At 41.9% G+C, this 72,089-nt stretch overlaps 1 protein-coding gene and 2 long non-coding RNA genes across 7 annotated transcripts; all 3 read right to left on the reverse strand.

Annotated features, from left to right (window-relative positions):
- Nucleotides 1-6,048: 6,048 nt before the first annotated feature.
- LOC110519952 lies at nt 6,049-26,317 on the reverse strand. 3 transcript variants are annotated; one of them, XR_005044907.1, is made up of 6 exons: nt 24,930-26,317; nt 24,309-24,393; nt 23,970-24,100; nt 20,515-20,696; nt 11,294-11,392; nt 6,049-7,889 (listed from the first exon to the last, which is right to left on the reverse strand). It is a non-coding gene; the product is annotated as an uncharacterized LOC110519952 (long non-coding RNA). The 3 variants fall into 3 exon arrangements; XR_005044896.1 differs by lacking the exon at nt 23,970-24,100; XR_005044901.1 differs by lacking the exons at nt 11,294-11,392; nt 23,970-24,100.
- Nucleotides 26,318-32,957: 6,640 nt separating this feature from the next.
- LOC110519953 (interferon regulatory factor 2) lies at nt 32,958-43,633 on the reverse strand. 3 transcript variants are annotated; one of them, XM_036974067.1, is made up of 9 exons: nt 43,357-43,633; nt 42,312-42,403; nt 39,664-39,763; nt 39,336-39,512; nt 38,693-38,727; nt 37,904-38,024; nt 36,498-36,662; nt 35,578-35,621; nt 32,958-33,929 (listed from the first exon to the last, which is right to left on the reverse strand). In XM_036974067.1, the coding sequence occupies exons 2-9, from the start codon at nt 42,396-42,398 to the stop codon at nt 33,624-33,626; spliced, it is 1,035 nt and encodes a 344-aa protein (XP_036829962.1). In that variant the 5' UTR covers nt 42,399-42,403; nt 43,357-43,633; the 3' UTR covers nt 32,958-33,623. The 3 variants fall into 3 exon arrangements, with proteins under 3 accessions (XP_036829962.1, XP_036829960.1, XP_036829961.1); XM_036974065.1 differs by having other exon boundaries at nt 36,498-36,671; nt 42,312-42,404; nt 43,357-43,586; XM_036974066.1 differs by lacking the exon at nt 43,357-43,633 and adding an exon at nt 43,052-43,337 and having other exon boundaries at nt 36,498-36,671; nt 42,312-42,404.
- A 13,042-nt stretch (nt 43,634-56,675) lies between these two features.
- Nucleotides 56,676-62,382, reverse strand: LOC118954848. The gene is made up of 3 exons (XR_005044924.1): nt 62,273-62,382; nt 58,007-58,039; nt 56,676-57,915 (listed from the first exon to the last, which is right to left on the reverse strand). It is a non-coding gene; the product is annotated as an uncharacterized LOC118954848 (long non-coding RNA).
- Between the last annotated feature and the right edge of the window lie 9,707 nt (nt 62,383-72,089).

The raw sequence follows: 72,089 nt of genomic DNA on the forward strand, positions 1-72,089 counted from the left end.
TATGGGAGGCAGCCAAATGCCTTTCACTGAGCTGTGTAAAGACAGAGTGACATGGGTGAGAGAATTAATTTTAATTGATCTTAATGCTCTTTGTTGTTTGCAGGTGTACTATCCTTCTGACCCTATGCAGCCAGGTCCCATGTACTTTTGAACTCCTCACAAGTGTGGCTTTTTTTGTGTCAGCTGTGAAGGAATACTACAACAAGTCAGTACTTGTACTTGACTGATGTAGGCATGTCATCCAACAAAGGCAGCAGCGCAGTCAATGACATTCACCATTTCTTTACCAACAACAGAGTTGGGGAAACACGTGTGGACCTGAATTGTGATACTGTAACTGCAGTGGCCAAAACAAGAACAGGTTTGTGCTCTGGAATTGTGCCTGGCGGACCATGCACAAGCTCCTACACAGTCTGGACCTTCACTTCCTCATCACAGGCCGCGCCAAGTTTGCCCCAGACTGGTGCTTCGGCTTCATCAAGCAGCACTTCATAAAGACCACAGTGAACATTTTGTCTGAGATTGCTGGTGTTGTGAAGGACAGCACAGTGACAGGTGTCAACATCCCACAGCTGGTTGGACTGGAGGATGGTACGGTGCTGGTGGAAAGTTATGGCTGGCAACAACCCCTGATTTCGTACTTCAGGCCTCTGCCACAGATCAAACAGTACCAGCACTTCAGGTGAATAGAATTTTCATTGCATTGTATGAGGTTATTCTTCTTATCTAAACTTCAGAGGTGAATTGATGTTGGACAAGGTTGTAATATCTTCTCTATTTTTTTTCCCTGTTTTAACGCTTCGATGCTCTGGAGCCTGGTGTTGTTGTCACCAAGGAGCGTTTGGACTCAGTCGGGACCATGTTTCAGCTGCTGCGCAACGCTGACATCCTTCCTCCCAAAGATGGTCTGCTTGTACACGCACCACCTAGACTGGACACAGCTTGACAAACTTACCTTTTTGAGAAGATCAGGGAGTTTTGTGGCGAAGAGGCTATAGCATCACATGCCCTGCACAAAAGTCAAGGGCAGGATAGAAACATGCTCTCCGAATATATAGATTCCCTTGTTCATGCGTGGTTCAGCACTATCTGCAGTGCCTCTATTCATATGACTCTCTCCTAACACACGTTGCTGCTACAATTTTTTTTTTATTATCCCGCTTCTCAGCCACCTTACCCCTGATTGTATGCATATAACTACCTCATCTATCACTGGTATCATTATATATACTCTCCACCTCCACCCTGATCCACCTCTACGCAGATGACACCATTCTGTATACTTCTGGCCCTTCCTTGGACACTGTGCTATCTAACCTCCAAACGAGCTTCAATGCCATACAAAACTCCTTCCGTGGCCTCCAACTGCTCTTAAACGCTAGTAAAACCAAATGCATGCTTTTCAACCGTTTACTGCCTGCACCCGCACGCCCGACTAGCATCACCACCCTGGATGGTTCCGACCTAGAATATGTGGACATCTATAAGTTTCTAGGTGTCTGGCTAGACTGTAAACTCTCCTTCCAGACTCATATCAAACATCTCCAATCTAAAATCAAATCTAGAGTCGGCTTTCTATTTCGCAACAAAGCCTCCTTCACTCACGCCGCCAAACTTACCCTAGTAAAACTGACTATCCTACCGATCCTCGACTTTGGCGATGTCATCTACAAAATAGCTTCCAATACTCTACTCAGCAAACTGGATGCAGTTTATCACAGCGCCATCCGTTTTGTTACTAAAGCACCTCATACCACCCACCACTGCGACCTGTACGCTCTAGTCGGCTGGCCCTCGCTACATATTCGTCGCCAGACCCACTGGCTCCAGGTCATCTACAAGTCCATGCTAGGTAAAGCTCTGCCTTATCTCAGTTCACTGTTCACGATGGCAACACCCACCCGTAGCACGCACTCCAGCAGGTATGAGGCCAACACCTCATTTGGCCACCTTTCCTTCCAGTTCTCTTCTGCCTGTGACTGGAACGAATTTCAAAAATCGCTGAAGTTGGAGACTTTTATCTCCCTCACCAACTTCAAACATCTGCTATCTGAGCAGCTAACCGATCGTTGCAGCTGTACATAGTCCATCGGTAAATAGCCCACCTAATTTACCTATCTCATCGCCATACTGTTTATATTTATTTACTTTTCTGCTCTTTTGCACACCAGTATCTCTACCTGCACATGACCCTCTGATCATTTATCACTAGTGTTAATCTGCAAAATTGTAATTATTCGCCTACCTCCTCATGCCTTTTGCACACAATGTACAGTGCCTTGCGAAAGTATTCGGCCCCCTTGAACTTTGAGACCTTTTGCCACATTTCAGGCTTCAAACATAAAGATATAAAACTGTATTTTTTTGTGAAGAATCAACAACAAGTGGGACACAATCATGAAGTGGAACGACATTTATTGGATATTTCAAACATTGTTAACAAATCAAAAACTGAAAAATTGGGCGTGCAAAATTATTCAGCCCCCTTAAGTTAATACTTTGTAGCGCCACCTTTTGCTGCGATTACAGCTGTAAGTCGCTTGGGATATGTCTCTATCAGTTTTGCACATCGAGAGACAGAAATGTTTTCCAATTCCTCCTTGCAAAACAGCTCGAGCTCAGTGAGGTTGGATGGAGAGCATTTGTGAACAGCAGTTTTCAGTTCTTTCCACAGATTCTCGATTGGATTCAGGTCTGAACTTTGACTTGGCCATTCTAACACCTGGATATCTTTAATTTTGAACCATTCCATTGTAGATTTTGCTTTATGTTTTGGATCATTGTCTTGTTGGAAGACAAATCTCCGTCCCAGTCTCAGGTCTTTTGCAGACTACATCAGGTTTTCTTCCAGAATGGTCCTGTATTTGGCTCCATCCATCTTCCCATCAATTTTAACCATCTTCCCTGTCCCTGCTGAAGAAAAGCAGGCCCAAACCATGATGCTGCCACCACCATGTTTGACAGTGGAGATGGTGTGTTCAGGGTGATGAGCTGTGTTGCTTTTACGCCAAACATAACGTTTTGCATTGTTGCCAAAAAGTTCAATTTTGGTTTAATCTGACCAGAGCACCTTCTTCCACATGTTTGGTGTGTCTCCCAGGTGGCTTGTGGCAAACTTTAAACAACACTTTTTATGGATATCTTTAAGAAATGGCTTTCTTCTTGCCACTCTTCCATAAAGGCCAGATTTGTGCAATATACGACTGATTGTTGTCCTATGGACAGAGTCTCCCACCTCAGCTGTAGATCTCTGCAGTTCATCCAGAGTGATCATGGGCCTCTTGGCTGCATCTCTGATCAGTCTTCTCCTTGTATGAGCTGAAAGTTTAGAGGGACGGCCAGGTCTTGGTAGATTTGCAGTGGTCTGATACTCCTTCCATTTCAATATTATCGCTTGCACAGTGCTCCTTGGGATGTTTAAAGCTTGGGAAATCTTTTTGTATACAAATCCGGCTTTAAACTTCTTCACAACAGTATCTCGGACCTGCCTGGTGGGTTTCTTGTTCTTCATGATGCTCTCTGCGCTTTTAACGGGCCTCTGAGACTATCACAGTGCAGGTGCATTTATACGGAGACTTGATTACACACAGGTGGATTGTATTTATCATCGTTAGTCATTTAGGTCAACATTGGATCATTCAGAGATCCTCACTGAACTTCTGGAGAGAGTTTGCTGCACTGAAAGTAAAGGGGCTGAATAATTTTGCACACCCAATTTTTCAGTTTTTGATTTGTTAAAAAAGTTTGAAATATCCAATAAATGTCGTTCCACCTCATGATTGTGTCCCACTTGTTGTTGATTCTTCACAAAAAAATACAGTTTTATATCTTTATGTTTGAGGCCTGAAATGTGGCAGAAGGTCGCAAAGTTCAAGGGGGCCGAATACTTTCGCAAGGCACTGTAGACTCTTTTTTTTTTCTACTGTGTTATTGACTTGTTTATTGTTTACTCCATGTGTAACTCTGTGTTGTTGTCTGTTCACATTGCTATGCTTTATCTTGGCCAGGTCACAGTTGTAAATGATAACTTGTTCTCAACTAGCCTACCTGGTTAAATAAAGGTGAAATAAAAATAAAAATGGATATTGTTCTTGTACATAATGTATATTTTATTTATATTGACACTATCTATTTCTGAGAGCATACAGGTCGCAGTGGTGGGTAGTATATGGGGCTTTGGTGACAAAAGCACTATCATTGTAACGGCTGTTTGAAGAAGAGGACCAAGGTGCAGCGTGGTACGTGTTCATGATCTTTCATAAAACTGAACACTAGAACAAAAAATAACAAAGCGGCACAAACGAAACAGTTCTGTCTGGTGCAGACACACAAAACAGAAAAGTATGGTTCTCAATCAGAGACAATGATAGACAGTTGCCTCTGAGAACCACACCTGGCCAAACACACAGAAATAGAAAACATAGAACACAAAACATAGAATGCCCACCCCAACTCACGCCCTGACCAAACCAAAATAGAGTCATAAAAAGGATCTCTAAGGTCAGGGCGTGACAGTGATAGACTTCATTCAATTTGTTGAGTAGAGTGTTGGAGGCTATTAGGTCAATGACATTCCCAAAGTCGAGGATCGGTAGGATGTTCAGTTTTACGAGGGTATGTTTGGCAGCATGAGTGAAGGATGCTTTGTTGCAAAATAGTAAGCTGATTCTAGATTTAATTTTGGATTGTAGATGCTTATTGTGAATCTGGAAGGAGAGTTTACAGTCTAAACAGACACCTAGGTTTTTGTAGTTGTCCACATATTCTAAGTCAGAACCGTCCAGAGTAGTAATGCTGGACGGGCGGGCAGGCATGGGCAGCGATCAGTTGAATGGCATGCATTTAGTTTTACTTGCATTTAAGAGCAGCTGGAGGCCATGGAAGGAGAGTTGTATGGCATTGAAGCTCGTCTGGAGGTTTGTTAACACAGTGTTCAAAGAAGGGCCAGAGGTATACAGAATGGTGTCGTCTGCGTTGAGGTGGATCAGAAAATCACCAGCAGCAAGAGCGAAATCATTGATGTATACAGAGAAGAGAGTCGGCCCGAGAATTGAACCCTGTGGCACCCAAATAGAGACTGCCAGAGGTCCGGACAACAGATTTATCGGTGGTGCCAGTATTTCCTAGCCTCAGTGCAGTGGGCAGCTGGGAGGAGGTGCTCTTATTCTCCATGGACTTTACAGTGTCCCAGAACTTTTTGGAGTTTGTGCTACAGGATTCAAATTTCTGTTTGAAAAAGCTAGCCTTTGCTTTCCTAACTGCCTGTGTATATTGGTTCCTAACTTTCCTGAAAAGTTGCATATCGTGGGGGCTATTCGATGCTAATGCAGAACGCCACAGGATGTTTTTGTGCTGGTCAAGGGCAGTCAGCTCTGGAGTGAACCAACTATATCTGTTCTTGGTTCTAACTTTTTTTAATGGGCATGCTTATTTATGCTGCAATAGTTTGTGTCGGGGGGCTAGGGTCAGTCTATTACATCTGGAGTATTTATCCGGTCTTATCCGGTGTCCTGTGTGAATTTAAGTATGTTCTCTTTAATTCTCTCTCTCTTTCTCTCGGAGTACCTGAGCCCTAGGACCATACCTCAGGACTACCTGGCCTGATGACTCCTTGCTGTCCCCAGTCCAACTGGCCGTGCTGCTGTTCCAGTTTCAACTGTTCTGCCTGCGGCAATGGAACCCTGACTTGTTCACCGGACGTGCTACCTGTCCCAGACCTTCTGTTTTCAACTTTCTAGAGACAGCAGGAGACGTAGAGATACTCTGAATGATCGGCTATGAAAAGCCAACTGACATTTACTCCAGAGGTGCTGACCTGTTGCACCCTCTACAACCACTGTGATTATTATTATTTGACCCTGCTGGTCATCTATGAACATTTGAACATCTTGGCCATGCTCTGTTATAATCTCCACCCGGCACAGCCAGAATAGGACTGGCCACCCCATCATAGCCTGGTTCCTCTCTAGGTTTCTTCCTAGGTTCTGGCCTTTCTAGGGAGTTTTTCCTAGCCACCGTGCTTCTACACCTGCAATGCTTGCTGTTTGGGATTTTAGGCTCTATTTCTGTACAGAACTTTGTGACAGCTGATGTAAGAAGGGCTTTATAATACATTTGATTGATTGATAGATGCTGCCTTGGCAGCTAACCAAGGAAATTACCTCTAACAGTATTTTTGGAAGTTAAATGCAACAAAACACTTATGAAAAACAATTTCTTAATATGGCTTATGAACACTATAATTTGTTTGCAAGCATGATAGCTGTACTTTTAGTTTATGGTTGACACACCTTGTTTGCCATTAGCCAATCGGCGTTCTCAACGAGTTCAAAGCAAATGAACACACGTTGCTCCCAGATTACAAATAGTATTTTTCTGAGTTTCCCACTTGCTATGAACGCAGCATTCGTGAAGGCCAATTAAAGATAGTATTTTAGTAAGATTTAGCTACATTCTTAATCTAAGGCTAACTTCTGGATTATCTTTGGCTAGGCTGCTCAGGCAAACCCAGAAGTGTGCAAGGACCGCCAGATGGACACCACCTTTGGCAAAATGTAAAGTTCCACCATCATGACCCTGGCTAAGGAGTCTACATACAAGGAGCCTCCTCTGTCCCATTGAGATGAATTACCTGAGTAAATAACATCAGACCTGAATGCCTTATGTTCAGTGTGAGTCTGTGGTATGAATAAGATTATGGTGATGCTCAGTGTAAATGCTTAACAGTAAGAATTGTTGTTTAAGCTATCGACTCTACAAGTTAGAACTGTTACCTGTACTACTCTGCACAAAACTGGGTTCCTTTAAATTCAGATGCCATTTTCTCATTTGTAGAATGCAAATTCAGTTGGTTCCAGTCATTCATAAAATTGAGCAGTTTACATTGACAAGGAATTTGCCTAAAGCGTATAAATGAAAAAGGATTTAACAAGTCAAACATTTTTCTTTAGCAATTTATTGCTTATAAACGCTCTTAGATTTGATTTTTTATCAAAAAATAATTATCAATAAATCACAAATAAAATTGTCACAATTACTTTACATGACATATTACACAATGAAGCCATTGTACAAAGAACATATACATGTAACATATTGGTCAGGAATGTATCCGAGGTTGGTATGCAGCTTTTTTTTTCTTCATATGGGCACAACACTCATCATTTCACAACTATTCACATTTTGGAAATCCTACCTGGATCCAAAACAAACAAAGACATCAATCAAACAGCCTGGCTTTCTGCAATGGATCTTTGGCAGTGGAACTGATCTCATTTTTGTCAAAATTCAGCTACTGAACAAAAATATGTAACGCAGTAACACGAACCAAAGCTTGTCTCCCTAGTTTGAGCTCTAAATAATCAACTGCATTCAGATAAAAAAAGTACCTCAGAACAACAACAGAAAATACATAATCCATTTGGATTCAGTTTAATCACATTTTTAACTGTACCCTGCTGGAACATCATAGTACATTTGTGTTGATGTCATGTTTCATGATCTATCTGTTGAATACAAATGAAAATTTACAAAAGAAAATACATAATCCTTCAAAATACATAATCCTTTGAGTGTCTCTCTTTTGAAAACCAATATAACTTAAGCCCACATAGATCTCCAGGAGCACCACCATGTCCTTCACTGTGTCGGAGTTAGTCCCAAATGACACTCTTTTCCTTATAGTGCACTACTTTATGGCCTATGGGAGAAGAGGGGCTCTGGTCAAAAGTGCAATTTGGGATGAGCAGCCTTAAAATTAGGGTTCTGCTCCACATTAACCATACACTATCCTGTGTTGTGTACATACAGTATAAGCCTCGCACTATCAGCTTTGGTCCGTCTCCACGTTGAGTTCTGGACAGAGCTCTTTGAGGATTATCCATCAGAACCTGAAACAGGGGCAGAGGAAGCATGTCAGGAGGACATTAAGCAATACATCACTTCAGCCTGGATTCAAGTGGAGGAGTCTGTTCTGTGCATTTTGTTTTAAGCTTGCATGTACATACATGAGTATGTAGACACCTGCTCGTTGAACATCTCATTCCAAAATCATGGGCATTAATATGGAGTTGGTCCCCCCTTTGCTGTTATAACAACCTCTACTCTTCTGGGAAGGCTTTGCACTATATGTTGGAACATTGCTGCGGGGACTTGCTTCTATTCAGCCACGAGCCTTAATGAGGTCAGGCACTGATATTGGGCGATTAGGCTTGGCTCACAGTCGGCGTTCCTATTCATCACAAAGGTGTTCGATGGGGTTGAAGTCAGGGCTCTATGCAGGCCAGTCAAGATCTTCCACACCAATCTCGACAAACCATTTCTGTATGGACCTCGCTTTGTGCACAGGGGATTGTCATGCTGAAACAGGAAAGGGCCGTCCCCAAACTATTGCCACAAATTTGGAAGCACAGTACTGTCTAGAATGTCATTGTATGCTGTAGCGTTAAGATTTCCCTTCACTGGAACTAAGGGGCCTAGCCCGAACCATGAAAAACAGCCCCAGACCATTATTCCTCCTCCATCAAACTTTACAGTTGGCACTATGCATTGGGGCAGGTAGCGTTCTCTTGACATCCGCCAAACCCAGCTTCGTCCATCGGACTGCCAGATGGTGAAGCTTGATTCATCACGTGCTCAATGGCGGCGAACTTTACACCACTCCAACCAACATTTGCGCACGGTGATCTTAGGCTTGTGTGCGGCTGCTTGGCCATGAAAACCCATTTCATGAATCTCCCGACTAACAGTTATTGTGCTGACGTTGCTTCTAGAGGTAGTTTGGAGCTCGGTAGCGAGTGTTGCAACCGAGGACGGATATTTTTTTTTACACGCTACGCACTTCAGCACTCGGCAGTCCCATTCTGTGAGCTTGTGTGGCCTACCAATTCACAGCTGCGCCATTGTTTCTCCTAGACGTTTCTACTTCACGATAACAGCACTTAAAGTTGATTGGGGCAGCTCTAGCAGGGCAAAAATGTACATCCTTTGACAGTGCCATGTTGAAAGTCCCGGAGCTCTTCAGTAAGGCAATTCTACTGGTAATGTTTGTCTATGGAGATTGCATGGCGGTGTGCTCAATTGTACACACCTGTCAATAGGTGAGGCTGAAATAGCCAAATCCACTAATTTGAAGGGGCGTCCACATACTTTTATATACAGTGCCTTGCGAAAGTATTCGGCCCCCTTGAACTTTGCGACCTTTTGCCACATTTCAGGCTTCAAACATAAAGATATAAAACTGTATTTTTTTGTGAAGAATCAACAACAAGTGGGACACAATCATGAAGTGGAACGACATTTATTGGATATTTCAAACTTTTTTAACAAATCAAAAACTGAAAAATTGGGCGTGCAAAATTATTCAGCCCCTTTACTTTCAGTGCAGCAAACTCTCTCCAGAAGTTCAGTGAGGATCTCTGAATGATCCAATGTTGACCTAAATGACTAATGATGATAAATACAATCCACCTGTGTGTAATGAAGTCTCCGTATAAATGCACCTGCACTGTGATAGTCTCAGAGGTTCGTTAAAAGCGCAGAGAGCATCATGAAGAACAAGGAACACACCAGGCAGGTCCGAGATACTGTTGTGAAGAAGTTTAAAGCCGGATTTGGATACAAAAAGATTTCCCAAGCTTTAAAAATCCCAAGGAGCACTGTGCAAGTGATAATATTGAAATGGAAGGAGTATCAGACCACTGCAAATCTACCAAGACCTGGCCGTCCCTCTAAACTTTCAGCTCATACAAGGAGAAGACTGATCAGAGATGCAGCCAAGAGGCCCATGATCACTCTGGATGAACTGCAGAGATCTACAGCTGAGGTGGGAGACTCTGTCCATAGGACAACAATCAGTCGTATATTGCACAAATCTGGCCTTTATGGAAGAGTGGCAAGAAGAAAGCCATTTCTTAAAGATATCCATAAAAAGTGTTGTTTAAAGTTTGCCACAAGCCACCTGGGAGACACACCAAACATGTGGAAGAAGGTGCTCTGGTCAGATTAAACCAAAAATGGAACTTTTTGGCAACAATGCAAAACGTTATGTTTGGTGTAAAAGCAACACAGCTGAACACACCATCCCCACTGTCAAACATGGTGGTGGCAGCATCATGGTTTGGGCCTGCTTTTCTTCAGCAGGGACAGGGAAGATGGTTAAAATTGATGGGAAGATGGATGGAGCCAAATACAGGACCATTCTGGAAGAAAACCTGATGGAGTCTGCAAAAGACCTGAGACTGGGACGGAGATTTGTCTTCCAACAAGACAATGATCCAAAACATAAAGCAAAATCTACAATGGTCTGTGAAGCTGGTCTGTGACTCACTGACACCTTCCCAACCATAGAATTAAATAGTCTCGCTCTCTCTCTCTTTTACAAACAGAGTTTCCCACATATAAACTTTATTGGCATAGCACAAATGGAAATGGTTCTGGAATGTACAATACACATACCCTTATTTTATTTAACCTTTATTTAACCAGGAAAATCCCATTGAGACCAATAGTCTCTTTTTCAAGGGAGACCTGGCCAAGAAGGCAGCAACAATCAATACAATACATAATTAAAACATACAACAATACCACATGATCCATCCTAAAACAAGCATTTACACTCCTCCGTAACAGAGTCTCCCATCAATATTTTAAATTAATTCAGTGGCACTAACATATCTAGATGAAGCATGGATTTGAAACTATCCCATGCCTCTGGTGTACAAGAAGAGAAGGCAGTCTTGCCTAATACTGTGAATGTCCTGGGGACTTTAAGTAGCAACCCCCTAGCAGACCGGATATGGTAACTGCTGGTGGTGAAGGAGACCAGACTACAGAGGTAGAGGGAGTTCACCCAAAAGGTCTTTGTAGATGAACACATACAAATGTAGCTTTCTGCGCATATAAAGTGAGTTCCAACCTACCTTTTGGTACAAGGTGCAATGGTAGGTGATTGACTTGGCTTTTGTAATAAAGCGCAAGGATGCATGATCAACAGAGCCCAGTCTCTGTAAGACGGACGAGGTTGTATGCATATACAACAACGTCATCATAATCAATTACAGAGAGAAAAGTGGCCTCTAGCCAAAAGTTTATTTCAAACCGATTCTCCCTCCCTTTGAGTGGTCTGACCTACCAGCAGTAATGTAATGCTGTTCTGAATTGAGCCACTATGTGGCAAACCTGGCTGCATTTGTGCAATTCCCAACAGAATAGTGGGTGTCTCTTTCAACCAGCACCACAACAACAGCATGTTTCAGCATACTTGGCCTTTTCAGAAATGGTGAGGTGAACTTACATAAAGTAGATGCCTGTTGGCATGTCTCCTGAAGGGAGATGAAGATCTTGATGATCCCATACCTGGCGCTCTGCTGTCCCACCAAATTCTGTAGTGCATCTGGTAGACACAGTTAACATGTGTTATGTGGTTGTCTTACCTACCTTAGTTGAATGCATTGACTGTAAATCGCTATGGATAAGAGCATCTGCTAAATGACCAAAATGTAAACATAAAAAAGTCCACATTGGGAGATCTATCCACAGATACCAGTCATGCCTATGATAAACACATCTGCACTAGGACTAGGGATCCTATTACACATGACAGTTACCTCATATATATACACATTAACACTGTACTACTAGGCTATATGATGAACAACTGATGCTAATCAAGCATGCAATTACTACAGCCACATCTGCTGTGTCTGCTATGGATCAGTCGACTTGATTATTTTTTTTAATGTTCTTTATTGAATCCAAAACATTCAATATACTTGCAGTGAAGCCGCTCAACAACTACACCACACCAGTCATCCAACAGACTCCATTCAGAGCGACACACAGAAGCATCCAGGGTCAATGCCCTGCTCAAGGGCACGTTGACAGATCTCCCACCAGGCCAAAAAACATGAACCCGATCCCCCCACAGTTCCCCAATAGCTGCCCCTCAACCATCCGAGACCTCTTCCACAGGCCCCTCCCAAGAATAAAAAATGCCATTATTTTACCAGATAAGTTGACTGAGAACACATTCTCATTTACAGCAATGACCTGGGGAATAGTTACAGGGGAGAGGAGGGGGATGAATGAGCCAATTGTAAACTGGGGATTATTAGGTGACCGTGAATGGTTTAAGGGCCAGATTGGGAATTTAGCCAGGACACCGGGGTTAACAAGTGCCGAAAGACGACACCCTACACAGGGCAGTGTCCCCAATCACTGCCCTGGGGCATTGGGATATTTTTTAGGTCAGAGGAAAGAGTGCTTCCTACTGGCCCTCCAACACCACTTCCAGCAGCATCTGGTCACCCATCCAGGGACTGACCAGGACCAACCCTGCTTAGCTTCAGAAGCAAGCCAGCAGTGGTATGCTGCTGGCCACTAATTAATTAATTCTAATTAATTCCACCCACCCCCAAGAACCAACAACCAAGAAAATGAACTAAAGAGAAAGAAGACAGAAGAAAACAGCAAACAACAATGCAACCCACCCCCCCCCCAGAAAAACAAAGGACAACAAGGACAACTAAAATCATAACAGCAATGCCAACTGTATATGTGTGTGTGCATGTCTGGCACTATTACATGTGTGTGTGTATTTGAATGAGAGTGTATGTATATGCAAGTGCACAAACACCTGCACGGCATCAGCCTCAGGCAAACTGGCATTAGTTGTAAAAACACTGCCCCTCAGTGTCTTCAAACATAATAAAAAGTATGTTTTATTTTTTTACTTTTATCTTTGACCATCATTCTATCTCCCACACAGCAACTCCACTCCCACTTGTCTCCATTCCACATCCCAACCCTCAGCTTCCCTTAGCCCACCCCACCTATCTCTGCTGGCCACCCTCTTCGGATTTCTACGCAACATACAAAACCATTCAAAAGTTTGGGGTCACTTAGAAAAGTCCTTGTTTTTGAAAGAAAAGCACATCTTTTGTCCATTAAAATAACATCAAATTGATCCGTGTAGACATTGTTAATGTTGTAAAAGACTGTTGTAGCTGGAAACAGGAGATTTTTTAGGGAATATCTACATAGGCAAACAGAGGCCCATTATCAGTAACCATCACTCTTGTGTTCCAATTGTGTTAGTTAATCCAAGTTCAACATTTTAAAATGCTAATTGATCATTAGAAAACCCTAAGAAATTATGTTAGCACAGCTGAAAACTGTTGTTCTGATTAAAGAAGCAATAACACTGGCCTTCTTTAGACTAGTTGAGTATCTGGAGCATCAGCAGTTGTGGGTTCGATTATAGGCTCAAAATGGCCAGAAAAAAAAACCTTTCTTCTGAAACTCATCAGTCTATTCATGTTCTGAGAAATGAATGCTATTCCATGTGAGAAAGAAACTGAAGATCTCGTACAATGCTGTGTACTACTCCCTTCACAGAATAGCGCAAACTGGCTCTAACCAAAATAGAAAGAGTGGGAGGCCCAGGTGCACAACTGAGCAAGAAGACAAGTACATTAGAGTGTCTAGTTTGAGAAACAGATGCCTCACAAGTCCTCAACTGGCAGCTTCATTAAATAGTACCCGCAAAATACCAATCTCAACGTCAACAGTGAAGAGGCGACTCCGGGATGCTGGCCTTCTAGAGTTCCTCTGTCCAGTGTCTGTGTTGTTTTGCCCATCTTAATCTTTTATTTTTATTGACCAGTCTGAGATATGGATTTTTCTTTGCAAATCTGCCTAGAAGGCCAGCATCCCAGAGTCGCAGAGTAGCTTTGGTAGCAGCTAATGGGGATCCATAATACTAATACAAAAACAAGGATATTTCTAAGTGACCCCAAACTTTTGAATGGTAATGTATATCTTTCAACTATGGTGTGCTGTTTACTGTACAATTTCAATCTATCTAATCAAATAGAATCCACAGATTGCAAGTTGAAGATAAATACTTTGACTAAGAGTATTAGTATATTAGTAATTGACTGTAATTGTCTCTCCAGATCTCCTAACAGTACTATTTCTAGGGTCTATTTTAGATCAATGCTATGCATTTTCAGCCATTCCTGAACCTGGGACCAGAAACAGGCTACCTGAGGGCAATACTAAAATAAACGATCTATTGATTCTGTCGACTTGATTAGGAGGTTAGGTTTATTACTGATTCTGTCATGTTGTCTTGTCTCTGTCCTTTCCCTTCACCCTGTCTCCCTCTGCTGGTCGTTGTTATGTTACCTTTTCTCCCCCTCTTTTCCCCAGCTGTGCCTTGTCTCCTCCTAATTACCCATTCACCCCGTTCCCCACCTGTTCCCTTTTTCCCTCTGATTAGGTCCCTATATCTGTCTCTGTTTCTGCTCCTGTCCTTGTCGGATTCTTGTTTGTTTGTTTATGTGTCTCATGCCTGAACCAGACTATCATCGTGTGTGCTGCAACCTTGTCCTGTCCTGTCGGAATCTACCTGTCCATCTGAGCCCACGTATGTTCGTCATTAAAGTACTCTGTTTGTTAATTCGCTTTTGGGTCCTCATTCACGCACCATAACAGAAGAATCCGACCAAGAATGGACCCAGCGACTTCGGATCCTCTCCACTCAGCCGTCGAGATCCAGGGAGCGATGCTAGGCAGACACAAGCAGGAATTGTCTGCTGCTCGACATGCCGTTGAGACCCTGGCCACCCAAGTCTCCAACCTCACAGAACAGGTTCACCATCTCCGCCTCGATCCTCCGGCCACTTCCAGGGCTTTCGAATCTCCGGAGCCCAGAATCAATAACCCGCCGTGTTACTCTGGGGAGCCCACTGAATGCCGCTCGTTCCTCACCCAGTGTGATATTGTGTTTTCTCTCCAGCCCAACACTTACTCCAGGAGCACTGCTCGTGTCGCCTACGTCATATCTCTCCTTATTGGACGGGCTCGTGAGTGGGGCACGGCAATCTGGGAGGCAAGGGCTGAGTGTATTAACCAGTATCAAGACTTTAAGGAGGAGATGATACGGGTTTTTGATCGATCTGTTTTTGGGGAGGAGGCTTCCAGGGCCCTGTCTTCCCTATGTCAAGGCAATCGATCCATAACAGACTACTCTATTGAGTTTCGCACTCTTGCTGTCTCCAGTGGCTGGAACGAGCCGGCCTTGCTCGCTCGTCTTCTGGAGGGTTTCCGCGCAGAGGTAAAGGATGAGATTCTCTCCCGGGAGGTTCCTTCCAGCGTGGATTCCTTGATTGAACTCGCTATTCGCATTGAGCGACGGGTTGATCTTCGTCACCGAGCTCGTGGAAAGGAGCTCGCGCTCTCCGTCGCCTCCCTCTCCGCATCACTACCATCTTCCTCTGCCGGCTCGGGTGCTGAGCCCATGCAGCTGGGAGGTATCCGCATCTCGACTAAGGAGAGGGAACGGAGAATCACCAACCGCCTCTGTCTCTATTGCGGTTCCGCTGGTCATTTTGCCACTTCATGTCCAGTAAAAGGCCAGAGCTCGTCAGTAAGCGGAGGGCTACTGGTGAGCGCTACTACTCCTGTCTCTCCTTCAAGATCCTGCACTACCTTGTCGGTCCATCTACGCTGGACCGGTTCGTCAGCTTCCTGCAGTGCCTTAATAGACTCTGGGGCGGAGGGCTGTTTTATGGACGAGACCTGGGCTCGGGAACATGACATTCCTCTCAGACAGTTAAAGGAGCCCACGGCCTTGTTCGCCCTGGATGGTAGTCCTCTCCCCAGGATTCAGCGTGAGACGCTACCTTTAACCCTCACTGTTTCTGGTAATCATAGTGAAACCATTTCTTTTTTAATTTTTCGTTCACCTTTTACACCTGTTGTTTTGGGCCATCCCTGGCTAGTTTGTCATAATCCTTCCATTAATTGGTCTAGTAATTCTATCCTCTCCTGGAACGTCTCTTGTCATGTGAAATGTTTAATGTCTGCTATCCCTCCTGTTTCCTCTGTCTCTTCTTCACAGGAGGAGCCTGGTGATTTGACAGGGGTGCCGGAGGAATATCACGATCTGCGCACGGTGTTCAGTCGGTCCAGGGCCACCTCTCTTCCTCCACACCGGTCGTATGATTGTAGTATTGATCTCCTTCCGGGAACCACCCCCCCCCGGGGTAGACTATACTCTCTGTCGGCTCCCGAACGTAAGGCTCTCGAAGATTATTTGTCTGTAGCTCTTGACGCCGGTACCATAGTTCCCTCCTCCTCTCCCGCCGGAGCGGGGTTTTTTTTTGTCAAGAAGAAGGACGGGTCTCTGCGCCCCTGCATAGATTATCGAGGGCTGAATGACATAACAGTGAAGAATCGTTATCCGCTTCCTCTTATGTCTTCAGCCTTCGAGATCCTGCAGGGAGCCAGGTTTTTCACTAAGTTGGACCTTCGTAACGCTTACCATCTCGTGCGCATCAGGGAGGGGGACGAGTGGAAGACGGCGTTTAACACTCCGTTAGGGCACTTTGAATACCGGGTTCTTCCTTTCGGCCTCGCTAACGCTCCAGCTGTCTTTCAGGCATTAGTCAATGATGTCCTGAGAGACATGCTGAACATCTTTGTTTTCGTTTACCTTGACGATATCCTGATTTTTTCACCGTCACTCCAGATTCATGTTCAGCACGTTCGACGTGTCCTCCAGCGCCTTTTAGAGAATTGTCTTTTCGTGAAGGCTGAGAAGTGCACTTTTCATGCCTCCTCCGTCACATTTCTCGGTTCTGTTATTTCCGCTGAAGGCATTAAGATGGATCCCGCTAAGGTCCAAGCTGTCATTGATTGGCCCGTCCCTAAGTCACGCGTCGAGCTGCAGCGCTTTCTCGGCTTCGCGAACTTCTATCGTCGTTTCATCCGTAATTTCGGTCAGGTGGCAGCTCCTCTCACAGCCCTTACTTCTGTCAAGACGTGCTTTAAGTGGTCCGTTTCCGCCCAGGGAGCTTTTGATCTCCTCAAGAATCGTTTTACATCCGCTCCTATCCTTGTTACACCTGACGTCTCTAGACAGTTCGTTGTCGAGGTTGACGCGTCAGAGGTGGGAGTGGGAGCCATCCTTTCTCAGCGCTCCCTCTCTGACGACAAGGTCCACCCATGCGCGTATTTTTCTCATCGCCTGTCGCCGTCGGAACGTAACTATGATGTGGGTAACCGCGAACTGCTCGCCATCCGGTTAGCCCTAGGCGAATGGCGACAGTGGTTGGAGGGGGCGACCGTTCCTTTTGTCGTTTGGACTGACCATAGGAACCTTGAGTACATCCGTTCTGCCAAACGACTTAATGCGCGTCAGGCGCGTTGGGCGCTGTTTTTTCGCTCGTTTCGAGTTCGTGATTTCTTATCGTCCGGGCTCTAAGAACACCAAGCCTGATGCTTTGTCTCGTCTCTTCAGTTCTTCAGTAGCCTCCACTGACCCCGAGGGGATTCTCCCTGAGGGGCGTGTTGTCGGGTTGACTGTCTGGGGAATTGAGAGGCAGGTAAAGCAAGCACTCACTCAAACTCCGTCGCCGCGCGCTTGTCCTAGGAACCTTCTTTTCGTTCCCGTTCCTACTCGTCTGGCCGTTCTTCAGTGGGCTCACTCTGCCAAGTTAGCCGGTCACCCTGGCGTTCGGGGTACGCTTGCTTCCATTCGCCAGCGTTTCTGGTGGCCCACCCGGGAGCATGACACGCGTCGTTTCGTGGCTGCTTGTTCGGTCTGCGCGCAGACTAAGTCCGGTAACTCTCCTCCTGCCGGCCGTCTCAGGCCGCTTCCTATTCCCTCTCGACCGTGGTCTCACATCGCCTTAGATTTTGTCACCGGACTGCCTTCGTCAGCGGGGAAGACTGTTATTCTTACGGTTGTCGATAGGTTCTCTAAGGCGGCTCATTTCATTCCCCTTGCTAAGCTTCCTTCTGCTAAAGAGACGGCACAAATCATCATCGAGAATGTTTTCAGAATTCATGGCCTTCCGTCAGACGTCGTTTCGGACAGAGGTCCGCAATTCACGTCTCAATTTTGGAGGGAGTTTTGCCGTTTGATTGGGGCTTCCGTCAGTCTCTCTTCCGGCTTTCACCCCCAGTCTAACGGTCAAGCAGAACGGGCCAATCAGACTATTGGTCGCATCTTACGCAGTCTTTCTTTTCGCAACCCTGCGTCTTGGTCAGAACAGCTCCCCTGGGCAGAATACGCCCACAACTCGCTTCCTTCGTCTGCGACCGGGCTATCTCCTTTTCAGAGTAGCCTCGGGTACCAGCCTCCGTTGTTCTCATCTCAGTTCGCCGAGTCCAGCGTCCCCTCCGCTCAGGCTTTTGTCCAACGTTGCGAGCGCACCTGGAAGAGGGTCAGGTCTGCACTTTGCCGTTATAGGGCGCAGACTGTGAGAGCTGCTAATAAGCGTAGAACGAAGAGCCCTAGATATTGTCGCGGTCAGAGAGTTTGGCTCTCCACTCAGAACCTTCCCCTTAAGACGGCTTCTCGCAAGTTGACCCCGCGGTTCATTGGTCCATTCCGTATCTCTCAAATCATTAACCCTGTCGCAGTGCGACTTCTTCTGCCGCGATATCTTCGTCGCGTCCACCCGGTCTTCCATGTCTCCTGTGTCAAGCCCGTTCTTCGCGCCCCCGCTCGTCTTCCCCCCCCCCCCCCCCATCCTTGTCGAGGGCGCACCCATCTACAGGGTCCGTAGGATTTTGGACATGCGTCCTCGGGGCCGTGGTCATCAGTACCTAGTAGATTGGGAGGGGTACGGTCCTGAGGAGAGGAGTTGGGTTCCCTCTCGGGACGTGCTGGACCGTGCGCTGATCGATGATTTCCTCCGTTGCCGCCAGGCTTCCTCCTCGAGTGCGCCAGGAGGCGCTCGGTGAGTGGGGGGGTACTGTCATGTTGTCTTGTCTCTGTCCTTTCCCTTCACCCTGTCTCCCTCTGCTGGTCGTTGTTATGTTACCTTTTCTCCCCCTCTTTTCCCCAGCTGTGCCTTGTCTCCTCCTAATTACCCATTCACCCCGTTCCCCACCTGTTCCCTTTTTCCCTCTGATTAGGTCCCTATATCTGTCTCTGTTTCTGCTCCTGTCCTTGTCGGATTCTTGTTTGTTTGTTTATGTGTCTCATGCCTGAACCAGACTATCATCGTGTGTGCTGCAACCTTGTCCTGTCCTGTCGGAATCTACCTGTCCATCTGAGCCCACGTATGTTCGTCATTAAAGTACTCTGTTTGTTAATTCGCTTTTGGGTCCTCATTCACGCACCATAACAGATTCTCCTTATGCTAGAACATACAGTAAGTAGAATGTCTACATCCCAAATGGCACCGTATTCCCTACATAATTCACTGCTTTAGACTAGGGCCCCAAATAGGGAAGAGAGACTGGCATTTGAGACTCTGACGCATCATTCCATGTCAGTTTTGGGTGAACCGAGCCAGTATGGAAAGTGATAGCTCAAGGAAACAATTAACTGAGGCTGTGCGGAGGTCAGATGTGTGTAATTGTCCTCTCCAGCTCATAAGACCCATTGATGGACTGCTTAAAGTTAGTGAAGGAGATATAAGACTCCAGCTTCAGTGATTTTTGCAATTTGTTACAGTCATTGGCAGCAGATAACTGGAAGGAAAGGCGGCCAAAGCAAGTGTTGGCTTTGGGGATGACCAGTGAACTATACCTGCTGGAGCGCGTGCTGGGCGGGTGGGTGCGGGCAACGATTGAAGAGCATGCATTTAGTTTTACTAGGATTTAAAAGCAGTTGGAGGCCACAGAAGGAGTGTTGTATGGCATTGAAGCTTGTTTGGAGGTTTGTTAACACAGTGTCCAAAGAAGGGCCAGAAGTATACAGAATGGTGATGGATCGGTGAGGCTCCGTGTTGGCAGTAAAGAGGTATTGTAGCCCAAGAATTGGCTGGTGGACCTCTTAGGCTAGAAGGGAGATGGGCCAAGCTTGAGGCTAGCTCCAGGCTAGTTGGTGCTTGCTTCGGGACAGAGACGTTAGCCAGGAGTAGCCACACCGATAGCAACTAGCTAGCTGTGATGATCTGGTGTAAAGGTCCAGAGCTTGCGGTAGAATTCCGGAGATGCGATAGAGAAAAAGCAGACCGATATGCTCTGGGTTGATATTGCGCTGTGCTGACTGGCAGGTATTTTCTGAGCGGAGGCTGGCTGATGTCCGAGTTAAAGGTGAGGACCACTAGCAGTGGCTAACTGACTACTAGCTAGTTAGCTGGCTAGCTTCTGATGGGGGTTCCAGTTCTAAAGTATAAAAATAGCAGATCCGTACCACATTGGGTTAGGCGGGTTGCAGGAGAGTATATTCCGTCCGTCGATGGAAAGTGAGATTAAAATATATATGAAAAAAACGATATAAACACGGGACAAGACAAAAACATACGTCTGACTGCTACACCATCTTGGAAAACATCATGATTTTGAAGGGTCATGATATTCTCACTTGTGGGGCAGGGAGTTACAGCCCCAAAATCCACATTGTATTTATTTATTTTTTTAAATAACTTCCGTACACATGATTTTACCTCTGTTAATGTATTAGCACATTTATTTCAAGAAAGGGTCAGACCGAAACATTGATAATACGTGTACAGAGACAGCAAGATTGTGACAGGAGGGAGGACCTACCTGGGATATTGTCTAGTAGCTTCTGTTGTGCTCTCTCTTTGGTCTCCTGACGTTCTGAGTTGGACCGAGCCTTGATTTGGGGGGCCAGTTTTCCGTTGGGCCAGAAAGTGTTCCGGAGAATGTTGATGTAGCAAACAAGCATCTGCTCACTGAAGAGCCAGTTGACAGTGTCTTGAATTTGCCTGAGAGGGTAGGAGAGGGTGGGAGGGTTATTATGACGGCCTAGTCTGCACTACATTAAAGAGATTCTCCTCTACTTTTGTATACTTTTTTTGCCAGTAGTTCTGAAAGTAGCACTCACGAGCCAAAAGTGGTCCCTGAAAATACGTTATGTTCTATGTCACATATGTACAGACGTGAACCACGGCAATGTTTTCTTTCTCTCTCTGCTGTGTCCACTGAGCCGTTGGACCCGCCCTGCAACCTCAATGGATAATGCTGGACTGAAATCTTGCTAGCTGTCACTCAAATGCTGAAGCTCATTGGCTAGAACTTGAATTGCTAGGGGGCTGGCCCACGTGGGGGGTGAAATGAGGGGAAATGGCTTCAATTAAACAGTCACTTTCAAATTAAGTTTTCGTAAATCTAATCAAACTTTGTCACGTGTAGACCGTGAAATGCTTACTCACCTTAACCAACAGTGCAGTTGAAGAAAGAGTTAAGATATTTACCAAATAAACTAAAGTAAAAAATAATAAAAAGTAACACAATAAAATAGCGAGGCTATATACAGGGGGTACAGGTCAATGTTAGTCGAGGTAATTTGCACATGTAGGTAGGGGTGAAGTGACTATGATAATAAACAGCGAGTAGCAGCAGTGTAAAAAAACAAATGGAGGGGGGCTGTCAATGTAAATAATCTGGTGGCCATTTGATTAATTGTTAAGCAGTCTTATGGCTTGGGGGTAGAAGCTGTTAAGGAGCATTTTGGTCCTTGACTTACAGTTGAAGTCGGAAGTTTACATACACCTTAGCCAAATACAATTAAACTCAGTTTTCCTGACATTTAACCCTAGTAAAAATTCCCTGTTTTAGGTCAGTTAGGATCACCACTTTATTTTAAGAATGTGAAATGTCAGAGTAATAGTAGAAAAAATGATTTATTTCAGCTTTTATTTCTTTCATCACATTCCCAGTATGTCAGAAGTTTACATACACTCAATTAATATTTGGTAACATTAACTTTAAATTGTTTAACTTGGGTCAAACATTCCGGGTAGCCTTCCACAAGCTTCCCACAATAAGTTGGGTGAATTTTGGCCCATTCCTCCTGACAGAGCAGATGTAACTGAGTCAGGTTTATAGACCTCCTTGCTCGCACACGCTTTTTCAGTTCTGCCCACAAATGTTCTATAGGATCGAGGTCAGGGCTTTGTGATGGCCACTCCAATACCTTGACTTTGTTGTCCTTAAGCCATTTTGCCACAACTTTGGAAGTATGCTTTGGGTCATTGTCCATTTGGAAGATCCATTTGCAACCAAGCTTTAACTTCCTGACTGATGTCTTGAGATGTTGCTTCAATACATCCACATACTTTTCCTACCTCATGATGCCATCTATTTTGTGAAGTGCACCAGTCCCTCCTGCAGCAATGCACCCCCACATGATGCTGCCACCCCCGTGCTTCACGGTCGGGATGGTGTTCTTCGGCTTGCAAGCATCCCCCCTTTTCCTCCAAACATAACAATGGTCATTATGGCCAAACAGTTCTATTTTTGTTTCATCAGACCAGAGGAAATTTCTCCAAAAAGTACGATCTTTGTCCCCATGTGCAGTTGCAAACCGTAGTCTGGCTTTTTTGGGGGGTTTGAGCAGTGGCTTCTTCCTTGCTGAGCGGCCTTCCAGGTTATGTCGATATAGGACTCGTTTTACAGTAGATATAGATACTTTTGTACCCGTTTCCTCCAGTATCTTCACAAGGTCCTTTGCTGTTGTTCTGGGATTGATTTGCACTTTTTGCACCAAAGTACGTTCTTTTCTAGGAGAGGTATTCCTGAGAGGTATGACGGATGCGTGATCCCATGGTGTTTATACTTGCGTACTATTGATTGTGCAGATGAACGTGGTACCTTCACGCTTTGGAAATTGCTCCCAAGGATGAACCAGACTTGTGTAGGTCTATCATTTTATTCTGAGGTCTTAGCTGATTTCTTTTGATTTTCCCATGATGTCAAGGAAAGAGGCACTGAATTTGAAGGTAGGCCTTGAAATACATCCACAGGTACACCTCCAATGGACTCAAATGATGTCAATTAGCCTATCAGAAGCTTCTAAAGCCATGACATAATTTTCTGGAATTTTCCAAGCTGTTTAAAGGCACAGTCAACTTAGTGTATGTAAACTTCTGAGCCACTGGAATTGTGATACAGTGAATTATAAGTGAAATAATCTATCTGTAAACAATTGTTGGAAAAATTACTTGTGTCATGCACAAAGTAGATGTCCTAAACGACTTGTCAAAACTATAGTTTGTTAACCAGAAACAGAAATCCACACACTCTATCCTGGATTTCCTTTATTACAACAGTTTGTCTGGCCTGCCTGCAGATGTCACTGCCTGTCCTAGTAGGCTTTTTCACAGTTCATTTTAATGGAGGAGCAAAAAATGTTATTAAGGGAAGGGGTGACTCACACAAGCTTACACAAGGAGCCCCAAACAGCAAAACTTGTACAGGCGGAGGCTGGGGGTGGCAGGCAGAAGACCAGTGTTACATCCCAAATGGCACTCTTTGCACTATACGGTGCACTACTTTTGACCAGAAGTAGTGCGCTATGTAGAGAATAGGGTGCCATTTGGGACGTAGAACAAGGGATTTCATCAGTCTGACAGATAGTTGGATGACTACAGCACCACAGCTTTGCTGGGGGATTTGGGGCTGACCTATGGGCTGGTACAAGAACCACTCCATTGACTCTCTTCATGTCTCTGATCAGTGTTCAGTACAAACACGTCCATAGAGAGGAAGTGTAAGAGGCGTGATCTGCCTGAGCGAGTATCATATTTTGTCCTCTCTCCCTGCTCCTCTCTCCTCCTGCAACTGTCCCCCAGCTGCATATTTTCCTCCAAGTCACTTGTATCTTTTGTTAGTTTGTTAAGTTTCAACCAAAACTATGGACTATATTGGAAAATAGCGAGTCACGCACATCTCTCTCTCCAACTAATCAGCTTCCATTGACAAAGCCCAGTAGGAATACAATGTCCCATTGCTCAAGCTTTCAAATCTATCCTCAAATTGAACTACTATGCAAGATCAAATAAAAAGGAATTATAAAATATGACCAAATACCCCACAAAAAAATGATAACATACAAAACAACAAAATTGAAATCTATAAACATATCTGAATAATGTAATAGCTACTGTTAATTGGACAGTGCAATTAGATTAACAAGAATTTAAGCTTTCTGCCCCTATAAGACATGTCAATGTCCTGGAATGTTTGCTGTTACTTACAACTGTCATGCTAATCACATTAGCGCACGTTAGTTCAACCGTCCCGGTATAGGGACACCGATCCGTAGAGGTTAGTCAGTCTTTCAGCCATTTCAAGGTCTCTCCCTTCAGGGTGTCTTCTCCAATCCTTTCTGAGAAAGAGGTGAGGAGGGAAGATGCAAGGAATCGAGGAAAGAAGCCCATATTTCTCCCACCAGCGAGTGAAAGTCAGCTACTGCCTTCACAAGCTGTTCCTGAGTTTTTCTGGGACTGCATCTGCCGACTCCACACAGTTCATGCTGATGGTTCAGCAGCATTATATTTGTTGTCTTTTTTTTTTTTATACCACAAATCACTCACCTTCTTTAAGGGCCTTGTCAACATTGTGTGATACCACCAATCTTCTCGTCTGTGCAGACTCCAAAAGGGGCACTGTGAATCGTCCCTGCAAACATAAGATCAATTTAAAAATGGTTGTGTTAAGTACATAGAATGTTCCAGTCGAAGGTCAATGATGCTCCATCTCAGCCATTGCATGCATACTAACATGATCATTGACAAAGGAACCAAGGATACATTCGAACAACTTCAAATAGATATTCATAAATAACTAAATAGTTAACTGAATGGGCAGTGATGAGATGTCCAAACCAGACTCGGACAGGGAAAAGACAGAGGCTGTATTGAGCAACAAGGTTTCAAAACGTATAGCCTATCTATTATGCAGGAGACCAAACCAAGCCAAAACACTGCCTATGCTTCAAAAGTCTGGCTGACTGTTGAAGCTATAGGCTACAACACAACATTATCATGTGTCATCATGCAGGACTGAAGAGCACAATGAATGCCTAGCTGTCTACTGTCTTCATTATAAATGTATCTGACAAACAACTCAGTTACTCAGTGATCATAACAAGGATGATATGGAGACAAATTGGCTTATGACATGACACATGAATAAAAACTATTCAGGATACGTACCATTAATTTGTTAAACAAGTCCAACAGGTAAGTAGACCGTCTCTTTGAAGTTTCAAATCTGCAGATTTTAGGAGGACCCTTCTTCACGAGGAGACCAAAGCTTCCAAACAAGAAACACAGCAAGGCGAAGGATATATAAATAAAAATCTTCCGAAAAAATCACGTTACGGTGAGGCCCCCATATCCAAACTGAAAAAGTCATGCTGCGGCGATTCCCATGCAGATTGCGGTCAAGAAACGAAAAGATGAACCGACAGAGAGAGCGCTAGATATGGGGTCATCGGTGCTGCTGCTGCCGGCAAAAAGCATGTTGCTGTCAATGACATCTCCTCAACACCGACAAGAGGTCAGGCTTTGTGTTCCTCGCAGTTGGATCTTCATTCATAAGCATAGACCCTTAGGGACAGAAGGCACGCCGATATTGACGTGGGATATTGGACCAGGCTTAGAGAAAATACGTTAGAAGGCTAACGTTAGGTCCATTTGAAAGTCTACGCTTTGACGTCATTCTACGGAGCTAACTAGTCTGTTCTGTTGCTCATGCCATCAGATTTGCATTGTAAATCAAGCAAGGTATTGGTGCCTCATGTAAAAAAAAAAATCTCTAAACTAGCTAGTCTGTTGCTGCTAGACTACTAATTAGTTAGGTTATGAAACTCGCTACCAAATGCAATGTATTAACGTTAGAAAGATTCTTGCTAACACACTCAACAGAAATTAGTTAGCTATTACGATTGATACATTTATCGCTATATTTAAGCATTAATATATTGTAATAAAACAGGCAGGGAGGGAGCAAGTCTCGAACCCTCGCCCTTCGAGCCCGAGGTCCGGCGCGCTATCGACTATGCCGCAGAAGCATGCCCGAGCGACAGAGTCGATTTCCGCGCTTATAAACCCAGGGTCGTTACAATATATAAACAACATGCTTCTGGTTGTCAAATTCGTATTTCTGTGTTCTCTGCGGCAGGCGGATTTTTATAGATCGCCCGCTATCTTTGGTCCGTGCTGTCTGGGGTCCATTGGACGTTGTCTTTGTCACGTCCACCCAAGTTTGAATGTGAAGTGGTGGGGGGTATGGACGTCCCATGGATTCCAGATATTCATTACGCTGAAACGGTTGCAAACGGAAAGAAACGAGGAGGATCCTATCTGAATTTGTCCAATAGCAACTCCCGTTTTATTTTTGGTGTGCAACTGCATTAAAAAGATCGCGTTTTGACCACGTGCTTTAAGACCCAAACGGCGTTCCATACTTGTACTAACGATTACACCCCAGGCTAAATTGTCAGAGAGGGGGGTCACTGTCGAACAATCAGCCAGAAGTGTCCTTTCAACGTTCTACAAGGTTAGAAAGGGAACGAAGCCTCGAACGAACCATCCTGATGTTGTGTAGCGAAACAGAATGTAAACTCGCGATATCAGGGTGAGGCCAAAGGGAAAAGGGATAATCGTTCAACTATTATAAGGGGATTCTACACTTTTGTCTTTTAATTATTATACAGGCTGATTAAGTAAAGTACATTGCATTGAAAGGATGTGGCACTCTTTTTTTTATATCTGCGTCATGAAAAAAATACACATATTTCTATAATAATACTGTAATGACCTGGCTAGATCATAAATTAACAAATGTCCAGACAGGGTGAGTTTAGGAATTCCTGGTTTATTAACCCAACTCAACACAGACTACTGTTTAGCCGTAGCACACGCCAAATAACTCCAAAACCAATTATAACCAAAAAAGGTTGCTGGATCAAATCCCTGAGCAGACAAGGTTAAGAAATCTGTTGTTCTTCCCTTGAGCAAGGCAATTAACCCACTGTTCCCCAGGCGCCGTGAATGTTGATAATGGCAACCCACGCACCTCTGATTTAGAAGACACATTTCAGTTGTACAACTGACTATACAACCCCTTTCCTCTTGTTAAGACAAAACATAAGAGAGAACAACTGCTAAGTAGTCTTAAATGTGCGGTGCTCCACCCCCCTGCCAAACCCCCGCCGCCCCACCAACCACAAGGATGCTCCGGAACAGATAGCAGGTTGACTGGCATATCGAACCCGCGAACACGGTACAGTTAAGTACAGCACAGCATAACTGATCATTTACAGCTATCTATGCTAGTCGCTACAATACTTTCAACAATTTATTTATGAATTAAGACATTTTGTTTTTACAGTTTTGAAAAGTGCTCTACTGCCACCATGTGTTCATCTTCTAGACAACAATTTCTACAGAAAAAGGCTGATCATACAGTATCATAATAATCATTAGGGGGGCAGGTAGCCTAGCAGTTAAGAGCGTTGGTCCAGTAACGAAATGTTGCTGGTTCGAATTGCTGAGCAGGCAAGGTGGAAAAATCTGCTGTTCTGCCATTGAGCAAGACAGTTAATCCCCAACAACAACTGCGCCCTGGGTCCAGATGACATGGATCTTGATTAAGGCACCTCTTTGATCTGACGGTTTGGGTTAAAAGCGGAAGACACATTTGGGTTGAATTTATTCAGTTGTGCAATTGGCTAGGTATTTCCCAATATCCAGGCTCACGTCGTCCAATTGAATAAAGAGAGCTTTCATGATGCATGGCAAAATTTAACTTGAACTTGGCACTGACCTAAAAGAGAAGAAAATCTGAGCTTTTATGTTGTTTTTACCTTCTTCCCATAACTTCTACATTCCTGCCCAGTACCCTGCTCTAAACCTCAGACACTGTCACTAGCCGTCTACCACCCGGTATAGTCATTGAACACTGGTCACTTAATATTTACATACTGTTTAAACCACTTTATATGTACACTGAGTGTACAAAACAATAGGAACACCTGCTCTTTCCATGACATAGACTGACCATGTGAATCCAAGTGAAATCTATGATCCGTTATTGATGTCACCTGTTAAATCCAATTCAACCGGTGTAGATGAAGGGGAGGATACAGGTTAAAGATGGATTTTTAAGCCTTCAGACAATTGAGACATGTATGTGTAACAGTTTTGCTTCCGTCCCTCTCCTGTGCCATTCAGAAAGTGAATTGGCAAGACAAAATATTTAAGTGACTTTTAATGGGGTATGGTAGTAGGTGCCCGGTGCATCGGTTTGAGTGTGTCTGCAACGCTGCTGGTGTTTTCTTGCTCAACAGTTTCCTGTGTGTAGAGTGGTCAAGAATGGTCCACCATCCAAAGAACATCCAGCCAACATGGGCCAGCATCCCTGTGGAATGCTTTTGAAACCTTCTAGAGTCCATGCCCAATGAATTGAGGCTTTTCTGAGGGCAAAATGGGGTGCAGCTCAATATTAGGAAGGTGTTCCTAATGGTTTGTACACTCAGTGTATATATATTTATATTTCGGACTCTGACATTGCTCATTCTGATATTTCTTAATTTCCTTCTTTTAACTTTTGGGAATATATGTTTATTGTTTTGGATTGCTAAGTATTACTGCACTGTTGGAGCGACAAACACAAGCATTTCACTGCACATGCGATAACATCTTTAAATCTGTGTATGCGATCAATAAACTTTGATTTTACCTTAATTGCTTTATTGTGAGTTCAAACATCAAACTACTGAATTACAGTACTTTCAATTAAATTCTAGTTATTACTACAGCCACTAGCTGGTGCAATGTATTCAGACCTGCATGAGAACTACAGTAATGTCACGAACTTGATCATTTACATTTGCACAATGACTATTCAACCAAACCAGGACTTGAATGAGTCTAAACTAAATTAAAATATGTGGTAAATGAAAATATAATGTATTGCAGCATGTAAGATATGGAGATGTCTGACAGGCTAGTCCTCTAACTCATGTGCAATAACTTCAATGACTTTTCATATTGCTTGGCATTTACAAGCTGTTATAATGTGCTCTGGACTATTCTGAGGGAGAGGTTGATACTTTGTTTACTCTGGGATTGACTAATGGCCTATCTGGTGTATAGGTGTCACAGCAACCCAGGCACCAATTGGCTGTGTTCAGGCGCAAACAGGAAGTTGAGCTGCTAAGAACAGCAACCAAAACCAAACGGCAGCTAGAGCATGAGCCAAACCAGGCCCATGTGGGATTACTGTGTGCTGGAGCTCAACAACTACCCTCCTTTGTTTTTCAATAGAATCTGAAAGGAGGATTGTTATGAGGAAACTGGGGAAAAAATACTAAGAATGTTTTATTTCACAATCACTAGTATTTGTGCAAGGATAATAATGCTTCGCAGAGCCATTATGCAATAACTTGAATATCACTGCATTCATTCCTGTTGAAACAAGTAATACTATGAGTGTCAAAACAATCACCGTTGGGACTATTTTCTGAGTAAAGATCTGACTTCAAGAGTTGAGTGAGGACAGTAGGAGCAGAACAACAATGAAACAAATCTCTTCTGAATCCCAACAGCTGAATCAAACAACAGCGTAAATGTTTCACACATTTGGTCTTAAATTATAGGACACTGCTGACCTCTGTTAATCTGTGTCATTATATTGAAACTTGAAAAACAGTCTGTGGTGTAATATTGGAAATATTACAACATTGTAGTACAACAGGATTACAAAACAATATTTTTATTAAGATTTGCATGTTTATCCACAGGATTAAGAGTTGCCCCTGAATGTGCAGTGACACACTCAAACGTGTGTAAATGTATAGCAACTAATTTAAAACACACAATTACATACAGTACCAGTCAAAAGATTGGGCACACCTACTCATTCCAGGGTTTTTCTTTATTTTTTACTATATTCTACATTGTAGAATAATAGTGAAGACATCAAAACTATGAAATAACACATATATCATGTAGTAACCAAAAAAGTGTTAAACAAATCAAAATATATTTAAGTATTTGAGATTCTTCAAAGTACCCACTAGTTGCCTTGAAGACAGCTTTGCATACTCTTGGCATTCACTCAACCAGCTTCATGAGGTAGTCACCTGGAATGCAGTTCAATTAACAGGTGTGCATTGCGTTTGAGCCAATCAGTTGTGTTGTGACAAGGTAGGGATGGTATACAGAAGATAGCCCTATTTGGTAAAAGACCAAGTCCAAATTATGGAAAAACAGCTCAAATAAGCAAAGAGAAATGACAATCCATCTTTACTTTAAGACATGAAGGTCAGTCAATCTGGAAAATTTCAAGAATTTTGAAAGTTTCTTCAAGTGCAGTCACAAAAATCATCAAGTGCTATGTAAAAACTGGCTCTCATGAGGAACGCCACAAGAAAGGAAAACCCAGAGAGTTACCTCTGCTGCAGAGGATAAGTTCATTAGAGTTACCAGACTAAAGAATTGCAGCCGAAATAAATGCTTCACAGAGTTCAAGTCACAGACACATCTCAACATCAACTGTTCAGAGGAGACTGCGTGAATCAGGCCTTCATGGTCAAATTGCTGCAAAGAAACCACTACTAAAGGACACCAATAATAAGAAGAGACTTGCTTTGGCCAAGAAACATTAGCAATGGACATTAGACCAAGGATATCTGTCCTTTGGTCTGATGAGTCCAAATTTGAGATTTTTGGTTCCAACCGCCATGTCTTTGTGAGACACATAGTAGGTGATGTGGAGAGTAGATGGTCTCTGCATGTGTAGTTCCCACCGTGAAGCATGGAGGAGGAGGTGTGATAGTGCTTTGCTATGATTTATTTAGAATTCAAGGCACACTTATCCAGCATGGCTCCCACAGCATTCTGCAGTGATACTCAATCCCATCTTATTTGCACTTAGTGGGACTATCATTTGTTTTTCAACAGGACAATAACCTAACACACCTCCAGGCTGTGTAAGGGCTATTTGACCAAGAAGGAGAGTGATGGAGTGCTGCATCAGATGACCTGGCCTCCACAATCACCCGACCTCAACCCAATTGAGATGGTTTGGGATGAGTTGGACCACTGAGTGAAGGAAAAGCAGCCAAAAAGTGCTCAGCATATGCTGGGAAAACATTCCAGATTAAGCTGGTTGAGAGAATGCCAAGAGTGTGCAAAGCTGTCATCAAGGCAAAGGGTGGCTACTTTGTAGAATCTCAAATATAAAATATATTTTGATTTGTTTCACACCTTTTTTGGTTACTACATGATTCCATACGTGTTATTTCATAGTTTTGATGTCTTCACTATTATTCTACAATGTAGAAAATAGTAAAAATAAAGAAAAACCCTTGAATGAGTAGGTGTGTCCAAACTTTTGACTGGTAATGTACACACACATACATATGTACACACACACACATACAGTAAGCTACAAGCATATACAATTTCACATACAGTAGATGTCACAAATGCAGACAGAAAATGTTGATGGAAAATCTATATATTTTTCCTGTCATGTAAATAACAATAAAAAAAGTAATCTAACAAATATTCTGAAATCTTTAATTTTTGGGGAAAAATATACAAATTGTATAATTGTCCACCCTAGATTAAAATGTACCTTTATAATATATATATATATATATATATATATATATATATATATATATATATATATATATACACACACACAGTGGGGCAAAAAAGTATTTAGTCAGCCACCAATTGTGCAAGTTCTCCCACTTAAAAAGATGAGAGAGGCTTGTAATTTTCACCATAGGTACACTTCAACTATGACAGAGAAAATTCGATTTTTTTTCTCCAGAAAATCACATTGTAGGATTTTTAATGAATTTATTTGCAAATTATGGTGGAAAATAAGTATTTGGTCAATAACAAAAGTTTATCTCAATACTTTGTTATATACCCTTTGTTGGCAATGACAGAGGTCAAATGTTTTCTGTAAGTCTTCACAAGGTTTTCACACACTGTTGCTGGTATTTTGGTCCATTCCTCCATGCAGATCTCCTCTAGAGCAGTGATGTTTTGGGGCTGTTGCTGGGCAACACGGACTTTCAACTCCCTTCAAAGATTTTCTATGGGGTTGAGATCTGGAGACTGGCTAGGCCACTCCAGGACCTTGAAATGCTTCTTACGAAGCCACTCCTTCGTTGCCCGGGCGGTGTGTTTGGGATCATTATCATGCTGAAAGACCCAGCAACGTTTCATCTTCAATGCCCTTGCTGATGGAAGGAGGTTTTCACTCAAAATCTCACGATACATGGCCCCATTCATTCTTTCCTTTACACGGATCAGTCGTCCTGGTCCCTTTGCAAAAAAAACAGTCCCAAAGCATGATGTTTCCACCCCCATACTTCACAGTAGGTATGGTGTTCTTTGGATGCAACTCAGCATTCTTTGTCCTCCAAACACGACGAGTTGAGTTTTTACCAAAAAGTCGTATTTTGGTTTCATCTGACCATATGGCATTCTCCCAATCTTCTTCTGGATCATCCAAATGCTCTCTAGCAAACTTCAGACGGGCCTGGACATGTACTGGCTTAAGCAGGGGGACACGTCTGGCACTGCAGGATTTGAGTCCCTGGCGGCGTAGTGTGTTACTGATGGTAGGCTTTGATACTTTGGTCCCAGCTCTCTGCAGGTCATTCACTAGGTCTCCCCGTGTGGTTCTGGGATTTTTGCTCACCGTTCTTGTGATCATTTTGACCCCACGGGGTGAGATCTTGCGTGGAGCCCCAGATTGAGGGAGATTATCAGTGGTCTTGTATGTCTTCCATTTCCTAATAATTGCTCCCACAGTTGATTTCTTCAAACCAAGCTGCTTACCTATTGCAGATTCAGTCTTCCCAGCCTGGTGCAGGTCTACAATTTCGTTTCTGGTGTCCTTTGACAGATCTTTGGTCTTGGCCATAGTGGAGTTTGGAGTGTGACTGTTTGAGGTTGTGGACAGGTGTCTTTTATACTGATAACAAGTTCAAACGAGTGCCATTAATACAGGTAACGAGGTAACGAGAGGACAGAGAAGCCTCTTAAAAAAGAAGTTACAGGTCTGTGAGCGCCAGAAATCTGATTTTCCACCATAATTTGCAAATAAATTCATTAAAAATCCTACAATGTGATTTTCTGGATTTTTTTTCAAATTTTGTCTGTCATAGTTTAAGTGTACCTATGATGAATTACAGGCCTCTCTCATCTTTTTAAGTGGGAGAACTTGCACAATTGGTGGCTGACTAAATACTTTTTTGCCCCACTGTATATATATGCTTAAAAGAGAGTGCCTTATAAGGCATCTAGATAAATTACCAAGTGCATTTATTCACTTCTTCCTTTTATCCTATGGATGGCATCTCCTTGAAGGCCAAAGACAAGGTTGCAAAGTGAGCCATAGATAAGGCCTCTACAAGGCCTCTACTATAGCTTCAGCTTTGCTGTTAGTGTACACACATACACAGCCCAGAGTGGCCAGACACATCCCCGTCAGTGCTTTCCATAAGGTGCAGAAGCGGTTTGCCATTACGCAGACAAATTAGTATGTACATTATTAACAGTGGGCAAAGTGGGATGAGATGCCCTACAAATATTTTCACAGTTCGTAGATTAATTCTCTCCCATCGCATCTAAAAGGCCCTGAGATCTTGGGAGGTTCAGTTTGGGCATCGATCCATATTCTACAGCTCACAGAGCCCCATACCCCTATACTGTACTGTATGTCCCAGTCATTCCTATGAGTAGGCACTCTGGTCGAACAAGGCCAGCAGGCACTCTGGTCTAACAAGAAGGCCAGCTGTGATCAAGGCTTTTCAACGCCAAGCCTGCCACTGACTGGCCCATATCTTGAGTCACTGCACTGCCAGGTCTTCAGCAGGTCTTCACAGAGGACTTAGAGATGTCTGAGGTCTTCATGATAACGCTGGCTCGGGTCTCTGCAGCAGAGGCCTGGCTGGAGGAAGCCTGCTCTGAAGGAGGGTGTAGGGCTGCTGGCATGTCCCTTTTCCAGGGGCTGTTGTTGTAGCTGATGAGGGGCATGGGGTCCCTGGTGCTGGTCACTTTGAAGTTGGTTACCTTTCCAGTAGTGACAAAGGTGGCCATGCTGGGTAGTGAGCACGATGGTACTCTCAGCACAGAGGAAGCTAAACTTGATCCCCACAGCCCACCATGAAGATGCTGCAAGTCACAGTGAAGGTGGGTTTAATTCAGCCATAACCATTCAAACACTTATTTCAGGATAGATCTCAATATAGATTTGGCCACAAGCATATTTCGTCACATGTATAGTAGTCTGTTTGTAGAATTTTCATAAATCATTGACAGCATTAGAAGAGGGAATTTCATTGACACTAACCACATTTCCATCCACAGTTTTCATGCGAGTAAAGTCATAGCATATAAAAAAAAATCACAACAGCTGTGATGGAAATAGGACGTTTCGATACAATTTTATAAACGCCGACAGATCATTTGTTCATTCAACATGGTGGGATCTTATTGTGTGTTGAACTTTAGATTTTTACTCAGTACATGAAAACTTAAGAGAAAAATTACATTTTGTGTGCACATGTTTTCTTTATGCAGAGTTTTTCATTTTCGCATTAAAATATGTCACCAATTGGATGGAAACCTAGCTATAGCAAGTCTTGCAAAACATGTGGCATATTTACCAATGAAAATATATTACTGCAACTTGAACACATTGGCATGCCCATGTACATATTGTCATGTTTATAAGCGCTGTATGCTTGTAAAATGCTCTTCCTGCTGTTGAGCTCTGCATGATTCATCTATACTAAGGAACCTCATCTCCTCCCTCTTCACCCACGGACATACACACACGTGCGTGTGTGCAGCATCAAATTTCCTCTTCCAGCTCAATGTAACAAGATATTCTACAAGAACCACAATAGCCATCTTGTCCACATTTTTGAAAGTAGCTGACAGCCAGGGCTTTCTAGGGCAAAGAAAATAGCTTGGCATTATACTACTTTTCTCTGTTTCTCCAATGGGCATGTCATTATGTATTAGAACACGACAAACAATAGAACACTACAACACAAAAGGGAAATAATGGTTGAGAAATAAAGAATGCTATTCTGTTGAATTCTGTAACTGTATGTATGTGCCTTGGTTTGTGATTGGGCTTGTTTTGAGCACAATTCAAGACATGAAATTAGGTTTAATCATTAGCCAGGGGACAAAAGTGAATCCGGTATTCACCAGAGAGCTGCCTTCTGTTTTTCGTCTTTCTTTACGTCAGAGCACTTTAGAACAGGAACTGACAATATGGGCTGGGCTAGTGGTAGAAGTAAAAGGGACAGTACCACCATTCTACAGTTACAGTATTCTTACTACTGTAAAGCAGTAGAACTGGCTAATGTAATGAACTCAAAATCGTGGGTTTCAAGTGAAGGTTTGTTTATCTTTTGATAAGGCAGGGTTAATGATTCAGCGGTCTGTACAGTATGTGTCTGTGTACCCAGGCAGGCCCAGCCATGCCGCTCAGCACTATTAGAATTAGCTAATTATGCTAGCTAAGTGCACTTCCCTTGGCTAAGAGAACAAGCCAGCTACAATGGCACCATAAAACAAAGCTGTGACTTTGTGCTGCAAGCACTCCATAAATGCACACAGGCTCAAAATCAAAGGCTTCTGTGTGTCAGCTCATGATTTTTACTTCCTTTCCAACCGTAGAAAATAATCTAGCTGTCTTGAATGATTATTTCGCTAACATAATGGTTAGGAGGCAATTTTTTGACTGATGGGATTTTCTTCTGACACAGATATGCAATTGGACAATGCAATTGTTCAGTGTCCTTACCTCCTTAGAGTCCTCTTCACTGTGCACACTGTCTGTGTCACTCTCTGTAAAGCAGAACAGAAAGAACAACCATGAAAACGCATAACTCAGGGATTTCCAGACTAACAGGTTGGAGAAGGATGGGCATATGAAAGAATGTCAGAGTTAAAAAAGTGAAATGACAATAGGCTTATCTGCTACCATCAGTGATGAACTCTAGTAAACTTGTCCACATAATCGTTGTAGAGATTATATGTTATGCTTCACCAAATACTAAACATGCAGGAATAGTAGAGTAGTTATATGTACAGTATCATACTATATGTAGAACATCAGGCGGATCAATATCAACTGAACCATATACAGTATCATATTAAGCATACACATACAGAAATAACTGTGTAAATATGCATAAATACAAGTTCATATTCTGAGTTCAACTCTTTCTGTGTTAATGCTTCTCCCAAGCAACACATTAACTTATTCTACAGTGATACCATGAGCAGGTTGAATGACAGTGGTGATGTAGCCATGTTTATGATAGCAAGCACTGGTCTGGCCTTGGTCTTGCAACAGGGAAGCCTTATGGCCCTTATAGACATTAAGCAATACACCACAGTACTATACTATCTAGACTGAATAAAGGTTCAAATGTTTCAATTTGACTTGGCATTTTAAAATGGAGGTGATAGTGGGCCTTACAAGTCGCAGGTATACAATGGTGTTAGAAAATATAGTGGTATCTTCCATCACCAATCAAATGATTCACCTGGAATGACATTCTAATCATTCACATCTCTTTCATCGCTGCTCTGACCTATAGGAACTATACCATTATTAACACCTATAATGGGTACTGATGTGAGTTCCAAGCAACCCCGTCTGTTGTGTTAGGGCATGGGTTGGGATGGAGTGGGAGGATTTAGGGGGTGTGGACTGACCTCCATACGAGGACACAGGGGAGATCTGGAGTGGGTACGGGTGGCTGGAGCTGACTGACTGCTCCTCATTCTCCGTGGTCACCTCGATGGTCTGACACACATATGGCAGGTCATCGATGATCAGCTGGTCATCCCCAGGGCTGCGACTGCCCGGATGAAGAAATTCTGAGGAAGCTTAAGATAATCCCTGGTTATAAATTTGTCCTCCAGTGGAAAGCCTAAACAATTCACTCACAGCTATATGCATAAGACATTAATTAGTAAGTGTGTAACTACTATACATGTTCATAATAACATTCCTTGTCACTACTCCTTTTGTGCTCTCTTAACTTCTTGGTGACGGGGCAGTATTTTCACGTCCGGATGAAATGCATGCCAAAATTCAACTGCCTGCTACTCATCCCCAGAAGATAAGATATGCATATTATTAGTAGATTTGGATAGAAAACACTCTGAAGTTTCTAAAACTGTTTGAATCATGTCTGTGAATAGAACAGAACTTATTTAGCAGGCGAAACCCCGAGGACAAACCATTCAGATTTTTTTTTTTTTTGAGGTTGGGAATTTTCATTGGGAATCCAGATTTCTAAGGGACCTTCTTGCAGTTCCTACTGCTTCCACTGGATGTCAACAGTCTTTAGAAATTGGTTGAGGTTTTTCCTTTGTGTCATGAAGAAGTAGCCCTGTTCAGAACGAGGGTCACTTGTAGTGCACTGTTAGATATTTTCCTCCTGTATTGAACATAGATCATCCCGTCTTCAATTTGATCGATTATTTACGTTAAAAAATACCTACATTTGTATTACAAAAGTAGTTTGAAATGTTTTGGCAAAGTTTACAGGTAACTTTTGAGATATTTTGTAGTCACGTTGTGCAAGTTGGAACCGGTGTTTTTCTGGATCAAACGCGCCAAATAAATGGACATTTTGGATATATATCGACGGAATTAATCGAACAAAATGACCATTTGTGATGTTTATGGGACATATTGGAGTGCCAACAAAAGAAGCTCGTCAAAGGTAAGGCATGAATTCTATTTTTATTTCTGGGTTTTGTGTCGCGCCGGCAGGGTTGAAATATGCTTTTCTCTCTTTGTTTTCGGAGGTGCTATCCTCAGATGATAGCATCGTTTGCTTTCGACAAAAAGCCTTTTTGAAATCTGACATGTTGGCTGGATTCACAACAAGTGTAGCTTTCATTTGGTATCTTACATGTGTGATTTCATGAAAGTTAGATTTTTATAGAAATGTATTTTAATTTGGCGCTCTGGCATTTTCACTGGCTTTTGGCCAGGTGGGATACTAGCGTCCCACATATCCCAGAGAGGTTAATGGTCTACCACACAACATCAATTCAATTGATTAAATTTGTGTAGTGGACACAGACACTGATGCCAAAGCTCTTACCTGTGCAGTCTGTAATGTACTCCTCTTTCACTTCATCCTTCACCTCTATCCTCACCACTTCATGGTCTTCAACAGACCCATTCATGCTCTCCATGGATGAGGACCTGGGCTCCACCTGTTCCTGGGGTGACAGAGGCAGAGAGGTGTGGGCATCTCTTTCCATCTTCACTGGAGGTCTGTCATGCTTGCTAATATCATTTTACATTTGCCAAGTAAAATTATCAATTTCAAAGAATGGTTTGAATGCTCTGAATGGTTTGAATGGTCAGAATGGTTTGAATGGTCAGAATGGTTTGAATGGTCTGAATGGTTAGAATAGTCTGAATGGTTAGAATGGTCTGAATGGTTTGAATGGTCTGAATGGTTAGAATGGTTTGAATGGTCTGAATGGTTAGAATGGTTTGAATGGTTAGAATGGTTTGAATGGTCTGAATGGTTAGAATAGTCTGAATGGTTAGAATGGTCTGAATGGTTTGAATGGTCTGAATGGTTTGAATGGTCTGAATGGTTAGAATGGTCTGAATGGTTAGAATGGTTAGAATGGTCTGAATGGTTAGAATGGTCTGAATGGTTAGAATGGTTTGAATGGTCTGCATGGTTTGAATGGTTTGAATGGTTAGAATGGTCTGAATGGTCTGAATGTTTTGAATGGTCTGAATGGTCTGAATGGTTAGAATGGCCTGAATGGTTAGAATGGTTAAGAGTGGTCTGAATGGTTAGAATGGTCTGAATGGTTAGAATGGTCTGAATGTGAAATTGAATAGTAATGGACTGAGGTCTAGTTATTACCTTGTTTTTTCCCTCTTTTTCCCTCCTTTTCTTTCCTAGAAAACACATCAACATGACATTCCACTGTTAAAAGGTGGACACAAATTAATATTTTTCAGTGTGTCAATTTCAAGCCTATGCAACCGTCTCAGCGAGAAGAACATGTAGATAAACTGTTGATTGCAAATTAACAGTAATGTAAAAATATCTACAACATTAACAAATGTGCATCTACATAATCAAGTGTTAATAACATATAAAACCGTGCTTACAGCACATATTATAAATGAATTAACTTGGCTAGTAGCTACACAGTAAAGCCATAAGTGTTATCCTCTCTGGAAGCTGATCTTTAATTCGGTCTCTGCCATTTCTAATTTAATTTTATGTATTTATTTAACCTTTATTTAACTAGGCAAGTCAGTTAAGAACAAATTCTTATTTCCAATGACAACCTACACCAAACCGGCCAAACCTGGACGATGCTGAGCCAATTGTGTGCCGCCCTATGGGACTCCCAATCACAGCCGGTTGTGATACAGCTGGATTTTAACCAGGGTGTCTGTAATGTCGTGTCTACCAATGAGATGCAGTGTCTTAGACCACTGCACCACTCGGGAGCCCCAATCATTGTTCTCTCAGAGCTAGAGAGGCAACCACTTGCCTTTCTTGGTCTGGCGCTCTGACGCAGACAGCATCTTGTATACCCTGAAAGCGTTGGTTCCCTTCTTGATGCTCTTGTCTTTCACCTCCTCAATATCAGGCAGAGAGTTCATTGCACAGCGGAAATTGGCCTTCCATGTTTTCGGGTCTGGTTTGTCGATCCCTAGTTGGTATTTTCCTGAATATAAAAAATGACTTATTATTGGAAGGCTATGCTGCTGCATAAACTTGAGACATAACTCTGATCATAACACATAACAGTGGCATTGGTAATGTAACATACTGTGTATTGTTAGCCAGTTCTTATCATTTCATTTTCATAACTGTACCTGTATGAATGGCCCAGTTCTTGAATAAAGGAGCATCTTTTTCCAAATCCCAGCCATGTCTTGCAGCATGCATCCATGGAATCTGGAAGATCCTCTTCTCCTGCAGGTTCATTACAACAATGATTCAGACATTTATGATTTGGCTAACACATCGCACACACCTTGCGTGATTTGGTCAGCTGCATGATTAATCTCCCCACGTCCAAATAATCAGGGATGAAAACATTCCTACGCATTCCACAAGAGATTAAGATGAGTCCATAGACTGCTTACGAGGTACGGAAACAAATATCTGAATACATTCTTTCGCTGAACTATCTTATTATGTTTAAATAGATACTTCCTTTAAATTCCCATTAAAGGTGCTGACAAACAAAGTCATATGTGAAAATAGTCTGTTTTTAAAGACTGAAGCACTGGAAGCATTTGAAGGTTATAAATATTCAGACCCCTTCACTTTTTCCACATTTTGTTACGTTACAGCCTTATTCTAAAATTGGTGAAATAGTTTTTTTTTCTCATCAATTTACACACAGTTTTTTTAAACAGACATATCACATTTACATAAGTATTCAGACTCTTTACTCACTACTTTGTTGAAGCACCTTTGGCAGCGTTAACAGCCTTGACTCATATTGGGTATGACGCTACAAGCTTGACACACCTGTATTTGGGGAGTTTCTCCCATTCTTCTCTGCAGATCCCCTCAAGCTCTGTCAGGTTGGATGGGGAGCGTCGCTGCACAGCTATTTTCAGGTCTCTCCAGAGATGTTCGATCGGGTTCAAGTCTGGGCTCTGGCTGGGCCACTCAAGGAAATTCAGAGACTTGTCCCAAATCCACTTCTGTGTTGTCTTGGCTGTGTGCTTAGGGTCGTTGTCCTGTTGGAAGGTAAACCTTCACACTAGTCTGAGGTCCTGAGCGCTCTGGACCAGGTTTTCATCAAGAATCTCTCTGTACTTTGCTCCATTCATTCTTCCCTCAATCCTGACTAGTCTCCCAGTCCCTGCCACTGATAAACATCCACACATCATGATGCTGCCACCACCATGCTTCATCGTAGGGATGGTGCCAGGTTTCATCCAGAAGTGACACTTGGCATTCATGCCAAAGAGTTCAATCTTGGTTTCATCAGATCAGAGAATCTTGTTTCTCATGGTCTGAGATTCCTTTATATTTATTTTGGCAAAAAAACAAAGCTGGCTGTCATGTGCCCTTTACTGAGGAATATCTTCAGTCTGGCCACTCTACCATAAAGGCATGATTGGTGGAGTACTGCATGTTCTCCCATCTCCACAGATTAACTCTGTCAGAGTGAACTTCGGGTTCTTGATCACCTCCCTGACCAAGGCCCTTCCCCCAGAGTGATCAGTTTGGTCGGGCTGCCAGCTCTGGGAAGAGCCTTGGGAAATCTAAATGTCTTCCGTTTAAGAATGATGGAGGCCACTGTATTCTTGGGGACCTTCAATGCTGCTGACATTTTTTCGTACCCTTCCCCAGATCTGTGCCTCGACACAATCCTGTCTCGGAGCTCTACGGACAATTCCTTCAAACTCATGGCTTGGTTTTTGCTCTGACATCTGTGGGACCTTATATAGACAGCTGTGTGCCTTCCCAAATCATGTCCAACCAATTGAATTTACCACAGGTGGACTCCAATTGTAGAAACATCAAGGATAATCAATGGAAACAGGATGCACCTGAGCTCAATTTCGAGTCTCATAGGGTTTGTCATTATAGGGTATTGTGTGTAGATTGTGGACTGGGGATTTAATCCATTTTGGAATAAGGCAGTAACGTAACAAAATGTGGAAAAGGTGAAGGGGTCTGAATACTTCCCGAATGCACTATATATGTAACATTTCTACCTGAAAATAATACATGTAACATTTCTACCTCAATCACATATCAGTAGTAATGCAGGAATAAAAATCCACTAAAGAAAAACTGTCCGGTGTGGCTAGCTGTTGTATGTAGGCTACAGCTCGTTATTTTATAATTAGTTTGCGAGGTTGACAACATTAGCAAAACATTCACATTACAACTCTTCCTTAAGTCCTTGCAACAGTTCCTTCACAACAGTTTTTGTAGATAAAATGTTTGACATAGTTCTTTTAACATCCTGTCAAGTGTGCTTATTATTTTACCATTGATATGTTCTAGGCTATTTTGAGACCATAAGAAAGATCCGGTAATGCTGGAGTGTCTACCAATGGCATGTTCACATTTATGAAGTATTTATAAAATATAAATTGCCCACACTTTAGATGAAGTGATGCAAAAATACTTAACTAATGATTAGTAAATGGTTTATAAGGACCTACAGTATATTAAATCTAAAGAATCGAGTAATGATTAATACATGATAAATAAACAATTTACTAATTCATTATAAATGCTTTATTACGTGGAGTTTTTATAAAGTGCTACTCAAAAAAGTTGTTAAAGAATATAGTAAGATGCACACAGGCTGTTTAGATGTGTACATGCCTGTTTGTGTTCCTATATGATGGAGGGGTTATGTTGGTGGGTTTGGTAGCAATTGTTGAATCAGCAAAGCTTGAAAACCAGGTACAGTATAAACTTAGAATATGGTGAACTTCCATACTAAGGCAAACTCAGTATCTCAATAAAGATACATTTCACTTACTCTATTAACCCATTTCAGCCCAGGAATTAGGCAAGAGTTGATCTGTTCCTCCAGCCATGGTCGCATTCGCATCCTCTCCACTGGCATGGTGGCCTGCAGACACAGAGCAAGGAGGAAATAAACAGTAAATTTAATGAATTAACCCTTCACTTCACGTCCTGAAGACAGCAACAGATCAGAAAACATCTGAGACCAATTGGCCCATTTGGGGGATGACAATTCCCTGAGATTATCAGCAACATCTGATCTCATACAGAGCAGGACCCAGTACCAAAACACATTTAATACAGAGGGGCCACAACAACACACAATAATACGTTCAGATGTGTTATATCACATGTCGAACTGTACTCTGTTGATGTGTAATAAGGTGTTAATGAATCTTGAAAATAGGTTAACGGTGCACATAAGGTTTGTGATAACCATGACCTCTAGTTAGTGCTGCAAGTAGAGTAATCACGTTTGTGATCAAGGTCCACTCCAACAAAACGCAAGAAACTCCTAAACCAATCAACTGTAACAGGTTATGAGAATGTTACTTTAATATATTTGCATATTGGGTTTATCATACATATTCCATTAAGAACATTAAGCCAATAAAATAACGAACTTGTAGTTATAATTTAGTCAACCCTGCATTTGTAGCCTAGTAGTCATGTCATTTACCAGAACCAATTCCATTATGCTTCCAATTTCTTTCTGAGCCTGATAATAACATACACAATGTAAAAGACAACTACCGATAAATGGTTACTTCAATGGTTTATCGACATTCTGGTGCGCTATGCGCCACAGTTGGCAACAAATATACATTGCATCCGTCTCGCAAAGTCATGCTGTGGCCAAAACTGACAGCTGTTCAAGTTCACCAGAAAGCTGGCTGACATGTCAACCCAAAAGTGAAAATAAACTTCATTCCATGTCGGATTGTCGGTTGCCCATGATCGGATCAAGGTTCTATTGCTTTCGATTAGGGTTTACATGGTCGCTTCATGATTCTATGGATACATAACTCTTCAGCAAAAACAACATGCGGAAACGTTACCTGCGATAAAGTGTTCTATTCAACTTGAGGTATCGACAGTCCTCTTGCCAGTCGCAAAGTTATCCCCGTGTAGTGTGTGATTTTGCGTACCAAAAGGAAAGCTATTAGCCTATTTCAGTGTCCAGATCGAAAGCAAAACAAGTAAAGGAAGTGCTTTGCGTGGAAATCCCCCTCCCGATATATTCGTTTCACGTCCCCTGGACATAGATGGCGTTGTACGTAAGGGGTTCTGGAGCACGGAAGTCGTGCTCATTGGTCTACGGCTACGCCTCTGCAATCGACAGCTCAATTTCATTTTCACTTCCTCAAACCTCATCTGGTTGTATTCCAGTTTGCTAGGCTAGTGACCAATCCTCAAACAGGGCTTTAGTTTTTGAGATACCCGAGGTATAACAAAGCACAACCATATTTTAACATATCTCTAAGTTCTCCTATATACGAAATAGATGGTTGTATGTCTAAAAATATTTACCAGGTTTTCCTTTTGGTAGCTGTTCAATAGACAACTTTCCAAGTTATCTGTGATCTAAATCAGTGCTGTATTGTTACTGTAAATGCAGTAACATGTTTTTTGATTAGTGGCTATTGTAATTTGCTCTAAAGCACCCCCTAAACTAAAAATGTGAAGAGTATTGCCAGGCTCTGATATTGCTAGAATGTGGAATACAAGGCTGCCCTACATAAACAGATAAACAACATTAGGATATCTTAATACAGCTTGGAAATGTAGACCTGTAAACACACAGATACAATAGGTAGAAATATCAACTATTAATATTTAGGATGAATCATGATGATGAACTTCACTTTTTGGTATGGTAACTGTTCAATAGACAACTTTCCAATGACATTTAAAAAAAAAAAAATGTTGTGGCCATTGTATTCATCTATAAGAAAAGTGGGCTCAGATACTGAAATCTGTCATTTTTCCAGTCAAATGTTCCTCTGTGGATTTTATATGTTTAACCCCTCATGCAATTACGTTAGGGGGCCCCCTAGATTTCACTCCAAATCCAATATGACATCCAAAATCCAACATCACTGCCATATTACCCCTAAATGGTGGTTTAATCAACTGTATACATACACATTTTAAATGAGAAATGTTTCAGATTTGTGTACTGTACTTATGACCTGTACTCAAGTCTATTTTTGTTTACTTTAACTATGTTAGGAATCCAATATGCCCACCATATACACTCAAACACCTTTGTCTGGATGTACACTACCGTTCAAAAGTTTGGGGTCATTTAGAAATGTCCTTGTTTTTCCAAAGAAAATCACATTTTTTGTTATTGCTATTGCAGCTGGCAACGGCTGATTTTTTATGGAATATCTACATAGGCGTACAGAGGCCCATTATCAGCAACCATCACTCCTGTGTTCCAATGGCACGTTGTGTTAGCTTAAAAGGCAAATTGATCATTAGATAACCCTTTTACAATTACAGTTGAAATGTACATACACTTAGGTTGGAGTCATTAAAACTCGTTTTTAAACCACTCCACAAATTTCTTGCTAACAAACTATAGTTTTGGTAAGTCGGTTTTGGACATCTACTTTGTGCATGACACAAGTAATTTTTCCAACAATTGTTTACAGACAGATTATTTCACTTATTTCACAGATTATTTCTGTATCACAATTCCAGTGGGTCAGAAGTTTACATACACTAAGTTGACTGTGCCTTTAAACAGCTTGGAAAATTCCAGAAAATTATGTCATGGCTTTAGAAGCTTCTGATAGGCTAATGGAGATCATTTAAGTCAATTGGGGGTGTACCTGTGGATGTATTTCAAGGCCTACCTTCAAACTCAGTGCATCTTTGCTTGACATCATGGGAAAATCAAAAGAAAATCAGCTAAGACCTCAGAAAAAGAATTGTAGACTTCCACAAGTCTGGTTCATCCTTGTGAGCAATTTCCAAATGGCCCTTGGAAGTACACAGAGAGCTAATATTAATAATATGCATGTCATTCTCTCCTGGCTCAAAGTGGAGGAGAGACTGACTTCATAACTACTTGTATTAATGAGAGGTATTGGCATGTTGAATGCACCGAGCTGTCTATCTAAACTACTGGCACACAGCTCAGACACCCATGCATACCCCACAAGACATGCCACAAGAGGCCTCTTCACAGTCCCCAAGTCCAGAACAGAATATGGGAGGTGCACAGTACTACATAGAGCCATGACGACATGGAACTCTATTCCACATCAAGTAACTGATGCAAGTGGTAAAATTAGATTTAAAAAACAGATAAAAAAAACACCTTATGGAACAGCGGTGACTGTGAAGCAACACAAACATAGGCACAGACACATGCAGACACACACACACAATAGCATACGCACTATACACACACATACGTATGGATTTAGTACTGTAGACATGTGGTAGTGGTGGAGTAGGGGCCTGAGGACACAGAGTGTGTTGTGAAATCTGTGAATGTATTGTAATGTTTTTAAAATTGTATTAACTGCCTTAGTGCTAGAGGCGTCACTACAGACCCTGATTCGATTCCAGACTGTATCACACCTTGCCGTAATTGGGAGTCCCATATGGCAGCGCACAATTGACCCAAGGTCATCTGGGTTAGGGTTTGGCCGGGGTAGGCCATCATTGGAAATAAGACTTTTTTCTTAACTGACTTACCTAGTTAAATAAAAGGTTAAATAAAAAAAACATAAATACCTTGTCACAAAACAACTGATTGGCTCAAACGCTTGAATGAGTAGGTGTATCCAAACTTTTGACTGGTACTGTGTATGCATGTAAATATAATGCTCCTACCCAGAAGCAAGCAACTTAATGTAAATTGAAACACATAATGGTACAACTTCTGTAAATACTATGTACCTGCCTTTGAAAAAGGATTTATGGTTTATTTCCCTGGCTTCAAAGGTGTAATGTAAATTAAATGTTGTTCAAAATTATAATGTATAATGTTAATCTACTCATAAGCAAGCAGCGTAAAGTAAAACGCAACACAGTAGGGTAAACCTTTTAATTACAATCAATGGGGAAATACACATCAATGTAGAATAAATGTTGTTACAGCACCTGTAAGTGTAATTACACTGTACTTTCAATGTTTCTACACAGGAACAAGCAACTTAATGTAAAGTGAATTTCTCATGTAATTATTATGTAGTTACTATGTTCCAATGATGGCAGACACCCAATACAGTACTTGTAGTTGTGATCAATGGGAATCCATCTCAATCTAGGAAAAATGTTGTTACAGCAACTTTAAGTGTATTTACTATGTACTTGCAATACTATTAAGCATTTTGCAGGGTATATCAACATTTGTTTTTACTATGTCATTTTAAAGAAAAGTATCATAACTACAATGTTTCTACACAGGAACAAGCACATTAATGTAAGGTGAAACACACTTTATTTACTCATGTAATCAATATGTAGTTCCTACGTTACAACGTGTTTTTAATTATAGTAGGTGAAGTTTGGTAATACACTTTCTTGAGGCTTGGTGCATAGCCTGTTGATCGAACAATGACCCCAAAAAACACAGAAAGCAACAAAACATGCTTATAACCCTGTCAAAAGAATGAAACACATTAATTTGCTGTAGGATCGTAGTTCCAAAAACATCGTATTGGTTGATATAAATAAAAAGTTTAGATTCTGTTTTTTACAGCAAAATAGAGCTGCAGGGGTTACGTTCTGGCAAGTATTTGGCATGTTTTTACAAATGCAACCCCACTTGAAATTAGTGATGGTTGGATGTTTATATGTATTATTTTATAAAAATCACTAAATATTTGGAACTGAATGTCCTTTTTGAGGCACTGTGCAACAAACAACTCATCTGTAAGTATTCTATTCACATTGAAAGGAAATGGAAACGTCTCAGTTACAACTTGGATAGTTCATCATAGTAGACTCTTTTTGAAAGATAACATTGACCCTACTTACAGTATGTGACAAACAATGTCTGATTTTACAGCTTGGAATGGTCTTGACAAGACATTTCCTCTAGGGGGTGCATACTACGAGTGAAAATCCTACAGCTGATATACTAATCGGATGTCTTTGAAGAGTTGAGAGAGTACTCCTTTCTTATTTTCTTTACCCAACCAGTACATACACTCAATAAAATGGAGACGCTTCTTTAAACTTTTTTTGGTCCGATTGCCCCTTAGTCTCCAGACCTTTCCCTTTATTGTCTGCCACGCTCTTTCAATGTGATGTGTACTACATCCTGTGTGAGGATCCACAGAGTTGTTTATGTGGTTGACAGTCCAGTGATTGTAACCCAGCCTATTCAGAGACCTGACATACACTTTCCAGCAGTCACTCAGAATGGTGGAACCTCTTCGCACATGTCATCTGATGAAAGGGATTAACGTTTCCTGTGTACGGTTTTCAACCATTTTAAGAACTGGACGCCATCTGTTGTGTTTGACCTCCAACATCCTAAACACCCAACCCTGTCTTCTCCACTTTGACCCCATTATTCCACGATTGCACTGAAAGATAGGAACAAGTGCATATTGTTATTTTGTGACAGGGATTTGGCCAGTGGTTAGTCATGCCTCGAAATAGCGGGGATCAGTAAATCCATGGGAACTAGCATAATGTCACTTATGACATAAGCTAAGGTCTGATGGGTGAAGTTGTATAATGTTGAAAGACCTGAAACATGATCCTAGGAAACATCACCGATGATGTGTCCAAGAGCACAAATCAAATCAATTGTATTTATAAAGCCCTTCTTACATCAGCTGATGTCACAAAGTGCTGTATAGAAACCCAGCCTAAAACCCCAAACAGCAAGCAATGCAGGTGTAGAAGCATGATGGCTAGGAAACCTACCTAGAAAGGCCAGAACCTAGGAGGAAACCTAGAGAGGAACCAGGCTATGAGGGGTGGCCAGTCCTCTTCTGGCTGTGCCGGGTGGAGATTATAACAGAACATGGCCAAGATGTTCAAATGTTCATAGATGACCAGCAGGGTGAAATAATAATAATCACAGTGGTTGTCGAGGGTGCAACAGGTCAGCACCTCAGGAGTAAATGTCAGTTGGCTTTTCATAGCCGATCATTCAGAGTATCTCTACGTCTCCTGCTGAGATGGGGTACATATATTATGCCTTTCAATTTCTTACACATTTTTAATGTCTCTAGAGAGTTGAAAACAGCAGGTCCGGTGAACAGGTCAGGGTTCCATAGCCGAAGGCAGAACAGTTGAAACTGGAGCAGCAGCATGGCCAGGTGGACTGTAGACAGTAAGGAGTCATCAGGCCAGGTAGTCCTGAGTCATGGTCCTAGGCATGGTCCTAACATGTACCCACTATAAAACAAAATAATATTATTAATGTATACAATATTTTTGTTTATTAGACATTCCAACATATAACACAATATCGAGATACTAAAAAATGTATATGCAACATTTGAACAATTGTGAACCCCCTCGGGTTATGATGTTTATGACATGACGATACCTGGGCTATTTTAGTATTCCTTTTCTATTTTTTATTTAAATGTTTATAATCCAAAAGTATATTTTTAGAGTGGAGTGAAATATTGTTTATGTTAAACTGTAGACAACAAGAACTTTTGTTGAATCAAAGAGTCACTGATGTTTTATATACAGTACTACACATATTCAGAAGACAGGTCCGTACTGTAGTACTACACTATTACACGGTTATGTACTACTAACGTAATAGTATCTAGGATGTTAAAGAATATCTATAAGGGGGAACATGTACATGTTATAACACATTCCCCACAGCATTGAAGGATGCATACACTGACACTGACATTGTATTTTGTTATGTGAAAGTAGCACAAGTATGTGTAAAGAGTTGACATTTTTGTTTAAAAGTTCAGAATATATCTCTTGTGAAAATTGAGATGGGGTACATATATTATGCATTTCAATTTCTTACACATTTTTAATAATACTTGTGAGTTGTAGACACGTATAAACCAAAGGTTTCATTTGGGTTATAATAATGATTTACAAATGAAAAAGTCAGTAGTTCATTGCATATTATGTAATTGTGGATTCGATTATTTTTCATTATTTTGCCTATTTTCTCAACTGTCATCCCCTTGCTTTTGCTTTATAGGTATGCTCTGCTGGTCCTAAATCCAGACATAATCCACACATATGGGATTGTTATAACTGGTCTACTGGGGGCACAAACATATGTGTTCCTGGAAGGGTGAGCTTTCAGGAATGGGGTAAAAATAAATATGCTATAAGCGATAGAAACAAGGATCTATTTCCCAGAAACTAATAGTGCATATCATCGATAACTCCCGTTATCATGGTTCAATGATAGGTGTTCCATTCTGTGGACTGAGAATAAAAATACCTTACACAACACATACATTTAGATTATAAAAGAGTTGTAAAAACTACAAAGGTAATCTAGAGAAAAAAATTGTAATTTATACATGAAAAACTTTTAAAATCTACTGTATTTAAGCTTGTTAATCTTTATATGCTGTACGTATCCATATTGCCCAGGTATCGTCATGTCATATACATCATAACCGTAGGTCAATTTGTTGCTCTCTTTGCCTCTATACAGCTCTTTGACCTACTGTAAACTCCCTCGGTTGTTAACATCGAAACTGGAATATGAAATTATCTTGATGATCTTTCTTACCACTATTACTTTGGGTTCTAATCCCCCATCTTTCAGAATCCCCACTGTAAACAAATCTCTAACATTCACGATCCTTCAATATATTTTAACCCTTAACCTGCCACAATAACTATTGTTAGTCTCAATGACCTTACTGACAATATCAACGTTTTTATACATAGCTAAATACATTGTTGGAGACAGTTTTCATGTCATTCATTATGCAAACATTTGTTTATTAGATTACATTTATCATTAAGAATAATGTTGTTTTAATTCTACATGGGTCATGCTTTGCTTTGGTCCTGTGTTCTCTTATGGGTCAATGATTTTAACCTTTTGCGTGTAGGGGGCAGTATTTTCATTTTTGGCTAAAAAACATACCCATTTGAAACTGCCTATTTCTCAGCCCCAGAAACTAGAATATGCATATAATTGTCAGATTAAGAGAGAAAACACTCTAAAGTTTCCAAAACTGTAGAAATATTGTCTATGAGTATAACAGAACTGATATTGCAGGTCGAAAACCTGAGGAAAATCTAATCAGGAAGTGCCTCTTATTTTGAAACCTCTCTCTCCTATGCATGCCTATCCTCCATTTAAAGGGACATCAACCAGATTCCTTTTCTTTAGCTTCCCTAAGGTGTCAACAGTCTTTAGACATAGTTTCAGGCTTTTTTTTTTTAAATGAGCAAGAAAGATCACATTGCGTAAGTGGATAGGTGGGGGCTCTCAGAGTGAGTGTTGTGCAACAGAGTAAAGCGGCCATTGTTTCTCCCTATCCTATTGAAAAACGTACACTCCCGGTTGATATATTATCAAATACAGTGGGGCAAAACAGTATTTAGTCAGCCACCAATTGTGCAAGGTCTCCCACTTAAAAATTAAAAAATAATTAAAAAATAATTCAACTATGACAGACAAAATGAGAAAAAAAATTCCAGAAAATCACATTGTAGGAATTTAATGAATTTATTTGCAAATTATGGTGGAAAATAAGTATTTGGTCACCTACAAACAAGCAATATTTCTGGCTCTCACAGACCTGTAACTTCTTCTTTAAGAGGCTCCTCTGTCCTCCACTCGTTACCTGTATTAATTGCACCTGTTTGTGCTTGTTGTCAGTATAAAAGACACCTGTCCACAACCTCAAACAGTCACACTCCAAACTCCACTATGTCCAAGACCAAAGAGCTGTCAAAGGACACCAGAAACGAAATTGTAGACCTGCACCAGGCTGGGAAGACTGAATCTGCAATAGGTAAGCAGCTTGGTTTGAAGAAATCAACTGTGGGAGCAATTATTAGGAAATGGAAGACATACAAGACCACTAATAATCTCCCTCGATCTGGGGCTCCACGCAAGATCTCACCCCGTGGGGTCAAAATGATCACAAGAACGGTGAGCAAAAATCCCAGAATCACACGGGGGGACCTAGTGAATGACCTGCAGAGAGCTGGGACCAAAGTAACAAAGCCTACCATCAGTAACACACTACACCGCCGTGGACTCAAATCCTGCAGTGCCAGACGTGTCCCCCTGCTTAAGCCAGTACATGTCCAGGCCCGTCTGAAGTTTGCTAGAGAGCATTTGGATGATCCAGAAGAAGATTGGGAGAATGTCATATGGTCAGATGAAACCAAAATAAAACTTTTTGGTAAAAACTCAACTCGTCGTGTTTGGAGGACAAAGAATGCTGAGTTGCATCCAAAGAACACCATACCTACTGTGAAGCATGGGGTGGAAACATCATGCTTTGGGGCTGTTTTTCTGCAAAGGGACCAGGACAACTGATCCGTGTAAAGGAAAGAATGAATGGGGCCATGTATCGTGAGATTTTGAGTGAAAACCTCCTTCCATCAGCAAGGACATTGAAGATGAAACGTGGCTGGGTCTTTCAGCATGACAATGATCCCAAACACACCGCCCGGGCAACGAAGGAGTGGCTTCGTAAGAAGCATTTCAAGGTCCTGGAGTGGCCTAGCCAGTCTCCAGATCTCAACCCCATAGAAAATCTTTGGAGGGAGTTGAAAGTCTGTGTTGCCCAGCAACAGCCAAAACATCACTGCTCTAGAGGAGATCTGCATTGAGGAATGGGCCAAAATACCAGCAACAGTGTGTGAAAACCTTGTGAAGACTTACAGAAAACGTTTGACATGTCATTGCCAACAAAGGGTATATAACAAAGTATTGAGATAAACTTTTGTTATTGACCAAATACTTATTTTCCACCATAATTTGCAAATAAATTCATTAAAAATCTTACAATGGGGATTTTTTTTTTCATTTTGTCTGTCATAGTTGAAGTGTACCTATGATGAAAATTACAGGCCTCTCTCATCTTTTTAAGTGGGAGAACTTGCACAATTGGTGGCTGACTAAATACTTTTTTGCCCCACTGTATATTTTTTTCAAACAACCTGGGGATTGATTATAAAAAACGTTTGACATGTTTCTGTTGACATTATGGATATTATTTGGAATTTTCGCCACGTTGTTGTGACCGCTCTGTCCTGTGGATTTCTGAACATAACGCGACAAACAAACTGAGGTATTTTGGATATAAAAATAATCTTTATGGAACAAAAGGAACATTTGTTGTGTAACTGGGAGTCTCGTGAGTGAAAACGTCCAAAGATCATCAAAGGTAAACGATTAATTTGATTGCTTTTCTGATTTTCGTGACCAACTACCTGATGCTAAGTGTACTTCATGTTTTGTCATGCGATCGATAAACCTACACAAACGCTTGGATTGCTCTCGCTGTAAAGCATCATTTCAAAATCTGAGACGACAGGTGGATTAACAAAAGGCTAAACTGTGTTTTGCAATATTGCACTTGTGATTTCTTGAATATGAATATTTTTTGTAATATTATTTGACTTGGGTGCTATGCTATTCAGCGGTTGCTGATGACAATTATCCCGCTTAAGGGATGGGTAGTGTCAAGAAGTTTTAAGGGATGGGCAGCGTCAAGAAGTTAATTACAATATAGCATTTATGTTCTCGGTGTCAGAGTCTATCTAACAGATAGCGAAGGAGTCAGGCGCAGGACACAGGTAAGAGTAACAAACACTGATTTACTCAATCCAAAACGTAACAAAATCCCAAAATCCCAAACAAGGACAAAACAGGACTCAAAATTAAACACACCGGAACACACAAAAGACACTCACGCACAAAACAGAAAGGGAAACCAGAGGGTTAAATAAGGAACATAATTATGAGATGGGAACCAGGTGTGTAAACAGACAAAACAAAAGGAAAAATGAAACATGGATCGGTGGCGGCTAGAAAGCCGGTGAAGTCGACCGCCAAACGCCGCCCAAACAAGGAGAGGGAACAACTTCGGTGGAAGTAGTGACACTCGGCTCAATTACTTAGAAGGGCTTGGGGTCCCAGCCCTCCCGTGTGTTTCCCGGTCCTTATTTGGGAGTCCCTATACATTAAGTAAGGCTTACTAGTTATGTCAAATGTTAGGAAGACCTGTTGGTTGTAAAAAAATCAAAACAAAAATTATATTTGACCCCATCTTTTCACATACATTTTATTTGGGTCTTTTTAATTTAGCCTGTTGCTTGGCTCCAGCCACATGGAAGCTCGGTGTATGTACAAATAAAAATAACACAATTCAACCGTTGATGGATGGTTTCATAAATAATGACATTGCAAGTAGTCATGTTAAGTTTTATAGATTTGCATATGACTGTGCATTTTATGATACCGTAATAGGGAAGAGGATCTGATCACGCCTATTGGTATTCTTGATCAATTATTGATCCCAAAAAGACAACACCTGTTATGGGGTCAATTCCACATCTGTTTGCATGGCTTGGTAGTGTATTAGCATGGTATGAGACAAGATAAATAATACAATTTAAGTAAAGTATCAAATAAACACTATTATCCTAAAATGAGAGATGAATAAAAAGTGTGTTATCACATCAACATCATAATCTTTCAGGATGTACCTGTTTTCAGTATAGAATGACATGTATACAGATTATATTACAACTTTTTGTGTTTTGTCTTAGTGATTGTTCTTTTGTAAGTAGGAAACTCAATAGTGTGTTAGGCCGAGAAACATTATTTAGATGGTTGTTTTATTGTTGTTGAAAGCTTGAAATGTACACAATGAGAAGTGATATTGTAACAACCGTTTTTAACAGGGGTAATTGTATCAAATATATATCTTTGCATGTTTGAATTAGAGCTCCTTTAAAATGTTTTCATCACTGCCTGGTAAACACATTCTTGTAAGTTGTCTACGTTGACATTTCTGGGTATGTCTCGCATGTAACATAATAATACTAAAGATTCTGATAATAATATTATTATTAATTTTTTATAATAAAACAACACGTATTGTCTGTTACAGAAGACTACTGTTGTACATTGAATAGCCATTCATCCCTGTTTCACCATGATGTGCAGGCTCTCTATGTCTGTACATAGTGTGAAAAGTGGTTTCCATAAAGTTATTACCCCCTAAACCTGAATCTGAAATATGATTGTTCGAAAGTAAATAGGAAACTCGACAGTGTGCTAGTCCGAGAAACTTTATTTAGATAGTTGTTTTATGTTATGTGAAACCTTGAAATGTACACTGTGAGAAGTTATATTGTAACAACAGTTTTAACAAGGGTCATTGTATCAAATATATATCTTTGCATGTTGGAATTAGAGCTCCATTAAAGTGTTTTCATCACTGCCTGGTAAACACATTCTTGTAAGTTGTCTACGTTGACATTTCTGGGTATGTCTCGCATGTAACATAATAATAAAAATAAAGATTATGATAATAAAGTTATTATTTTTTATATTAATACATATTTGCAGATATGATAGCAAATGTATTTCTGAAAACCCCATGTTCAATACTTATAGCCGTTAATGTTGGATGCCTCCAAATCAATTATTCCCGGTCTCAGCTGAGTATCCTATAGATGTTTTAAATAATTGAAAGATTTTGGAATCTGTGCTGGTAGCTGGACAGGTAGTATGACTGACAGTGAAGGTGAACAGGTTCCAGAGGAATGGATGAGACTGAAGCAGGAATTCCTTTAACCATAACGTGGTACAGTGCCTTGCGAAAGTATTCGGCCCCCTTGAACTTTGCGACATTTTGCCACATTTCAGGCTTCAAACATAAAGATATAAAACTGTATTTTTTTGTGAAGAATCAACAACAAGTGGGACACAATCATGAAGTGGAACGACATTTATTGGATATTTAAAACTTTTTTAACAAATCAAAAACTGAAAAATTGGGCGTGCAAAATTATTCAGCCCCTTTACTTTCAGTGCAGCAAACTCTCTCCAGAAGTTCAGTGAGGATCTCTGAATGATCCAATGTTGACCTAAATGACTAATGATGATAAATACAATCCACCTATGTGTAATCAAGTCTCCGTATAAATGCACCTGCACTGTGATAGTCTCAGAGGTCCGTTAAAAGCGCAGAGAGCATCATGAAGAACAAGGAACACACCAGGCAGGTCCGAGATACTGTTGTGAAGAAGTTTAAAGCCGGATTTGGATACAAAAAGATTTCCCAAGCTTTAAACATCCCAAGGAGCACTGTGCAAGCGATAATATTGAAATGGAAGGAGTATCAGACCACTGCAAATCTACCAAGACCTGGCCGTCCCTCTAAACTTTCAGCTCATACAAGGAGAAGACTGATCAGAGATGCAGCAAAGAGGCCCATGATCACTCTGGATGAACTGCAGAGATCTACAGCTGAGGTGGGAGACTCTGTCCATAGGACAACAATCAGTCATATATTGCACAAATCTGGCCTTTATGGAAGAGTGGCAAGAAGAAAGCCATTTCTTAAAGATATCCATAAAAAGTGTCGGTTAAAGTTTGCCACAAGCCACCTGGGAGACACACCAAACATGTGGAAGAAGGTGCTCTGGTCAGATGAAACCAAAATTGAACTTTTTGGCAACAATGCAAAACGTTATGTTTGGCGTAAAAGCAACACACCATCCCCACTGTCAAACATGGTGGTGGCAGCATCATGGTTTGGGCCTGCTTTTCTTCAGCAGGGACAGGGAAGATGGTTAAAATTGATGGGAAGATGGATGGAGCCAAATACAGGACCATTCTGGAAGAAAACCTGATGTAGTCTGCAAAAGACCTGAGACTGGGACGGAGATTTGTCTTCCAACAAGACAATGATCCAAAACATAAAGCAAAATCTACAATGGAATGGTTCAAAAATAAACATATCCAGGTGTTAGAATGGCCAAGTCAAAGTCCAGACCTGAATCCAATTGAGAATCTGTGGAAAGAACTGAAAACTGCTGTTCACAAATGCTCTCCATTCAACCTCACTGAGCTCGAGCTGTTTTGCAAGGAGGAATGGGAAAAAATGTCAGTCTCTCGATGTGCAAAACTGATAGAGACATACCCCAAGCGACTTACAGCTTTAATCGCAGCAAAAGGTGGCGCTACAAAGTATTAACTTAAGGGGGCTGAATAATTTTGCACGCCCAATTTTTCAGTTTTTTAATTGTTAAAAAAGTTTGAAATATCCAATAAATGTCGTTCCACTTCATGATTGTGTCCCACTTGTTGTTGATTCTTCACAAAAAAATACAGTTTTATATCTTTATGTTTGAAGCCTGAAATGTGGCAAAAGGTCGCAAAGTTCAAGGGGGCCGAATATTTTCGCAAGGCACTGTATATATTTACTGAGTAGTCTGTGCTGCATAACATAGGAAACAGAATAACTGGTATCCCAATCAAATTCAAAACCGGTATCCAAGCAAATTCATAATCACAAAGATCAAATCCTAACAATCATTATTAACATACTTAGCGAATTCCACATGCCGGTCCATTAAGAAGTCAATAGGTATCATCCTTGAGTAATTAATGTTTGTCACTATTTATCATAATCATGAGGAGAATAATACATACAGTGATCGGTTATTCCATCTATAATACCCATTAGTTTGATTTCGGAATCATTCAGTTCCGCAAACAATGCCGCTTCATATTTCACCCTTTCAAGTGTTTTCACGTGTACGTGTAATTTCATGACATATTAACCATATCACTTTGGCCTGTCATGATCCATAGGGTCTTGATCATTTACCAAATCACGTTAGAATTGAAGCGTGCGCTCCAAGCCGCACTCTGCAGTAATAACTCTAAACATTACCTGATGGCCCACTCTCCCGATCGCAACAGAAAGTTCAGATGAAAGGTAATCGAGTCGGTGGACTTCTGTGGATTCCTGGACGCACAGAGCTTCTGGATTAGTCGGAGTTAAGGAAGAGAAAGCAGCGAGTTCAGGCTATAGCTATTTCCTAATTTTATGGGATGAGATTGGTCGTACATTTCCACCCGACCTAATTAAGGCATCCCCTGGCACCTCTGAGTACGAGGCCTCAAATTAAAGGACGTTTCCACCAATGTCCTTGGGCTTTTCTACAATAATATTCACCTATATTTATACAAAATATACAAAACATTTTATCATAAAAAATACGTACAACTGACATAGAGATATATCGTAAAAATCGTGGTCCTCCAGTTTTAGAATATCTTGACTGCATATTGTTTCTATCTCGGAGTTGTCCTCATCATGTTGTCTGTCCATTTCAAACAACTGCAAATTAACGACCTCTGAAAAGTCATTTAAAGCGGGGAAATGATCCGAATTCATTGTTTTACTCGTTACGTTCCGGGGTACCCCTTCCGTCTCGACCATGTCCGCTCGTGGTGTAGGGCCTTTGGTGTCGGTTATACATTTTATCATTAAAAAATACATACATTTGACATATAGATATCTCGTAAAATTCGGTGTCCTCCAGTTGCTCATCCAAAATCTCATCAGGGATAGTTATAACATCTGATGTTGGATGATCCAAAGCATTTATCCCCGGGAGCAGTTGGCTCAATGTTGGATATCCTACAAACGTTAGATAATATTAACATATATTTACACGAAATATACACATTTTAACTTATAAAAACATGTGCATTTGGCCTAAAACACATACCTAAAAGATTGTTGTCCACCCGTTTTAGAATATCTGTAAAAAAACAAACATATAACGTCTGTTTAATGTTAGAACAATATCAAATTGTAATATCCAGACAATTCCCAGAAAGAAATACCAAACGCATCCAAATCTAATATATTATTTTCACTAACTACACCTTCAAAAAGTTCCATTAGGATGGATGGATTCACAGATGATGTTTTAGCTGCTCGGTCTTCCGCTCTTCTGGGCGGTTGGGCCTGAGGTTTGTAGTTGCCTTAAAGTTGGTCATACAGAAGTGTAGAAGACGGTCTGTTTCACTAGCTTCATTCCGTGGTAGTGTCACTAACGGTCATGTGGGGGTGAGTTTTACAGAGCAGTGGTGAAGTTTTTCTGGGGCCTGTCGGACCGCAAATGTTTAGAGAACAAAAGCAGTGTTTTAAAACACCAGGAGGGGATGTCTAGACCTATTCTATGCTGGCTGTATTGCCTTTTGATTTCCTACAACCTCAGGGATATAACATAACACCTTCTGCTTTTTAGTGGAACCCTGTATGCATATGTCACCGGTATACGGTTGTTTTAAACCCTAGGGGGCTGTCTCGACATATTGTATTCTGTCTTGGCTGTTTTACTTTTTAGCCCCCACATCCTCTGGGGTAAGATACATTTAGATTTGAAAGGCTTGTGTGTTAATTAAGGTGCCATTCTTGTTTCAACCCTTTTTGATGGGGATGGGTAGATATCTGGACAGAGAGAGAGAGAGAGGCCCTTAAGTGCAAAATGCCATGGTATTGTTGAACACCCCCCCCCCCCCCCCAAAAAAAAACCTTTGTTTTGAAACGCACACACACATACACGCCCTCACGCACACGCACACACACACGCACACGCATGCACACGTCTGTCCCACAAGCCTTTTTTCTCAAGGACATGCTTTGTGATAGAGGGAAAAGTCATATTCCTTTCATTAAAAGGCGAGATACTGTTTTAAATTCCTTTATTTAATTCTAAATCTTTAGTACAAACCTTTTTAAAACATGTTATAATTATTTAAACAATTTTACTGTGCAATATTTAAACATACACAAATGTTTTATGTATAAACATTGTTGGACTACAGTTGAACATCATTACCACACACAGTACTGCACTTTAATAACCTTTTAAATATTTATGTTTATAACAGGCTGTTGTAGGAAAGACTGTATTCGTATAAAACGCACAGACCCATTTTCCCAGAAAAGCCTTTCTCCGCGCGAGAGAAAACGATCGATTCCCATTCGTTAAAGGGTGAGATACAATTTTAAAACCATTTATTTAATTCAAAATATTTAGTACAGACCTTTTAAAACATGTTATAATTAATTAAACCATTTTACTATTCCTTTCTTACAGATAAAGGGCCCGGTTATAGGTTTATACATCCTGACGTTTCCAATTCCACCCCGTCGTCAAGACAGCCTCTCTTGCTCACAGGATATCCCACACAAGCCCCAGCTCCGTTAGTTTTCCAGGCACGAAGTAGTTCACATCCAGACAGTCTTTGGAAAATACATACGAACGAACAGATTTTGTAGCATCTCTACTATATCTGGCATGTTACTGTGGTCTTTTTTTAAGTCAATAAACATGTTTCACAGTAGATTTGTTTAAGACCACCAAGAAACACCTGATTTATCCCACAGCATCAGTTAATAAGATGGGTAGAAAATGAATCTGTGTAAGTCATAAGTAAAGGCCTTTCAAAAAGAGGCTGGCATGATTGAGAGGCTGGCAGCCCCCACCCTGGAGAGCAGCTCTCCTTTGATCCCCAACCTAGGAAAATCACCTGTTGTTTGGGTATCGTTATGTATATATGCCCTCCTATTGTTGAATTGTTTAGATAGAAAAAACATTGTTTCAAACACCCCTGCAGAGAGACACACCCCCCCCCCCCAGGCTAGATCAAATGCCTACACATGCTTTAACATATACATATTAACACTATCTTGTTAAATAAACACCAACTAAAGCGTGACAGCTTCAAAGGAATAGATGAACTATATGCATAAATTAACACTCACTCTAAGGTGTGAGAACAGGAACAGGATGTCCTGACAGGATGCCCCTATATTGGCACTCCCTAGAGCATGTGATAACTTCCTGCCAGGATGTCCTGACCGGATGGGCATGCAAACGTCATCCGGAGATAGGGTCATAAATCAAACGTTTGACGTATGCCATCTACTGTATTCTCTCTGCTCTGAAAGCCTTTTGGAGTGGGTCTGTGGACTTTTCCATGTGAATATTAAAGTCACCAAAAAGTAGAATATTATCTGCCATGACTACAAGGTCCGATAGGAATTCAGCGACCTCAGTGTGGAATGCTGTATATGGCCCAGGAGGCCTATAAACAGTAGATATTAAAAGTGATTGAGTAGGCTACATAAATTTCATGACTAGAAGCTCAAGAAGCTCAGTTTTTTTTTGTAAATTGAAATTTGCTATCATAAATGTTAGCAACACCTCCGCATTTACGGGATGCGTGGGTGATATGGTCACTAGTGTAACCAGGAGGTGAGGCCTCATTTAACAGAGTCAATTTATCAGGCTTAAGCCATATTTCAGTCAGGCCAATCACATCAAGATTATGATCAGTGATTAGTTCATTGACTATAACTGCCTTGGAAGTGAGGAATCTAACATTAAGTAGTCCTATTTTGAGATGTGAGGTATCACAATCCCTTTCATAATGGCAGGAATGGAGGAGGTCTTTTTTTGAGTGAGATTGCTAAGGTGAACACCGTCATGTTTAGTTTTGCTCAACCTAGGTCGAGGCACAGGCACGGTCTCAATGGGGCTAGCTGAGCTGACTACACTGACTGTGCTAGTGGCAGACTCCACTTAGCTGGCAGGCTGGCGCTGGCTAACAGCGCCTGGCCTGCACCCTATCTCATTGTGGAGCTAGGGGAGTTAGAGCCCTGTCTATGTTCGTAGATAAGATGAGAGCACCCCTCCAGCTAGGATGAAGTCTGTCACTCCTCAACAGGCCAGGCTTGGTCCTGTTTGTGGGTGAGTCCCAGAAAGAGGGACAATTATCTACAAATTCAGTTTTCAACCAGCGATTTAGTTGTGGGAGCTCATCACTCCCTCTAACTGGGAGGGGGCCAGAGACAATTACTCGATGCCGACACATCTTTCTAGTTGATTTACACGCTGAATCTATGTTGCGCTTGTTGACCTCTGACTGTTTCATCCTAACATCGTTGGTGCCGACGTGGATAACAATATCTCTATACTCTCTACACTCACCAGTTTTAGCTTTAGCCAGCACCATCTTCAGATTAGCCTTAACGTCGGTAGCCCTGCCCCCTGGTTAACACTGTATGATCGCTGGATGATTCGTTTGAAGTCTAATACTGCGAGTAATGGAGTCACCAATGACTAGGGTTTTCTATTTGTCAGAGCTAATGGTGGGAGGCTTCAGCGTCTCAGACCCCGTAACGGGAGGAGTAGAGTACAGAGAAGGCTCGGCTTCTGACTCCAACTCGCTGCTTAATGGGGAGAACCGGTTGAAAGTTTCTGTCGGCTGAATGAGCGACAGAGCATTCCTACAGCATTTCCTTCCTGAAGCCATGAGAAAGTTGTCCAGCTGCGGGGACCGTGCAAGGGGATTTATACTACTACCTGTACTTACTGGTGGCACATACGCTGTTTCATCCTTTCCTTACACTTAAATGACCCTTGCCTATCAATTGCTTCTGAAGCTGGGCTTGCAGCACAGCTATCCTCGCCGTAAGGCTATCGTTCTCCTGTATATTATGAGTACAGCGACTGCAATTAGAAGGTATCAAGTTAATGTTACTACTTAGCTTCGGCTGGTGGAGGTCCTAATGAACCACGTCCAGATGAAGTGTCCGGCGTGAAAAAGTTGAATGAAAACATTTGAGCGAGGGAAAAACTAAAAATATTAAAATATTAAAAAGTAAAAACCGTAAACTTGGCAGGTAGCAAAGTAAGGTTATCAACAAACCGCACAGCAGCATGTAAACAAGTCTACAAGTTGTGACCGGAAATGAAGAGAGATACACCCACACGAGAGATACAGAGATGTATTTACAAAATAATTCAGTGTATGAAATGGGTAAGCTCTCTATTTTTTTTTATCCATATCAGTGTATCTAGTGAGGAGTACTGCAAAAAGGCAACAGATTAACACAAGTGAAATATATCAACAAATTATCTCTCAGTTCCCAAGCCCAGATAATGAATGTTACTACTTCAAAATGGCTAATGCTATACCTTTCTCTTGTGTGAGAACTTGGATTCATCTATCACCACCAATCTCCGTAGAAAACTTGATCCAATTTGGAAACCCTTCCACCTTTTGAACCTCCTCAGGGCTTTGTTACAGACCTTCAGTAATTAGAGGTAAGACAAATGTTAGTGATTTGAAAATACTTGAGTGTCCCAGGGAAGCATGACTATCAACTTCTTTAGGAGGAGCACTGAAATCAAATCTCACTTCGGGTCACAAATCGTCTTGAGCTGACACTGCTCCTGTCTCATGTGGAAATACACTTTAATGGAAGTTGTCACAAAATAACCATGTTTGAGTTTGTCTGTTGTTGGTATTTGCACTGTAATGCACTGTAAACATTTTAATATTTGATAAAACTCTCAGCCTATATTCAGACAGCAAAACAGTTAAAAACAGATTTATAATCAAAATAGTTGCAGCTCTGAAAACAGTACTCAAAACACATTTGTAACAGCTATTACTTCATTTGCCTGAATAGTGTAGGCTCACAAGAATAATAAATTAGGGCAGCAGCAGTGGTGCAAGACTCCCCAGTGACGCCATGCTGCCATTCCCGGCCTGCCACCATGACAAGTAACCTACATTTTACTGCTAACCTACAAAGCATTACATGGGCTTGCGCCTACCTATCTCTCCAATTTGGTCCTGCCATACATACCTACACGTACGCTACGGTCACAAGATGCAGGCCTCCTTATTGTCCCTAGAATTTCTTAGCAAATAGCTGGAGGCAGGGCTGGGATTCTCTGCCTCTGACCCTATTATAGGGGCTGAGTGACTGGCTTTCTAGTGCTCTTCCATGCAGTCCCTAGGAAGGGTTCTTCACTTCCGTGTGTTTGAGTCACTGACGTGATATTCCTGTCCGGTTTTGTGTCCCTTCGGGCTCGTGCTGTGAAGGAGATCTTCGTGGGCTATACTCAGCCGTGTCTTGTTGGTGGTCTGTTGACATCCCTCTAGTGGTGTGGAGGCTGAGCTTTGACAAAGTGGGTGGGGTTATATCCTGCCTGTTTGGCCCTGTCCGGTGGTATCGTCGGACGGGGCCATTGTGATCCGACCCACCCGGTCTCAGCCTCCAGTATCTATGCTGCAATAGTCTATGTGCAGGTGGGCTAGGGTCAGTCTTATTTTATTTAACCAGGAAGGGCTCATTGATTTTTAAAATCTATTTTTCAAGAGCGTCCTGGCCAAGATAAAAACCATAGAATTCACAAGAGTATTACAAAATCAAAAACAGCTAATTAAAAACATTGACAGATCAGGGAATCAGTCTCAAAATCATTCATCAGTGATTGAAAAATACCAATCGGGACAAGTTCTTCCAGTTTAAAAGTATTTTGTAAGGCATTCCAAGACTAGTACATAAAAGCCCTTTTACCAAATTCAGTTCGGACATTTGGAACAGTTAGCAGGATAAAGTCAAGTGAACGAAGAGAGTACCCACCACATTTCTGAACAATAAAAATGCCCAAATAAAAAGGTAGTAAACCCAAAATGGCTTTGGAAATAAAAGTATACCAGTGCCCGAGCCTACGAGTGACTAGAGAAGGCCAGCCAACCCTGGTATACAAAGTGCAGTGGTACGTAAGGGTTTTGCAGTTTAAAATAAATCTCAAAGTGCCATGGTAAAGTGTGTCAATTGATCTCAAACACTGAACAGAAGCATTCATATATAAAATATCCCCACAGTCTAGTAAAGGCAAAAATGTAGCTGATACTAGCCAAAAGAAAAACAGGCCTTATTCCTAAAATAAAATACACATTTTAGCTTCAATTTTTTTGTAAGTTGTTGAATATGCAATTTAAAAGAGAGGCCGTCATCAATTAAAATTCATAGATATTTATATGAGGTTACAGTCTCAATCTCATTGCCCTGACAGGTAATAAAAGGTGAAAAGTTCAGAGGTCTACTATTTCCTGCTTTAGAAAACACCATTAGTTTAGTCAGTATTGAGGATAAGCTTCAATTGACACAAGGTATGTTGAACAGTATAAAAAGCAGTTTGGAAGTTCTGGAAAGCTTTTGTAATGATACGAGGCAAAACAGTAAAAACAGTGTCATCAGCATAAAAGTGAAGTTGCGTATTTTGGAAATTTTTGTCTAAATTTATTTATATAAATAGTGAATAAGAGAGGACCAAGTACAGAGCCTTGGGGCCCACCATTACTGACAGACAATTTAACAGACATGAGCCCATCAAATTGAGTGCACTGAGTTCTATCAGACAGATAGTTAGCAAACCATTCAACTGCATGCTCCGAAAGACCTACACTCGACAATCTCTGCCTTAGTATAGCATGATCAACTGTATCAAAAGCCTTAGAGAGATCAATAAAAAGTGAGACACAGTGCTGTTTTTTGTCAAGGGCTTCAGTGATATCATTTAAAACCTTCATGGGTGCTTTAATTGTGCTATGCTTCTTCATGAAGCCCGATTGGTACATGGATAAAATAGAGTTGGTAAATAAAAACTATTTTAGCTGTTCACTCACAAGGGTTTCAAGTATTTTCACCAGGGGTGACAGCTTTGAGATTGGCTCATAATTATTTAAAAGAGTTGGATATCCCCCTTCTAAAAGTGGTAGGACAAATGCTGATTTCCAGATATTTGGAATTTCATTACATTCCAGGGTTAGATTGAACAAATATGTAAGTGGTTCAGCTATGAAATCAGCTGCCAGATTTAAAAAGCAGGGATCCAAAAGATCAGGACATGCAGACTTTCTCTGATCTAAGGATTTCAGGGTTTATGTTCCACCGGCACTGAGAATGGCAAAAAGCTAAAAGTTTGACTCTCTCTCAATGGTTCATCCACACAGGGTTGTACAGAGGACACTGAATCAAACAGCCTACCAGATGATACAAAGTGCTCATTGAAACAATTTAGCATTTCAGTTGTCATATACAGCAACAAAGTCCTTCAATACACATGACGGTAATTCGTTAACATCACTGTTTCCAGACAGACTTAATAGCCTTCCAAAACTTTAGGGTCATTCAGGTTATCAGTGGTAACAGACATAAAATATTCAGACTTGGCCTTCCTGAGAAGAAATGAACAAGTTTCATAACTTCCTAAAAATAAGCCAATCAGCATCAGAACATGATTTCCTTGCTTTAGCCCAGGCTAGATTACAGTAGTGAATAATACAAGACAGCTCAGAAGAAAACCATGGATTATCCCGCCCTTTAACTCTGAACATGTGGAATGGGGCATGTTTGTTTTCTATTTGGAAGAAACCATCATGAAATAATTTCCAGGCAGTTTCCACCTCAGGGATAAGTGTAACGTCCGTCGTTGGACGGAGACTAAAGCGCAGCGTGGTAAGTGTTCATGATTCTTTATTTACTCAGAACACCAAACAAAATAATTACATACGTCACTTCTGCAGGCTTCACAGATCTAACAAAAAAAACTAGATCCCACAAACACCAAAAGGAGAATGGGGGTCACATATAAGTTGTCAGAGACAACGATAAACAGCTGCCTCTGATTGGGAACCACACTCCGCAAAAACAAAGAAATAGAAAACATAGAAATAAAGAAACTAGAATGCCCACCCTTGTCCTTCCCTGGCCTAACCAAAATAGAGAATAAAAGCCTCTCTATGGTCAGGGCGTGACAATAAGATCAATCTTGCTCCAGTCAAAATATAACAAATCATGAAAGAAAGCCTGCTCATTGAAACACTTCAAATTTCTCTTACGAATAAAACGTGGGTTTGTCTTGGGAACCTTTGTATTTCTAACAGCAACAACAGCACAATGGTCACTTAAATCATTACAAAAAACACCAACCGCAGAATATTTATGTGGAACATTTGTCAATATCAAATCAATCAGCGTAGATTTCTCTGGGGATTTGATATTTGGGCTAGTGGGTGAGTTAACCAACTGGGTGAGAGTCATACAATTACAAAACATTTTTAAATCATCAGACACCAGCTTTAACCAACACCAGTTGAGATCACCAATCATGATCATTTCACTGTAAAGAAGTTTAGACATAAGCTGTGTCAGAGAAGAAAATGCATCACCGAGAGCAGATGGGGGTCTATAACAGCCAATCACAGTTACAGAGAGACCCTTTGAAACCTCAATATTCAAAGCAAGAAATTCCAACTGTTTACAAATAGTTTCAGACTTTGCCACACCTACAGGGAATTTAGTTTTTTACGTATATAGCCACACCCCCACCTTTCTTAACTCGATCAGTGCGATAAACATATTTGTCACGGCCGTCGAATGAAGCGCAGCGTGGTGAGCGTACATATTCCCTTTATTAGAAATGACGCCAACAATAACCAATCCAAAACAACCTTAAGGGCTATGTGCCACAAACAACATTAACTTCCCACAGAGAAAGGAGGGCAAAGGGCTACCTTAGTATGGGTCCCAATCAGAGACAACGATAGACAGCTGTCCCTGATTGAGAACCATACCCGGCCAAAACATAGAAATACAAAATCATAGAAAAACAAAACATAGAATGCCCACCCCACATCACACCCTGACCTAACCAAATAGAGAAATAAAACGTCTCTCTAAGGTCAGGGCGTGACACTTATACAAATATCCTTATCAAAAACAGACTTGATGAGCCAGGTTTAAGAAAACACAATTACATCAGCATCAGTTGATTTAGCCCAAATCCTAACCCCATAAAATTTTGAAAACAGGCTGCGTATATTTAAATGAAAAATACCTAAACCAGATCTAGATTTAAAATCAATCCACTGTCTTATCTGGTGTCCTGTGTGAATTTAAGTATGCTCCCTCTAATTCTCTCTCTCTCCCTCTCTCCCTCCCCTGCCGCAGGACCTGAGCCCTAGGATCATGCCTCAGGACAACCTGGTCTGATTGACTCTTGGCTGTTCCCAGTCCACCTAGTCGTGCTGCAGCTCCAGTTTCGACTGTTCTGCCTGTGGCTATGGAAAACGAACACTACCATTCAAAAGTTTGGGGTCACTCATAAATGTCATTGTTTTTGAAAGAAAAGTGCATTTTTATGTCAATTAAAATAACCTCAAATTGATCTAAATAGAGGGTAGACTTTGTTAATGTTGTAAATGACTATTGTAGCTGGAAATTGCAGATTTTTTTATGGAATATCTACATAGGCCCATTATCAGCAACCATCATTCCTGTGTTCCAATGGCACGTTTTGTGAGCTAATCCAAGTTTATAATTTTAAAAGGCTAATTGATCATTAGAAAACCCTTTTGCAATTATGTTAGCACAGCTGAAAACTGTTGTCCTGATTAAAGAAGCAATAAAACTAGCCTTCTTTAGACTAGTTGAGTATCTGCAGCATCAGCGTTTGTGGGTTCGATTACAGGCTCAAAATGGCCAGAAACAAATACCTTTCTTCTGAAACCCATCAGTATATTCTTGTACTGAGAAATGATAACTATTCCATGCGAGAAATTTCCAAGAAACTGAAGATCTCGTACAACGCTGTGTACTACTCCCTTCACATAACAGCACAAACTGACTCTAACCAGAATAGAAAGAGGAGTGGGAGGCCCCGGTGCACAACTGACCAAGATGACAAGTACATTAGAGTGTCTAGTTTGAGAAACAGACGCCACACAAATCCTCAACTGGCAGCTTCATTAAATTGTACCCGCAAAACACCAGTCTGAATGTCAACAGTGAAGAGGCAACTCCGGGATGCTGGCCTTCCACAAATGAACTTTTATGAAGGTACACCTGTTAATTGAAATGCATTTCAGGTGACTACCTCATGAATCGGGTTGAGAGAATACCAAGAGTGTGCAAAGCTGTCATCAAGGCAAAGGGTGGCTATTTGAAGCATCTCAAATGTAAAATATATTTTGAGATGTTTAACTCTGTTTTTGGTTACTACATGATTCCATATGTGTTATTTCATAGTTTACACTATTATTACACTATTATTATACAATGTAGAAAACAGTAAAAATAAAGAAAACCCTTGAAGGTGTTGTAAATCCTTTGACCGGTAGGGTAGGTAAACAAAGCTGGTGGCTCTTTCAGTGTTCAAATTGCTCATAATTCTGTGTTGATCGACAACTGCAACAATCACAATGCACCTCTCACCTTTCTCAGGCTTTTTGTCATTCTTGTCAGGGTCCTGGTGCTCTGTGCAATGCCATCCTCTATCATATCAACATGCCTCAAGTGTAGCCCCTGTGCAAATCTGCAATATCGCAAAAAATCACTTAACAAATCAGATCAATAGCATATGACAATAGAAACCCAAATATTTTTTTCATAAATTAAACCCCAGACTCAACCCATTGAGACCCAGCTTTTGGTAACACAACTTTAACTTGCCCTTAAAACTTCTCATGGCTGAGGGGCAGTATTGAGTGGCTTGGATGAATAAGTTTCACAAAGTAAACGGCCTGCGCCTCAGTCTCAGTTGCTAATATATGCATATTATAATTAGTATCAGATAGAAAACACTCAAACGTTTCTAAAACTGTTTGAATGATGTCTGTGAGTATAACCATCATGTGGCTTGATGGTGACCTAACATAATCGTTTGTGGTGCTTTCGCTGTAAAGCCTATTTGAAATCGGACACTGTGGTGGGATTAACAACAAGATTACCATTAAACGGTATAAGATACATGTCTGTTTGAGGAATTTTAATTATGAAATTTATATTGTTTTGAATTTGACGCCCTGCACTTTCACTGGCTGTTGTCATATCATCCCGTTAACAGGATTGCAGCCATAAACCCCATTCTCTTCAGCCTGGAGAGACCTGCTCGCCATACCTTACTCCACTTCTGTACTAACCTATTCCATGGAACATTGGGGGCTGAATTGTATTGGGGGCTGAAAGAGCATGGACTTTCTGTGGGTGACAACATCTTAAGGCTAGGGGGCAGTATTCGGAAGTTCGGATGACTGACGTGTTCAAAGTTAACTGCCTGTTACTAATTGGTAGCATTGGATAGTAAACACTCTGAAGTTTCTAAAATTGTTGAAATAATGTCTGTGAGTATAACAGAACTGATATGGCAGGCAAAAATTTGAAGAGAATCCATCCGGACAATTTGTTTTTAGGTCACCACCCATTGAAATGCTTGTCTATGGGATATCCTCCCAGATTGCAGTTCCTATGGCTTCCACTAGATGTCAACAGTCTTTAGGAAGGGTTTCAGGCTTGTTTTTTGAAAAATGAATTAGTAGTTGTGGTTTTTCAAGGTGGCTCTCATTTTGACTGCAGTCTTGTGGTGCGCGTGGATGAGGGCGCGCACCTCGCTATTTATCTCCGGTATTGAACATACTACATGTCTTAAAGTGTATTGTTTATTTACATATTAGGGTACCCGAGGATTGATTAGAAACATTGTTTGACTTCTTTGGACTTGTCACGACTCCTACCCAATGTGGCTCCTCTTCCTGTTCGGGTGGCACTCGGCAGTCGTCGTCTCCGGCCTACTAGCTGCCACCGATCCCTTTTCCCTTTTCTGATGTTTTTGTCAGATTAGTAACATCTGTTTCTTGTTTAGGTTTAGTTGGGCTATTTAAGCTGGTAGGCCCGCCTGCTCTTTGTGCGGGCTTACTTAATTTCCCACTGTGTTATTGTGTGGTAGTGCGTGTTGTTTTGGGGTTTTCCCTCCGGACTGGTTAGGTCCTGGTTTTGGGCATTTGTGTATGTGCGCCCAGTATCATGGCGAGTACTATTTTTCCGGTGTGTAATAAAGCGCTATTCTGTACCTTCTGCCTCCTGCTCCTGACTCCGTACCCACTACGCCCAGTGCGTTACAGAAGCCCGCACCATCAAATGGAGTCAGTAGGAGCAGCGGCCGCCCCCCTTTCATTGATGGAGGAGTGGTCTCCCCACTGCACCTCCGGCTCTTCCGACGAGTCCACCTACTCCTCCCCCTGTGTCCGGCTCCAGCGCACTTTGTCTTGCGCCCCCGAGGGAGTACGATGGCGTGGCGGCTGGGTGCCAGGGGTTTCTACTCCAGCTCGAGTTGTACCTGGCTACCGTGAGGCAGACTCCCTCGGGGGAGGAGAGTGTGAGTGTCCTCGTCTCCTGCCTGACGGGTCAAGCGCTGGAGTGGGCCAACGCTGTCTGGAATGGCCCAGACTCGGCAAAGGAGCACTATCCGCCGAGCGGCGGGTGAGCGACTATTCCACCTTAGACAGGAGACGAGGAGCACGCAGGACTTTGCGTTGGAGTTCCTGACCTTGGTCGCTGGGGCCGGGTGGAACGACAGGGCCCTGATGGACCACTACTGGTGCAGCCTCCGGGAGGACGTCCACAGGGAGCTAGTGTGTCGGGACACCACTCTCTCCCTCGACGAACTTATAGACATGTCAATCCGGCTGGACAATCTGCTAGCTGCCCGCGGGCGTTCAGAAAGGGTCCTGTCAGTTCCACCTCCTAGCCCTCCCACTCCCATTCCTATGGAGTTGGGGGGGCCGCGTCAAGGTGTACCGGAGGATGAGGCTCCTCCTGCACCAGCTGTGGTAGGAGAGGACACACGGCCGACCGGTGCTGGAGGAGCCCGTCTGGGAGTATAGAGGGCAGGCAGAACACTTCTCGGTCACCCCAGGTGAGTCAGCATCAAACTCACCCAGAGCCCCCTGTTGGTCACATGTTTGTATAAATGTTTTTCCTTGATTTTTCTCCCTCTTCCCAGCATAAGGCGCTAGTCGATTCAGGAGCAGCTGGGAACTTTATGGATCGCGGACTCGCCCTCAAGCTGGGAATTCCGCTGGTGCCGATAGATCCCCCCTTCCCAGTGCACTCCTTAGATATCCGGCCATTAGGGACAGGGCCGGTGCGTTTATGGTGGTTGGCAGAGGCTGACAGAGCCATCAATCAGTTGAAGGCGCTGTTCACTGATGCGCCCGTGTTGGCGCACCCGGACCCCTCTTTAGCTTTCATAGTGGAGGTGGACGCGTCCGAGGCTGGGGTGGGTGCCGTGCTATCACAACGCTCGGGTACGCCACCGAAACTACGTCCCTGCGCTTTCTTTTCGAAAAAGCTCGGTCCGGCGGAGCGTAACTATGATGTGGGGGACCGGGAGTTGTTAGCTGTGGTAAAGGCCCTGAAGATGTGGAGACACTGGCTTGAGGGGGTTAAGCACTGTTGTCTCATCTGGACTGACCACCGCAATCTGGAATATATCCGGGCAGCTGGGAGACTGAATGCGCGTCAGGCAAGGTGGGCCATGTTCTTCACCCGATTTAGGTTCACCATCTCGTATAGACCAGGTTCCCTGAAAACGAAGGCCAACGCGCTGTCCCGCCTCTATGACACGGAGGATCGGCCCATTGATCCTACTCCCATCCTTCCAGCCTCTAGGCTGGTGGCACCGGTGGTATGGGAGGTGGACACGGACATTGAGTGGACTTTACGGCTGGAACCTGCGCCTCCACAATGTCCTATGGGTTGCAAGTACGTGCCGCTTGGTGTTCGTGATCAATTGATTCGGTGGGCTCACACACTACCCTCTTTGGGTCATCCTGGAGTGGCGAGGACAGTGCGGGGTCTTAGGGGGAAGTACTGGTGGCCCACCTTGGCTAGGGACGTGAGGTTCTACGTCTCTTCCTGTTCGGTGAGCCCAGAGTAAGGCTCCTAGGAACCTTCCCAGAGGGAAGTTACAGCCCCTCCCCGTTCCACAACGGCCTTGGTCTCACCTGTCGGTGGACTTCCTTACCGATCTTCCCCCGTCTCAGGGGAACACCAAGGTCCTGGTTTTTGTGGATCAGTTTTCTAAGTCCTGCCGCCTCCTCCCATTGCCCGGTCTCCCTATGGCCCTACAGACTGTGGAGGCTCTATTTACCCAC

The sequence above is a fragment of the Oncorhynchus mykiss genome, chromosome 3, assembly GCF_013265735.2.
Source record: "Oncorhynchus mykiss isolate Arlee chromosome 3, USDA_OmykA_1.1, whole genome shotgun sequence".
NCBI lineage: Eukaryota > Metazoa > Chordata > Actinopteri > Salmoniformes > Salmonidae > Oncorhynchus > Oncorhynchus mykiss.

Bases quoted from the DNA above. Each gene is read 5' to 3' on its own strand.
- LOC110519953 (XM_036974065.1), bottom strand. From the start codon at position 42,398: ATGCCAGTGGAGAGGATGCGAATGCGACCATGGCTGGAGGAACAGATC. The intron at 36,672-37,903 runs GTAAGAGCTTTG...GATTATCTTAAG, and splicing joins GTACATTACAGACTGCACAG to CTTCCTCAGAATTTCTTCAT. The intron at 33,930-35,577 runs GTAAGGACACTG...TGTGACTTGCAG, and splicing joins GTGAAGAGGACTCTAAGGAG to CATCTTCATGGTGGGCTGTG.